Below are 65866 nucleotides of genomic sequence, written 5' to 3' on the forward strand. Positions count from 1 at the left end.
CCTGCCTGGCCCCTGGAGAGGGCCCGACAGCCCGCGGCTCCCACTGCTGCCATGCAGATCAGCGCTCACCAATACCTACCAAGTCAACATTCTTCATGAAATAAAATTGCTCCCTGGCCAGCCTTTATTACGAGCAAGGCTTGACTCTTGAGTTCTCATTCTATGGACTTCAATGAATCTCATTTCGGTGAAGTAAATTCCGCAAAACATATAATTTCCCTCGACAAACCAAAGTGTGCAAATGTGAGATTTTGATGTTAGAGTTTTAGGCCAAAACACATTTTGATTGGGTAAATTTTAAAATACTGTCATTTATCAAACGTTTTTTTCTCAGTTTCGAAGCAGGTGAAAAATAGTGATTGATACATGGTTGGGAGCTGCTCCTTCAATCTTCACCGGCCTGTCATTAAAAAAAATTGCAGCCCAGTCCATGGCCTATGCATTTTTCCTCTGTGAAATTTTGCAAGGTCGAAGGACTGTCAACTTAACATCAGTATCAGCAATCTATTAGACTGCATCTTGTGAACAAGTTCAGCAATAACAAGTTTGCTGCTAGCATGGTAATACCAGCTTACATCTGTCATTTATCAGGAGCAGGGGCTGATAAAAAAAGAAAGTATATTGTGAGTGCTGCTACTGTGTTGTTTTCTTGTTTGGTTTTGTTTTGTTCTGTTGTTTTAAAGCTGTCACTTATGTCTTCTTCGGCAATACAGCTGCTGCCAGTAGGAGGCTTGGAAATGTTAATTTTTAATTTATAAATATTCTCAGTTTAGCTTTAGGGTACACCAGGGAGTATTTTATGGGGTCATTAATTCTTGTCTTGAATGTGATGTGTTGGTTTCTTCATTCCCTTGGGGCACTTTATTAATAGTCCCATGAAACATGCCTTGAAGTATCTAACAGCAATTAGAACATGTCCCTTTGTTCCTAAATTAATCTTTCTAATTCTCTTTTAAAAACAATTTGCTGAAGAACCCTACATTTAGAAGAGGGTTTGTGCACAAGCTGCAAATGCTTCCTGAAGATGCCCTCAGGACTGAGGGTCTGTGTGTTAGGGATGATTTCCCCTTCAGTCAGCCACTTTAATCACCAAAACTGACCAGCAAAATGATCTTCTGACTCCCTTCCACCAGCCCTCCCATCCCCACAATCAGCTCCTCTGGGTGGTATCAAATTTGTTGAAATATTTTCCTTTCGTAGCTATACAAGGTAGAGAACTTTAGGCTTAAGGAGTTTGTTTAATAAAATAAATAAATAGATAAATCGTGCTGTAGGGATGCAGCAAACTGCCCGTGTAGGAAACATGGCACATGGATGAGAGGCAGCATTAGGTCTCTGCACACACAGAATAGGAAGCGCAACTTCTTTGCTAAACACTGTGTTTTGGCTACTAATGAAGTGCAAGTTTAGACTGTAGTAGTAACATAATCGTGGTAGTACATTAGTAAGTGTGATGTGCTTTTAACAGAAGTCATTTGTGCAATTCTAATGAGACAGATGGCATGGTAGGCAGTGGGACAGACACGCTTTGCAACAAAACCACAAAAGAAGCAGATAAGGTATGGATGGTATGTGTAAATCAGCGGTTTTGGGAGGAGTTCCCTAAGCGATTGAAACGCTAATTCCACCTCTTAATTTCAGTTTAAAGTAATCTGCAGCTCTGATCGTTTTAGTGTGATTGATCCAAATCAGTCTAGGAGAGCTAGCAGGTCATAATTAGGCTCCATCTAATCTTAACGCAATCTGATGATCTTCACCTGCAGGAGGGCTGATGGCCCTTCAAAGGAGGCAGCCCAGGAGGCTCCTGCTCCTTCCTAGCAGGGTGCTGGTGGATCCTGAGAGCTACTAGCTGTGTGGTGAGTAAGCAAGTTAATGCATAATGCAGGCAGGTGTTTCAGAAGTGGATGGATTTATGTTTGGGCTCTTATTTCCATTTATTCTCTCTTTAAGATACTTAAGAGGATGGCAATGGAGTTGCCATAGTAGAAGTGTGACTACTTTATTTGCTTTAATGTAGTTTTGAGAGCTAGAATGGAGAAGGAAGCATAGAAGGAAGCGTAAGCACATGTGAGAATGAGAAGATGATGGGAATAAAGTCTGTATGCTCTCTTCTCATAACAGAGCTTGAACGCGTGCACAAGTCACCTCCTGATTTAAGGCTGTGATGTGAGACTTACAGAAGAGCAGGCAGCTTGCAGCAGCTCTCTGTAAGAGAGTGGAGGTGGAGATGTGGCTCTGTGCTGCACGGGCTTAAACCTGCACCTGTAGGCTCGGAGCTCCCCAGCTAGTTCAGTGTACTAGTGTTTTGCAGGCAGCTTCCAACATAAGCTTTCCTTGTTCTGAGGATGGGCTGCCTCGTGGGCATGGTGTTTAGTGCTGCAGCCCCTGCTCCGCTTCCAGCAGCCTGGTCTCTGTGCCAGGTGGTGGGCACGTAGCTGGTGGGCATGGGGCCGAATGCCCACATGGCTCCTGATGTGACACTTAACATCACAGGTTGTGGTGTGCTCTGCATACAGCAAATACACTTTATGACAGTTAATTCTCTTATGGTAACAGCAGAGATAATATATATATATTAATTTCTGCAGAAGTCACTTGGTTACATGAAGGTGGGAATGTTACGGGTGCTCTCCTCAGGGCTGTGCGGACTCAGCCTTGTACTCTTCAAGTTCTTTGAGTCTGTCTTTGGTTCATGTCTACTGTCACTTAAGCTAGCTGAAAGCATGTGAAATGAGCAGTGTTTCCTCTTTTGGTTTAAGTAATCATATCTACCGTAGGAAAGCCTATGTGATCAACTGAACTCCTGTGGAGTTGCTGGTGTTTGTTGATCTATATATAAGCATTATGTTTCCAGGCTGAATAATTTCACAGTTTAAGTACCAATACCCTGGGTTTAAATTTGCACTCTGAAGATATTTTTTGTTGTTGCTCTTTTGGTTTACTTTTTTCTTAATCTGATACCTTTGGTTCCTGTTATCATTCTTGCTATTGACTTGTTTGCCTCTTTCCGAAGGCAATCAATCCTAAATGGAAAGGCAGTGAATGTTTGTGCTCCCTCCAGAGAGAGGTTTTTAGTCCATGTGGGGAGTTTCTTATTTGCAGGGTGCTTTTTCTCTTTAAAATAGCATAATCTTCGTTGTGTGGATATTGATGTGCTTCTTAATAAGGTTAAAAGTGATACAGAGCAAAGCAGTAAGTGCATTGACTATGCTTAGCTACCTGCCTGAGTTGCTTTTATGTTTAAGTTGCTGCTGTTGGTCTTTAAAAACAAAAAACAAACAAACACTTGAAGTTAATAAGGCTTAAATACCGTGTAAGAAGGTGTTTTTAAAAAAGCTACGTATAAAAAACTACACAGCCTATATGAAGCTATTTTGTAGTTGAGCAAGCTAGTAACGTTTTTCATATGTTTGAGGGACAAACCAAGTTACTACTCTGTGCAGCCTTTAGGGATGTGGAAGCATTGCCAGGCTGTTAGTGTAAAATGAAAGTAGGCATGAGTATTGCATGTGATGACATTACAGTCATGCTGGAAAAGACAAGAACTGTGGAGTCCCCATAGGTGACATCTCGGACTGACGAAATAAATGTGCTGCAGTCATACCCCAGACCTTCTGTCAGATAGGTGCTGTCCAGATCCGTCAAGTGAGGCTGGGAAGATGCAGAGATGTGGGAGGGGGCTTCACAGGGGGCTCAGGTCTCTCCTACAGGCTCAGTGGATTTCTTAGCAGGATGAGGTGTAAACATAAATACTGCAAAGGCACTAAATTGTGTTTTCTGAGGGTTAGTCTTAAAAAAAGAAAAGTTGGTATCTGGTCCCTGGTCAAGGGAAGGGGAGAGAGTCTGGTTCAAGAAGCCTTTGGCATGCAAGACAGTGGCAGTCATTATACAGGGAGGTGTGGCAGGCAGGAGGAGGCTGTAAGGCCAGTATATGCAGATAGAGGATTAAAAAAAAAATCAAAGGAGGATGTCAGAAGAAAATTGTGATAATTGTCTCTTTTCTTTATGACAAAAAGTAAGGAGCCTGTGAGCAGCATGCTGCTGCTTTGCAAGTTTCCATTAGGAGCTTAGATAAAATTTGTGCTAAAACTCAGTAAGAAAGGGCAAGGAAGTCTTCCAGGGCTCAGGGGAGAAGGTAAGGAAGTGATTACAGGGAAAAGTGTGTGTGTGTGTGTGTGTGTGTATATATATATATATATATATAATGCTATATATAACTATGTATAAATAATATAAATAATTTACATGAAGCTTCCTCAGAAAGAAGGACAGACAAACCTGGCAGGTTAGATGTGAATAGGTGTCTTAGAGGCCTTAGTTTTTTTTTTTTTACAGATGGAGGTACCGGGCACTGGTGAAACTGCTCTGGGGCACCCCATCCCCACTGAGCAGCAAGGCTGTGACCGCAGTGCCCGTGTGTGGTCGGCTGGGGCCAGCTGCCTTGGTGAGGGTGGTGGATGCAGAGAAAGCCTTCTGCAGAGCCTGTGGGCCCTGGGGTGCTCCTCCTGGGGGCATGGGGGGCAGAGGGGACGGCTGCTCCCACCGGGGGGATGGAGGCAGGGCAGGGGTGTCCTGGCGAGGTCAGCCTTCCAAGAGGCCTGCCTGGAGGAGCGCGTGGTGCCCTCATGCCATGTGGAGCTCTAAGGCTCACTGAAATAGTCTTTTCAGTGTTGTGTTGGTGGTTGATGTGCTGCTTGCTGGGTTTTGTGAAGAAACCTCTCCAGATCTGTGGTTATAGTCTGTGGTATCCTCTGGGAAGGATGCATTGGGATGAATGAGGCAAATCCAGTTTTACCTTTGTTTTGGCTTCTCCAAGACCCTTTCACTGAGAGGAAAGGCATTGGCATGCGTGTGTCTCTATCCCTTGCAACTTGCCTTCAGGCAAAGCAGCTATCTTCAGCTGAAGTGGGTATTTTCCCTTGTTAAAATCCCTCTGTCAGCTTTGTAGTGACTGGCCCTCTTGCTATTACAGTGAGAACAGAACATGCCTGCGTTTTCACCTTTCTTCAGCAAAAGTTAAGAAGGGTCAAACCAGCTTGGACAAGTATTCTTGTGATATGTGCTGTCTGGGAAGAAATGGTCCTAGGAAGCTTGCCTTAGGGTGCTTTTCTCTTCCTGAAATTCACTGTCCTTCCCAGAAGGAGGACAGACCTAGCTGTTTAAATGTCCCCGGTCAGCACTCTGATGTTACAGGCCTTTCTTTTGCACAGCTCTAAAAAAGAAGAACCCAGCCTGTGTGCTCCGTGCTGGCCCACGTCCCTGCTGTTAGCAGGATGTGCTGCTCCCCTGCTCAGGGAACAGCAAGGAGCCGCGTCCTGTGTTTGCCAGTTGATGATGGAGGATGTTTTTCTAAGCTGAAGGAAAAAGGCTGCGTGCAGCACTGCTGGTGAGCAGAGATACTGTCCTGAGGACACTATAAATGGGATGATTTGTCCTTCAGTTGATTCTGTGCTGCTCTGCTGTGAGGTGCACACCCATTCCTTGGCTTAGTTTTTAATGTTTTTATTTTCAAAACAGCTTTTTAATCTGATGGATTTCTCTGTAAAGTGCCGAGAAGGAAAGGATAGGAGGCTCAGTCAGGTTGAGTTACAGCGGTGATATTACGGCCACATCGCTTGAACCCTACCACCGCTCCTGGTGGGCTCTGGGGAAGGCACCAGAGCACCTGCCCGTGGGTTAAATGTGGTTCACAGCATTGTTCAGTGACTTGTCTGCTGTGTCAAAGATACAATGCTAACCAAGAAAACTCTTATGTAAAAGAAGGAGCAAAGCTGGCACTGTCTGGATTCTGTCCCCCCAAATCCTGTGAGCTCCCTTTCTCCCCTCCCTTTCCCAGAACACCTGCTGTGAGGTTGGAAGAAGCAATTAACTTATTTCCATTTCCATTGCTAATCTTCATGCTTTGCCAGAGTTGTACCTCCTTGTCTGAGTGGTCTGACACTTTTACAGCCTATTTTCTTTCTGTCTGCTCTGATTTCTGATTATTTGACCATAACAAGGAGAGACTGCTCCTCCTGTGTATAGCTCTGGGCCCGTGGTGCTCTGACCATGAATGAATTTCCCTGTTCTTGCCAGTGACTTTTCTCTGCTTTTATCTAAAACTGTCTTTGTCAGTATGTTCCTGCGAGTGCCGTAACAGAAGGAACCTTTAGATCTGTGGTCTGATATCTCTGGCCAGCCACCAAGAGAGATGTTGATGTTGGAAAATCCTGTAGGGAAGGGAATGTGGTTGCCTTCCTTTGGAAGCCTGTTAAATATGTATATGGGCCCTGAAAAAATGGGGTAATTTCAACAGAAATGTCCGTCTGAATTTTCCCCTGGGCCTTGCAGGCCATGAGGAGTGTTGGGCTCTGTGCAGGCTGTGCACTACACCTGGCCTCAATGTGTAAACATCAGCAAGTTGCTAGAGCACAGCATGGTCAGGGATGAGACCAGAGAGCTTTTTCTCCATGTACTAATACCACACATCAGATCCTCTTGTGGAATTTACACTGGTAACAGGATGCCCTGACCTACTCCTGAGACACTGCCGGGTGCTGCTCTCATCTGAAACTTAATCAGTCATGCAAGTGTGCAAACTCGTGGGGAAGCCACCATCGAGTGCCCTAGTGAGTTCACACAAACAAATGATCTAATCTCCCTACTACAGTAGTAGCTGTGATACTAAGGAGACGTGACTCAGCAGGGGGCTAGTGATTAAGAACAAATTAATAGATGGTATGAATAAAACAAGCTGTAAGAGCCTGTTTTCTTTAGCAATTAAGATATACTGAGTGAAAAGTACAACTGAAAATTGCTGCTTTTGGTAACTGCATGACTTCACTGAAAAACTAGATGCTTACATACCCTGTAAGGAGGAAGCAGAAAGTGAACAGGTAAAAGCAGAGTGTCTGAGTCCTGTGTTACCCTGGGTAAGATATCAAAAGCATAAGAAGTGGAAACAAATCTTGTATCAGACCTCTGATCATCAGGCCCATTTTTGGAATTATTTTGATAGTCCTCTGGAAATGCTGCTGCACCTTCGCAGGCAACGGGCACCTGATGCTGTGTGCTGGCTCCTCCCCGGTTCTGAATCCCATCTCTTCCCAAAGTCCTGGCTTCCCTCGCTGCACCGGAGGAGGCAGCCCTGTGCTGGGTGCTGCCAGTCAGGAGGTAACGCAGGGCTGGCTGTGCCGGGGTGATGCAGCACCAGGTGATACCCTAGTTACCCCGCAGCTCCAGACTAGTGTCTGTCCCTGGGAATTCGGCAGCTCGGAGCAGCCTGAAGGTCATCTGAGCAGCTTTAGTCAGCAGAAAGGCAGCTCCAGACCAGGCTGGATGTCTGCTGCCCAGACACCAGCTGCTTTCTGCAAACAGCACAGCAAGCCCAGCTCGGGCCTTCCCTGCGCTGCTGCTGCCTGCTCTGCGAAGGCAGCCTGGGAGCGAAGGCTCTTGTGCTCTTTAATGGGCTCTGCAAATCAGCAGGGCATGGGTTATAGATTTTCTGTAGCTAAAGTATATGAGGGACTGAGAGTGGTGTCTGCAACTGGACAGATCCCGGCCTCTGCCTGCTGCGCAGGAGGAGCAGCACAAACGCCTGCTCACTGCAGCCTTGGGGTGAGGCTTTGGCTGCCCCACGGAGGGACCTGATGGGGATGTGGGGTGCCCAGCCGGGGGCTGGCTTCTTGCATCACACGGTGACGTTGTGCTGTGAGGCATTACAGAAGGACCTCTTTCGCTTCTGCCCCAGGCAACATTCCCCTCTTTTAGGTGTTTTGGGGATCATCTGCTTTCTGTTCTGTTCTTTTTTTCTTTTCCTCCAGGCTGTTCTGCGCATAAACCCGTTGTTTCAAGATCACATGGAGCATCTGCAATAGTCAGGTGATCTTAATCTTTTATAGCTGACCTTAACTATCACTCACTGCATGCCTCCAAAGGGTACAGGTCCTTGCACTATTTCGCTCTTAGCTTGTTCCAAACTTGAAATAGGAAAACTTGTAACAATTTTATGGCATGTTAAGTCTTCTCACTGGCTGTAGCTGTAGTCACTGCACATGATTCAAAAGATGTTAGCTTTATTACTGAACTTATATGGAAATTGATGTGAAAAATTGCATGTGCTGTTCATGCTGATTTAAGGGCTCCTAAGTGGTGAGATTCTGTCTTGCCATTGCATGAGATGCGGCTGTGGTAGCGCTATAATAACAGAATGAGTTATCAAGGAGTGCTTTTCCCTTTATAGCTTACCTAGCTGGTAAAGCTATATGAATCTTCTGACTGAAACACTTGGGCACGTCTCATCCTTCATGGGATGTGATCTCCAGTATCCTACCTTGTGCCAACTCCTCTTTTCTGCCACCAGTGCGAACCTGAATCAGTGCCACTTGGTACACCAGCATTAGTGTGTTTTGGCATGACTTAGCTGGTGTTCCTCTCCTGAGGGGCCCGTGCAGTGCCTGGCAGGCAGCCTGCTCTCCCCAGCCAGCTGGGAGCACTGTGCCCGTGGTGTGCGCTCCCTGAGTCAAACTGCTCCCCCGGGCAGCCTGCTGGTGCCAGTCTTGTTTTGTGCTGGAGTATTAAATATGCTGCCGTGGACATCAGAAGTCTTATTTTTGTCTCGTGCAACCGGTTGTGTCCCTGGAAGGAGGAGGAGAGCAGGCTGAGGCTGCTGAGCAGATGTGCCTGACCGAGTGGGATGTCTGTCAGGGGATTAGTGGAGATGTGCTCCCAGGTCTGCGCTGTGAAAGCAGAAGGATTAAGTACAAGTGCAGAAACCTCCCCCTGCATCACTGGAACGTATGCCTTCTGAGCTAAGTGCTGCTGAGTGACTGCGTGTGCACTTAGCATGTGAATACAGTAATTATGCAAGTGCATGGTGTGTGGTAGCCAATAGTATGGGATCTCAGGTTTTCACAAAGGGCAGAAAATAACTGGGTTTTCGGCTTTAGGTAGCAGGATGCTGTACTCCATGGCCCTCAGTGCAGGTAACAGGGATATCTGGGACACTCCAAACAAAGATGCCCAAGTAATGTATTTGGTCTTGAGTCAGTCAACTGCTGGCAGTAGGTGGAGGTCTCCAGGTCCCTGCTTTGTACGAGAGGCAGTCTGGAGCAGCCAATGCTCACTGGTCAATGCTAATAACTGATGCTGGAGCTCTGATCAATGCTGGGCGGCAGTGAAAGATGTATCCTAGTAAGAAACTCACCTGGTGCTGCTCAAAGGTGTAAATTTGATCCTCTTACATGAGGGAATCTGTGGTTAATATTCTGACTGATATTGAGGAGAAAATCACTTGGTTTTACAATGCTGGTGAGCTGCATCATGAAGGCCTTTGCCAGAAGATATTGCCTTGTTATTTTAATGCCTGTGCCTTGAGCCTCAGCAGCACACAGAATCATCAAATGGTTTGGGTTGGAAGGGACATCACAGCCCACCTGGCCCCAGCCCCTGCCATGGGCAGGGCCCCCTGCCCCCAGCCCAGGCTAATGGATTATTGCTGGATAATGCAAGAACTTGAAACTTTCCCACATGTTCTAAGATCCAGATTAAAATCAGTTTGGTAGTCTGAGAAACTACCACTTGTTCATTTCTCACATCTGACAGTCCCAGTTAATAAACTTATACTGGTGAAAAAGGGCTTTTTGGTGCCTTACACAGACTGCTCACTCTGAATTTCATATGAAGACACTTTTATACTTTCTATACGCACTTATTTTAATTTTAGTGCCTTTAAGATATTCCTGGCAGGATGTTTGCCATACCAATACTGGTTCTCTGCACACCCTGCTGCACAGCAGCGTTCCCTGGTGTGGAGCACCAGCACCACGCCACCCCCAGCTCAGCACCCAGCACCTCGCCTGGTCTCTCGCTTGCTGTGCAGCACCCGGGTTAGTCCAGCCAGCAGCTCTGTGCTGCCCTGTACTTAAATCCAACCCAACACCTAGGGTGAAGGCTTGTTTTCCTACAGGCTTAGGGCCTTGAAAGGGAGGTGTAAGTGTGCTGCAGATAAATGTGATAAATGTGATGACACTGGGGCTGGGCGATCAGTGACACTATGAGGCTTAGAGCAAGTGCTGGATTCTTCACCAGGGTTGGGGAAACCCTGGCTGTACGTGCAGGTTGGGGGATGATAGTCTAGAGAGCAGCCCCACAGAAAGGGATGTGGGAATTTTGGTCAAGGGCAAGCTGAACGTGAGCCAGCAGTGTGCCCTGGCAGCCAAAAAGGCCAACTGTACCCTGGGTGCATCAAGCACAGCATTTTATTGCTCTAGAGCACTCATAATTTTTATTACTATGAGGTGTCTCACCAGCATGTTTAGTAGCAGAAATTATTTGCAGTGTTAACCTCTGCTCTGCAGCGGTAAATACCAGTATCAGTGCCCCAACCCAACAGCTACCATTGTTCATCCTTAAGGACTATACTGGGGGAAGCAATTCATCTGCAAGGTAGAAAGAGAAGCTCCCACTGGGGCAGTGAAGGTGTTACCATTTAACTGGGCAGAGTTATTGGTGAGCATCTCAGTGCAGCATCCATCTCCTGGAAAATAGAAAGTTATAGGTAGGGTTGGTATCCCTGCGATATGAATCAATGCTATGCAGGCTTCAGATTAATGCTGCGTACTGAATATCGCATGCCCTATTGCTGTACCATATACCGTGCGTCATAGCTGTCACAAAATGCAAACGCTTTCTCAAGATTTGCCACAATAGGGGAGTTAAGCATGGCCTTATCAGCGGCTTACCTTCCTGTAAATCAGGACTTCAGTGTGCAAGATTTTGTCGAACTGTTGAAGTCTTTAATGGTGCCAAGTATGGAGCTCAGCATTTCTCTGTCAACTGATGGCACCGTGCTGTACTTCAGTCAGCCCATTATCGTTATTTGGGACTACCCCAACCCAAATATAACCCCTCTATACCTTTTTTTGTAAGTGGAAATAGAGTTGGCAATACCTAACCTCATATAAATCATGGTAAGAACTTGGCATCTTTGTGCCTGGAGCATTGTTCTGGGTCACATATTGGTATTTCAGACTTCAGTGTTACAATGGAAGAGTTAAAGGATGGATTTTTTTTGCAAGACTTCTCAATAACTATAGCAGCATTAGGCATTTTCTAATTTAACATCAGTGTCTTTTATTTTAAAAGTATCTTCATGGTGATTACTTCTGTATTCCTTAAGTACTTCTTTGTGTCATATTTTTGAATTTAATGTGTTTAAGAGTAAGTTATCTGAGAGCAGAAGTGAGCTTAAATGTGAGGGAGTGGGTGTCATTCCCACTCTGTGTGTGAAGCTCCCCGGGGTGGAAGCACTGCCCTGGGTCAGGTCTACCTTGGACCAAGTATTCCTCGTTCCCAAACATGCTGCTCCCAAACATCAAGAAGCAGATCAAGTTCCCAAATCTATCTGCAGCATGCAATTGTCTTTGAAACTCACTGATGTGCTGCCTCCTCCTAAATGTTCCAGCCATAACTTCCTTGTGATGGCATTTTCGTGGCATTATTGTTCCTGCCTTAATTTAATCTTCACTTGCTAGTCTTCCTTTTAAAAAGCAACATGTACAACTGCATAAGGAGTCTTTGCTGCTTGCATTCATTATCCTTCATTTCTTAAATTGTGGCAGCTCCCACTGTCTCTTCTGTAAGCACTATAAGCATCTGTCAGTGTTACCATTAGAAAAATCCCATTTTCCCTTGGCGTGGTACGTTAGCTGTGTATACCCAGTCTGGATGGAAACTTGCTCATGTTTTAGCCCCCCTGGAGTGATTGCTTTCTTTTCCTTGTGGACATTAAAGTAAAGGCATTCCATCATTCTTGAATTTGATTTTTTTTTTATTTTTTTTCCCCTTCTGGTTCTTTAGTTTATCTGCTTCATGGTATGTATTCTGCTCTGTGCTTAGTAATTTTTTTTCTAGGAAGAGCAATGAATGTTAGAGGCAACTGTGCTGTTCTGTAGGCAGAGTAATTTAACAACAAAAAAAACACCCTTCCCCTACAGATTCACGTCTGACAAATTTCAGTGTCAATTGGCCTCAATTTTTACAGATTTATGCATTTATTAATGTATTGACTGCAAAAGCTTCACACCTTGTCTTCTGAAGGAATGGTTGCTTCACCGACTACTGTACTGAGCACGTTACAGTATTGAACAATAATGGCTAAAATAGTAAAAGGCCTTTTAGTGAGGCCACCATGACCTCTGTCATTCCACAAACGCATGGGCAAGAAAAGTAAAACAAAACTGACCAAAAATGGAAATGACCAAAGAAATCAGCACAGACTTTTGTAGGCAGCTCATGCACAGGACCCCATGCCCGATGTGGCAGCTCGGAGCCTCAGCACCCGGTGCTGTGTTGTGCCGTGGGAGCCCCACTGCTGCTCTGCGATGGGATCCACCCCGCAGGGCCTGGAGCTGACACCCAGGCACCACCCAGCAGTCGGTCCCTCGGGGGCCCTCACCCTGGTGCCCCTCCAGTGCTGGGGCTTTGTCCCCGGGGAGGGCGCGGGACGCTGCTGCCAGCCCCGGCCAGCAGGACCCCAACTGCTGCCCAGGGTGAGCTGTGCCTGCCCCTGCCCCCTGCTGCACCCTGCTGGGAAGCAAGATGAAAAGGCCTTCGTCTCAGGTTGTTTCCCGAGTCACTCGTAATGTCTCGCCTCTGCAGCGGACAGGTGGTGAGCCTTTTGGCTTTGAAGCCGCAAAAACAAGCGGTTCCTACTCCTCGGCTGGCAGCACGGGGCTGGTTCCCACACCAGCCTCCTCTGCTGAGTCTCTGTTTCATGCCTGAGGCTTAAACGTTCTGGGCCAGCTGCTGTAATGTGTGGTCTCGCTAATGTTTCTAATGTAATATTTATAATAACCTGCACAGCAAAGAGAGCCCATGGACCCTAACAGCTGCTGTTTCCCTTCCATTTTTCCTGTCTGCTTGCTTCTGGCAAGGCAAAAAATGGGGAGAAGTGGGAGTCCTGCCAGTGATGCTTCGTCTTGCTGTTCAAAACATGGGTTCACTCTCTGTGCTAATCTGTTCGCTGCAGCCTTCCTAATAGTCTTTATATGGAATTATTATGCACTGGCAAATAACCCAACCTGATGAATGTTGGTATTTAGCAGGGCAAGAATTCAAGCTAAATCGGTTTTGGGAACAAAATCTGTCTCTGCATAATGTCAGGTCTGCCCTGATAATGCAGTTTTGTGTTTTTATTTCGGTGCTGCTCAGCCCTCTGAAGTGCGTCATGCCCGCAGGCAGCGGCTGCTCTGATCACTTCTGCTTCTCTCTAGGTATAGCAGCAGCATTTGTCAGGCACACAGACAAAATGGGGCTTTCTCTGTTCAATATGCAGTTTGCACTGGTAGTTAATGACTGAAAATAAAGCTATTACGGCTGACCTCATGGACACAGCTTTGTCTCTGCACCATGGCCAGGATTCAGCCATGTAACTGCAGTCCCAAGAAAGCTCCCACTGAAGTACACCCGATGAAGTGGCTGAGTGATGATGCTAAGGAAATGTATACAATGCCATCTGAATTGTAAATACTTTGTGCAACTGAATGAGAGCCTTCTTAGGGAGCTTGGCTTCTTCCTGGGGATGCTCTGTATGGCCAGTGGTTGGCACAGGAGGAATTTGGGTTTGTGCACTAAATCCATGTGTGTTGGGGCCTCTGAGGTGCTCATCTGTCTGCCCCGTGCTTCTGAAAACTTTACTTTGAAGGCCAGTACTGCAGATAGCAGGAGAAATAAACTGTCAAAGCATATGCATGTATTAAGTGATGGTTGCATTTTAAAGTTCATTTATCAGTTCCCTCTTAGCTGAAACAGGCTTTTACAGGGAAAACCCTTGCTTGATAGTCTTAGGTGGTACTAAAATGGTTTCCAATTTCAAGAAGAGAACAGCTCCCTGATAAGCTGATTATTAAATCTGATCCTATTTCCTTGAGGACTGAAAAAGACAAATATATTGGGGACATATGGGGGGGTGTTAGCCTCTATTACCCTCCATCTCAATCAGGATATGTCTTCACTGGTTTCACCACAAGTGGAGGAAGATGCTTCAGGCTTCAGCTCTGGTCCGCTTCTGGAAAGCGTTGAAGTCGCAGGAGTGATGGACAGGAGAGAGCTGTGCTGCAGCAGCTCCGTAACTCACGTTTTTCTTGAGTGAGAGAGAGGAGAGGGAATGAAAGGAGCAAAGACAAATTGAGGAAGGAAAGTGCCATGCTCCTGTGTTCCACCTGAAGCAGAGATGCCATCCTTGCTGTCACTGGTACCCGTGCACCCAGCGCAGGGCTGGTGGGGCCCTGAGAGGTGCTGCCCTGCCCTGCTTTGCTGCTCCGTGTTCCTCCTGCTCTGCAGGCACAACAGCAAAATCAATTTCTCTGCTTTTGTCATCCCTTTTTGGGGTATGCTGCTTCACATCTGCCTTTTAACCTCAGCTGGCCATTAAATGTCTGTCTGTGAAGAACCAGGTTAGGTTTCTGTTTGGCTGGCATGAGCTATAGGCGGCAGTACCTGGAGCTGCTTCCCAGGCTCTGGGCCAGAACGGGTGTCACTGCCTCGTCCCAGGGTGGCAATGTGCTAAAGGTCCTGGGCACCCTCCGTCCCTCCCCAGGGAGAGCTGCCAGGGCATTACTCGGGGTATAAATAATACATCAGCGTGTCCTTGCTGACATCTTTGGAATCGGGCTTTGGTGTCTGAGGATTTAGCATCCAACTCTGAGTTGAGCCGTTGGCATGTAGACAAACTTTCTGCTCAAGAGGAGCAGAGCTAACATGTCCATGCAAATTAGTGGAAATCAGAATTAAAAAGCGATTAAGTTACTTAGGAGCAGAACTGCTTGTGGAGGCGTTTGCCATACTCACCGTTTGGTTATGGTGCAGGGCTGTTCCCAGCCGGGGTGCCTCATCCACACGGGTACCGCTGAAAATCAGGGCCTGGCAGCGGATCTCCAGCTTTCAGGTGGTTCTGTCCTTTGAATAACGTTACAAAAGTAAGAGCAACAACAAAAACTCCCACGTACATTTGATACGATATCTCCCTCTTAGTAAGAGCTACTTAGGAATACATCTACAGCAGCTTGTTAGAGCAGCTATAAATAATGCAGCAGTGTTGCGGAGATGTCTGTTAATGTTACTTTATTTACTGGAGGTGCTCTTTCTCCCTGAGATACGGAATTTTTCTGTACTCCTGAATTCCCCGGATGCTGCTGCGTGGACTGTGACACAGAACACATGCTATAGCACAGGTCAAGCTATAGCGCAGCCGACGTGTGGCCTGGGGCTCCTCTGCCTGTACGCTCCGTGCTTTTTCTTGTAATTATCTTGTCATGATAATTCCCCTTAATTATCTTGCCGTAATAATTTCAACAGGTGAATTAATGCAGAGTAGTCACTGTGCAGCACGGGTAATTCCAACAGCTTTGTTTTCTCTGTCAGTGCTTCTGCTGGCAGATCAGAATCCCTTTGCTCCCACGAAGAGCCCTTCCATGCCAGTTCACCAAGTGCCCAGTTTCTCTCACGTTCAGTGTTTCTGCAGCACGAAGGAAGAAGGCTGCAGTGGGAGGTGTGCGGGGCATGTCTGTGGGAGGGGAGGGGAGCAGACCTGGAAGTGCTGTGGGAGGTAAAGCCTTGCAGAACTTCTCCGGTCCCTTAAAGCAGCCAACTTTTGCTGTAACACTTTGCTGCTGTGTAGTAAAGTCTGTGATTTAAAGTCTCTTGGATGCATTTTTTTCAGAGGGGGAAAAAAGTCAGGACACTTCTTGTCTGTATGAAGATTTAAAGGAGTTAAGACATGCACAGAACAACCCGGGTTTAACAAAACAAAGCGTTCTGACAGCGGTATTTGTTGTGTTGGTGGCACAGCGGGAGCTTTAATTTGGTCTCCTCTCCCCGGTTGTGTTTGGAGAGGGAGGGAGAGACCGAGGCTGGGGGTGAAATGCTGCTTTCTGCCTGGCTGCTGAGCGCCTTCCCCCTGCCCCGGGGTGTGCAGGGCTGGGGTGCTGCGGCCACAGGTCCTGCGGCTCCCCCCCTTGCTGCGCACAGAGCTGCAGCATCCCGCGGTGATGCTAATTCTCTGGGACAGAGGAAAAAAGACCTGTCTCTTTCTGATCTCGTTAGCTGAGAAGTGAATCTCGGGCTTGTTAGCCGGTGCTGCAGTGCGGTGTGCATTCCTCCATCAATCAGGAGGCTGCATTCTGGCATCCTCAACAGAGCCCAGGAACCGTTTAAATACAGACGACCTACATACGGCCCCGCCACGGTCTGAATCAATAACTTTAATCTGTTTTTTCAAAGCTGGCTGATTTAGGTGGGCACAGTCTCGTGCACAGACTGTCGGTGAGAGCTATTATGGCCACCCATAATCACCAGGGGTATTTTATGGGGGCTGTGTGCAGGCGCTGACGGAGGAGCTATCCATTCCTCATATGCTGCCCCGTGCCTTTTTACTGCATCCTTTGCCTTATCTTGCTCTGCAAGTCTTCCGAGCTGCAAGGCTGCCTTGTTGATGCTGTTCTCCAAAGCTGATAAAGCTCTGAGGGTAATGAAGTGCCCTGGTTTCTGCCAGAAATGGGGAAAGAGAAATAAAGCCTTGCAGATGGTCTTAATGCTTAAACAGACTCATCTCATCCTGGTAAATAAACGCCTGCTCTCCTGTAAGAGCAGCTGTGCGCCACACCTGAGCTGTGGCCAGCGCTCTCCTAGGCAGCTGTTGTTTGTTGTATCGGGCTGCTGTGAGCAGAAATGTCACCCTCCTCCCGGCTTCTTCCAAAATGTGGGGTTTCGGTGCTCCCTCCCCTCCCCAGGGATAGAACGCTTTCTCTCTGAGTCCCAGACAAAGCATTAAAAATTCATGGCTCATGGCATTCTGTTGTAAAGCTGATAGTTATAATGACATTTATTCTGAAGCACAACAGCTCTGGGCTTCTAGGAGGAGAAAAGTTGGGAAAGAATAAGTGGCTGGTGAAACGTCACTTTGACACACGCAGGGAAAAAGTAAGATGTTTATAACAAACATCCAGAGAAAGCTTTAAGTTGTTTTTGGTTGATTAGCCTGTGGAAAAATACCGTTTTGCCTCGGTTTCACTTATATCCTTACATAGACGCTTGTGAGCAGAGGTCTGTGCTCCGTGGAAGCTGTGCGTTTCTCCATGGGGCACGGATTCTGATGTCCATGACTGTTACTGTGGTCTCAGGCTCAGTGAAGCCCATCCAATGTGTGGCTAGCAGAGGAGCTCTGGGAAGTGTGCTGTTCTGCTCCTCCTGGCTGGGTTGTTGTGCCTGGTAGAGGCGCAAGCACCACGCGACCCCTGGCACTTGCTGCCACCATGCAGTGTCCGTCAGCACATCAGGTGTTCCTTGCTCAAAGAGTTCCCCTCCCAGAACCAGGGTGGTTCTTGGACAGTACCTTCTGCTGGCTTTGTTTGCTGTTCTGTTAATGGACTTTTGTCAGGCCGTTCCTCACTTCAGTGAAGCATTTGGGGCCGAGGAGGCTTGGAGCAGATGCATGCAGGTGAGTGCAGGATGGAAAGTGCCTGGCGGGGAGGGATTATCTGGGGTGCCTCCAACCCCCCTGCTCACACAACAGGTACCTCTAAGTGAGGATGACCAAAGTTGTGCTGTAGGAGTCTCCTGTATTTGGATTTAGGTAGGCACGCATCTGTACCTTCAGACTTTATTCCTGTCTTTTGTATTGATTTTGTGCCAATTCTCCTTACATGAGAAACACTGAATGCCACCAGCTGTTGGACCTCCTGTCCTGCTGCACCTGGGGGCAGGAGAAGCCCAGCCCTGCAGGGCCAGAAGCATGGGGAGCCCTGCGTGGGTGCAGGAGGGGGCACGGCCCCAGCCACAGGCACCGAGTGGGTGCCCCTGGATCCTCCCTGCCACCAGCATCCTGCGGTCAGCGCTGTCCTGTGTCCCCTGGACATGCTGCGGCCAAAGCAATGCTCTACTTGTGATGTGTTCGATGGGCTGTGGTGGCAGGCGCGTGGCCGACTTTTTCTTTACCACTCTCACAAGCAGCAGGTTAAGCATGGAGAGCTGAAACTCTTGATGGGTTTGTCACCTGTAGCATGGTGATAAACCACGGAGACGTCAAGAGTGACTGCTTCCCGAGGTTGGATGGTGGTGCTCTTGTGAATGCTGCCCCCACCCCATCTCTACGGGACATCAGTGTGTACCAGCTGCTCAAACTTACGGTGTCTCTAGATTTGGTCAACTGCTAATAAAAACCAAATAAATCTATATATAATTTTGCACCCAAAGTGCAAATGGACACTTTAATTTTCTGGATAGATGTAATCTCAAGATATAATGCAACCACTTATCCTATTGTAAATGAGAATGTTGCAGAAACATTCTCAACATTTTTATATGACCTGATAGTGGTCTTGGATGATGTGAATGCATGTTCTCATCTGATGAGATGCCGCAAAGTGTTGCAAAGCAATCTTGAGCAGCTTTTCTTAATTTCTCAGTCTTGCGCATTCTGGCAGAATTTGATTCTTAATTTGGAATTGCAGATGGGAATGTCCTGTCCTTCCCTCCTGGGGCTTACTTAACCAGCTCTGGCAACTGCTCAGGAAAATCTCAGCATTGCTTTCCATTCATTGTGTTTTAATGGCCACACAATTACAATTGTGCAACAATTGTTCATTTTTCGGTTTTTATTTTAATTCATGCATGTTGAAACAGAGCACCAAAAGTAAATGAGGATGATTTCTGCACTTGCAGATATGTGGCTGTAGGGAGAAGGCACTTGCAGACATCACGCTTGGCTCCTGTAGTATCTACAAAGGATGAGGTTCATAATTAACACGAACATACTCCGGCATGCTAAGGCCAATTACTTAATTAGGAAACTAAGATGTGTGCGCACTACCTGGGAGGCACAGACCTTGCAGGGGTCCTTGCAGTGCCCAGATCTGGGGCTGGCTGCATGGCAGGGGCACAGGGGTGCCCTGAGCAGCTGCGGGGCTCGTGTCCTGTCCAGCCTGTGGTAACTGTGCCTGCACATGTAACTTCTTGTTGCTGGAAATCCAGCCCTTTCTGCTGGCATGTGTTTATTGAGCTTTTTGTATTGCTTGTCTTCAATCACTGCTAGAAGCTGTAGCCTGAAAAATAGGCTGTTATTATCGAGTCACCATCCAGGTGGTTTGGGGGGGCTCTTTCTTTCCATTTTTGTGACTTTGGAGAGTTCCTACATGCTTTTTTTCTCCATTTGCCCACACGTGAAATGGATATAATACTTACCTGTCTAACGATGTTGTGAAGCTTCTATTTATATAAAGAGATGGTTTTAATACCTCAGGATCGAGGTACAATTCAATCCTAAATGCAGTGTTGTATTTCCACCTTCAAGCAGTTTGGCAGCCCTGCTGTTCCTTCAAGCTTACTGCTACAGTAGAGATGAGCGGGCGTGCAGCAATGAGCAGTGGTCTGTGCCCTGTCCTTGTCCCACCTCTGAAGATAAGCCTTGGAGCTCTATCTGTTTTCACTTCTATCCTCACTCCTATCAGAAGATAGCCAGGACTAACCCCCTTAAAATTAGTCACATTAAAAATGGCAAAGAGTGGACATGAACCAAGAATACACGAGTAACAGAAATTCAAATTATTTTTTAGTTTCTATAGAGACGTTTGGACTGGGAAAGTAAGCAGCCATGGCATAAAACATGCAGGTCAGGGGCAAACGATGTTGTTATTACTAAAAGCACATTCTGTATTTTGCTTTTTTTAGAAGGGCTAAAGATGAAAACATAATGAAGATTTTATTTTTGTAAATGGGCTAAAGAAAAAAGGTGTTATGCTTTTTATAGCAGAAAAAGAAAACTAAAAGCAATGGTATTAAAACTCTTGATCCTGAGCCATTATCCATTCATGTCAACAGAAAATCCTTAATTCCTTAAACATCAACCTCACTGATCACGGGGCTCAGGAATATACAGCCACCCCTATTTATACTTTTGATTCTTCACTAGAAGCAATGGTGGAAAAGCATTTCTTTATTAAAAACAAACAACAAAATAATCTACAGTGGTTTCTAAGCAACAAAGTACAGGGAAAAAAGCAAGTTTTTTCTATTTCATTTTATGCTCATTTTTAATGATATTAAACAAGCTGGTTTCTCCCAGCGCTGAGGACGCAGTGCACAAATCAGTGTTAATTCCTCCTTGCAATCTGCAGCTCCTCAGAGTGTTTGATTAAAAAGATACCAACTTCTCTGGACCTTCAAAGCATTAGAGAAAAGTGCTGGAATATGGCTAATTTAGCCTCGTGCATTCAACAATAGATGAAGAAAACATTCAGCAAGTCCTGGGAATACAGCTCTGGGTTATTTACAGACTCATCATGAATGAAGCAGGGGAAGCCACTAATGAACAGTGTGCTTAAACTGAGTGGAACCATACAAAGAGGCAGCAGCCACTGCCTTTGAGGTAAAAGCCTATAGGTCACGGCTGTTTAAAGATTAAGCGCCTTCAGCATCTTGTTATTGCTCAGTGTTTACTTGAGAACAGGGAAATCCTCCTGTAAGTGCCAGGATTGGTGCATAATCTTGACATTGCTGCATAGACAAAACAGAAGACTTCCAGGCTATTGAAATGAGGGGTTAGATTCCAGGAGCTGGGTAAGATCTGGCTGCTGCAATATCCCATTTCAGGAGTGGTTGGTAGTGGGGCTGAAGGAGGAGGATAATAGTGCACCTGTGGTCCTTCCCCTGTGCAGTCTTGGCCATTCCTGGCCAAGCACATGCATTTCACTATTTTTTTTCAATGTAATAAGTTAAACCTGTGAATTGTCAAGTTATCTTTTCCATACTGTTAATGACTTCAAACACAGCGATCTTGCCCAAAATGCCCAAATCAGGAGCGAGTATGTACCAAGAGATGACATGCGCTGCTGTTCTCCATGAATTCCTGCTGCGCCCAGGGGCACAGCACAGCCCTCTGCTGCTGCCTGGGGTCCCGCTCGCGTGCTGCGTGTCTTGCTCCTTGGGGGCTCCATGGTGCTCCTTGGGGGCTTCAACCAGTGCCTGGTCCTGCGGGTGCTCAGGCAGGGGTGGATCTTGCTGCTCCTTGCTCTGCTTACAGGATGAGGGGCTGCGGTGCACCCCCTGCTCATGGTGCCTTGCACGTGCCCTCCCACAGATGAGCATTAGTTTTTACTGTGATAACATAAAATAGAAAACTGTTGGTGACGGATTTTCTTGAGGGTAGTGATGTGATCACATTCATCACGCAGGCAACGGTCTCCTTTCCTGCCCCCTTCCTTGTTTTTAGGGTGCCTGACTGCACTGAGCAGAGCTGACTAAAGAGCCTTTCTTAGACCTGCAGAAGAGATTTATGTGGGGTGGTTTCCTGCTAAAATATTTTGCTACTTTAAGAGTTTGTTTATACAAAAGTGAGGAAAATGCCTCCTTTCCATTTGCAAGGGCAGGTTTGTCTCTGACAGGGGCCTGGAGCTTGGGGCTGCACATCACCATGGGCTGGAGAGAGCTCTGGAGGGCCTTGGCCCAGCTGCTGGCTGAAGCAGAGCCAGCTGTGTCTTTCTTGTCCCTGTATATTACCCCTCTCATTGTGACTATTTTTTATTATTATTTTTTACCCTGGGACTTTGCTATGCTGGTGTCTCTTGCCCTACCCATGCAATCCTCTCACCTTGGTCCTGCAAGGTGATCTTCATTGGCTCCATGGCTATAAAATGTGCCTTATCTCCGTGTCTCCTACAAGGTATTAACTCACCTGCCCCTCTTAGGCGATGACTCTGCCATCTATTAACGAGATTAATTTCCCTTCAAAGCAATCCAGATATCCCCCAGCTCTGGCTGTGCAGTGCTCTGCTCTGGCAGAGTTCCCAGCTCCCCGCTGCGTGTATTTTAGGGACGGTCCACGTGTTACACGGACGGGCACTCACTTCCTTTGCACTCCCAACCATGTCTGTGCCCCAGCCCCAGCAGCAAACACACTTGCTCATCCTGGCTTTTGCTCTCTCGCAGTGGGAATGGTACCCGTACACTGCTCGTCTTTTCCTGCAGGAAATTTCCAAGGCGTGCGTGGCTTCCACGCTTAACAAATAAATCCACTAAGACTTCTCACTTCCAGAAATGGCAGCTGGCTGCCTGGGACACTTATTTATAGTAACAGAGTTAAATCGGAACAAAATGGGTTTTGTTTTTATTTGTAACACTGTGAACAGCGTGATAGCAATACCAACCAGCAAGCATTAGCTTGTAGAAGGATCCAGAAGTGTGTGGTGTGCCTGGTGTCCCTGGAGTGAGCCCAGGCCACGGGACCTGGCTGTGCCCCGGGGAATGCTGCAGCCCTCAGCAGGTGCAACGAACACCTGGAGGCTCCTCAAGGTGCTCTGGACCCCAAAGCTTTGAGTTTCTTATGTGCTGGTGGAGATATTCTTTAACCCTTCATCAAAACTGAAGTTAGCTATAGATTTATCTTTTCCCCTGTGATATTTAGTGAAAAATCTTTGATTGGAACATGGAGGTTGCTGATGTACTTGTTTGTCCAGATATTCCCTTTTGCTTCTTGTCCTTGGGAGGATTTCGGCAGCTCTGAGCAGCTCCTGAGCACTGGAGCAGGGCTGCCTGCAGCTCTGGGCACGGAGAGCATCCTCGGCTCTCCCAGCCAGCGAGCTGCCCTCCTGTGAGTGCCACCCTGCCTTCTGCTGCCCCTCCGGGAGGTGGCCCCGGTGGCACCGCTGGGCCAGGTGGGCATGGCCGGGGGGACCCTGGGTGGCCCTGCCCCGCTGGGGCTGCCTAGAGAGCCCGACCTGCAGGGCTGCGGGCTGCCGCGCTGCTTGTGTGATTGCTGCTGGCCCGGCACGTTGTTTGTGGCTGCCAGAAGCAAGCTGCCGCGTCTGAGCAATCTCTGTGTGTAGCTGCTTGGGAAGTGACATTTAGATGAATGCGACATTGTGATTTTTTGCTTTTAGGGCTTAAAAGTGCTGTTAGCTTCCCTCTAAATGCCTGTTGTTCAATTCAAACGTCTGGCTTGGCTGCTGCGAGTGTTTTCCGCTTTAAAATATATTGCTAAAAAGTTGCAACGAGAAATTAAAAACATATTAAGAGCATCGCAAGCCATCCATCCAGCCCCTCGGTGGACTGTGGGAGCTCCCCATCTGTCCCTTTCCTTACGCTTGCAAGGGTAAGCATGTGAGACCTGCAAAACTTTGGCTTTATGAAAAGAGAAAAAAAAAAGTGACCCTCAAGGACTCCATAATTCATGCTCTGGATATAAGTAAACACTACTCATTATTTTAGTTCTGTTGGCGGCAAAGTTTGTGAAATGGTAATGTTTCCCTCAGAATGGCGTTTGGATTAACAGCATGAGGGCTTTAATGCCAGCTTCCCCGAGACGCTCGGCTGCGGCTGCCTTTCCACAATGCTGTTTGCCTTTTAAACACAACATACATTTTTCTGGTGGCGAGGGTCCTCTCCAGGAGAGGCTGGGGACATGGGCTGACTCCCTTTTCTGCTTCGGAAGAGGGAATCCTGGTGTTGTTGGCCTGCCTCGAGGAGAGGGGTGCGGGTGCCGGGGCGGGCAGGGTGCCGGGCGGCCTGGGGCTGGGTGGCTGCGGCCTGGCCTGGGGCAGCCTCACCTCTGCAGGCAGCAGGGCTGGGGCTGGCACAGGCCAGGCTGGAGGAGCTCCAAGGTGCTGACATTGTTGGTAAATGAAGCTGAACTTCTGCAGGGATGCCGTGGTACGGGGCCGCCTGCCACAGACACTGCCCACGTCGTCCTCGAGGCTGCACGCCGTGTGTGAAGCTGCAGCTCCTCTCCCTCAGCTGCTGCTGAATGGGGCCCTGTGCATTCCCTCGTGCTTCTGTGTCGTTCCCTCCGCAGTAACGTGTGCCATCAGGACACTCAGTGTTACAGCCGTCGGGCCAAGCATCAAAACCCACTGCTGGAAGACCCCCCTCACCAGCACGTCAGCTGCTGAGAGCGATACCGTGCATTGCTGATGTGCTCTTGAACTCCAGCTTACCTCTCCCCGTGCGATGTACCTGCAGGTTGCTTTTATATGTGGGCAGTATTTGGCTGGGCGAGGGGAACTGCAGTACTCAACGCAGCGTAGCTGTTCTGGGTTTTTAGCTGTAGGTGATCTTTAGCAGCCATAATGGGGTGAGAAGTGCAAGGTGCTTCCCCAAGGTCTCTGCTAGTCCCTGATCACTGTATGGCAGCATTTTTTTTTCTAAATTGGTCCTTAGCTAGAAGTGTTCATAGGGAAAGCGTTCCCATTCCCCTCCCTATGGGGAAATTAATTACTAAATAGTCCCGTTCTTCTGTTGTTCGGGTGTTTTGTGGGGTGACAACTTATTGCCTCTTAAAACAGTGGCCACGGTGTCCTGTGCTGTGCCTCCTGAGGACACCCTGCTCCACAAAGACCGTGTCTCCTCGCTGCTCCAGCTTGCATCGAGGCAGGGAAAAATCTCAGAGAGCCACAGAAATTACTTCTGGTTTTCTCTTCAGCTTCGCTCCAAGCAGATGCAGCAGGGCAGCGCTCCTGCTCACAGCAGAACTGCAGCTTCACTCCACGCAGAGACTGCCAGACTTCTGCCAGCCGACAGATTTCTGACAGCAGTCCTTCTGGCAGGACCTCACGGGGCTGCGGCTCAAGGTGAGGGGCAGTGGGCGAAGTGGTAAAGAATTAAATATATTACAAAGTGTGCTATGTTAACGTTGTGCTCTCTTCTGTGGAGCTGGAAGAAAAGAACTAAATTAGTTGTGTAGTTTGCTGGTGTTGAGTAGAGCACCAAGCACCTCTAGCACAGGGAATTGTACAGACATTTCGCAGTGACTCACAGAAGCAGAAAAGACCAATGCAAGATTCAGCATCTGAAATTCCCAACACCAGGCGTCTGACCCTGCCCTTAGCAATGGGTAAAAGGCTGGAGGATGATTATTTAGCATATTCTAATAGATGCACGATTAAGCTGGGGAAGATGTTTGACATGCCAAGTAAAAGATAAGGAGGGGTGCAAATGGCGCATTCAGGACACGAGAGAAATGCGAGCGTTTCCCTCGGGGCTGGCATGGGACGAGCAGCCTGTTTGAAGATAATATGGAAATGAGAGGAGAACTGCTATCAAGCACCTGCAAGTCAAGCAAAGCTTCTACTTATGCTTGAGACAGTGGAAAACTTTTAAAATTTGATTCTGCCAAGCTATAACTACTCCATGAGTTAATAATCTTCTGGGGCATACTTCTGGGAATTGAGTGGTTTCACGTTTCAGAAGTTTGTTTCAGAAGTTAACCTCAAAATTCTGAGTTGAATTATTTATAAACATACGAAAGGTTGTTAAGCATTCACTAATGACTGTTTTTTTTGCAATCCAGTGAATGAGCTGATATGTAATCTTTGTTTTTTACTATGGTTAAACCACACACAAAATGTCAAAAGGTCACAAGGTGAACATTGACTAAATTTTTTTTCCTCCAAGTCTGAAATATATCTTTATTCCCAGGAATCCAGGCAGATGTTTAAAAGTGGTAGGAGGGATGCTACTTAATTACCATGAGATCTGCATTTCATCGTGTTAATGAAATAAAAGTTACTTCGTTACCGCTGCTCTAATTCTGTTGTCCTCTGCAAATTTGATCAGTAGCGATTTTGTTTTCTTCAAAGCCCGTGATTAAACTGCTCAGCAGCCTAGAGCCGACTGTCGATTTGTGCTGAGATGAGGTTGCTCAGTGGGCTTTCCATTCTGAGACCAAGCACTGAGATTGCTTTTAATTGTTTAAAGACCATTGTATTGATTTTGTATTTTTCTGCTTTGAGAAAGCAGTTGAGAAGCTGTATGGTACCAACTCAAATTTTAGGTATATTATGCCAGTGCTGATTCATCTGTCAACTTAATTGAAAATTACACGTTTTGGAAATCATAAGATTATTTTTTTATTTTAATTACCACAAACTAGAGTTAACTGTCATTCAATATATAATTATTTAGCTACATTTCTAGCCTTTCCATTACTTGAACCAATTTTACTTAGATCAACAAGAAATAACATTTCCTAGACAACTTTTTAAAATAGAGATGGATGGCCAGTTTTCCATCTTTCCGCTTTCTCTGGTATTGCAATTTTTTGGTACTCCCTAACAGCCTGGAAGTCCTTTGTTTGCACAAGTGCTGTCTACCAGCTTCTCGGTAACTGCAGGAAGGGATAAGCAGACTACGTGGGCACATGCATCTCTGTTCAAGGTACTAAAGAGAAATGTTTAATGATGCTATTTTTCACCTTACTGACAGTCATACTGTTTGTCTGCTTATTGATAAATATAGTTTTCATAATCCTTGGCATACTTCTTAAAACACATGCTATCACCTCTAACCCTGCCAGCAGAGGTTTTTTTGGGTACTGTCTCCTCTGGGTTCATATGTGTGCTCCAGCTTTGTGAGTATTTTTACGTTTCCATTCTCTTTGGGCACCAGAAGTTCTTTTAATTACCACTCCAATACTGTCAAAGTTCACTCTTTAACCCGTTGGACGTGTGCTGGGCCCATCCAGCTCTGTGTGCACACCACCGAGCTGTCCTCATCCTGCCTGTTTGACAGCTGTAATCGAGCCATGAGTTCTGTGGGCTAAGCCTCAGCCCATGGTGACGTGACATCGCCACAGCACGTTTTGGTGTTACTGTGGAGCAAGGAGTGCTCTCTGTAGCTGAAGGTGTCTTCTGTCACAGCTCATGGCTTTGTGGTGATGCGGGGCTTTATCCCGCCCATTTTCCAGGAAAGCAGCCAAATCAAATGCATAGACCCAAATTTAAAAAGTCTTTCTATGCAAATTTAGATGCTGTATAAAGTAAAGAGAAGAGGAACTAGCAGGCAATTCTCAGTAACACACAGCAAAATTCCCTTTCACATATGACCAAAAAAAAGCTCAAAACAACCCCTCATTTGTACCAAGCACCTGCACCCTCCAGTGAAAGCGCTCCTAGGGCCTTCCCTTGCTGGAGGCACATCTCCCTCGTGCATCCCTGCTGACCACAGCGGGGCCTCTGCGGGGGCTGCAGTCAGTGCCCGTCTGCCCAGGAGGGGCTGGCTCCCGAGCTCCAGCTGGGGAGCAGGGCTGGATTTCTTGCATGCCGTTAGCACTCCCCGTGCATGCAGTGCTGTGGGGCTGGAGCGCTCCTGTGCATCCAGGCTCAGGAGTGATTTCTGACAATTTATCTGACTCTTTTCCCCCCTTCAGCATTGTCTTGCCCTCTTTTCCCTGGCTCTGTGGATACTCTGGCAGGTCTCACAGTTGCACCATTTCACTTAACATCAGACAATTCAGAGACTGGAAAATAATATTTGCCACCTAAAATTAGGTGTGAGTTTGGAAATGCTTCCTTAGCGATTTCTGTAAGTGCCTCTATAGAAAATATAGGCTGAAACTGCAGAACAGCCTGAGAAGCTTAACTCTCCTGTGGCTTCAGCAGGAGCCATTCCTCTTAATTTCTGACTTTAATGGGAGCAAACCTGGGTGTACTCAGAGAGGAGGAGACGGAGACCCTGGTGCAGCTCTTCTCATCCAACTGATCAAAGGAAGAGTAGTGGGTGGGGAGGAGGCTGATTTCTGAGCTCCCCTTTCAAGTTTAATTTTTTGCTGTGTCTCACTTTTTCTGTCAGCCATCTGCATTTGCTAAGGAAGGAATAATGTTCTTGCTTTGTAGTCAGGTGTGCCTGGCATCCCTGGCTCCCAGAGCACTTGCAGCCAGGGAGCACGGAACAGGAAAGTGACAGTTGTGAAGAAGCGCTGGTGGTGGTCATGTTATGGTGATTTGTAGGGTTGGTGACAGCGAGGGGCCTCTGCGGCCCATGGAAGCCATGGAGCTTCAGGTGTGTGCTGTCCCCTGGTAGCCACCCAGGTGCACGGGGCACGAGGATGTGGGCTGTGGGTCCTGCCCCAGTGCGTGCAGCACCAGAGACGTGCTTGTTGCTGACTTGCTTCTGCAACACGTGCTAGCCTAAGGCTGACTGTATCTTAAATATGAGTAATTGCTCTCCAGAGCTTATAAAAAAACAAATTCCTCATCTTCAGTTGCTGTTCAGTCTTGGTAATCTCTAATGCTGCTATAGAAAGCAAAGAGGGGAACAAACGGATGGAGCCAGTCTCAGTGCTCAGCTGGCTGTGCTGGAAGCGCAGAGGAGGCTCAGCAGTCTCCCAGTCCCAGGGCACAAAACACTCCTGACAATTTTTCAGGTACAGTGTTTAGATGTGTGGTGTTTTATTCCCCCCCCCCTCCCCCCTTTTTTTTTTGGCATGCCGCTCTGTATCTTGGTGTCAGAGAGGGTGCAGCATTGTATTGACTTCCCGGGTTATTCTGAGAAGGACCAGGTCCTGGTAGGCATGTTTCAACAGGAGAAGGGATCCCGACTAGGCGGGACTGCTCCCACATTGCCTTTGCAGTTGTCTTTCTGCTGAGAATACATCAGATATTTACCAGTAACATAACTCAAAGATGTTGCAGTGGCTCATTTCTTGATTTTGGAACATGAAATACTCGGTGTGTGCCATAGGAAGCAAAGGTTGTCAAACTGGGTGGTTTGGAAAAAAAAAAAAAGTGGTGAAACTGAAAAATAACTTTCTAACCCTGTGAATTCAGAATGCTTCTCAATCAGAACACTATTTTAATGCATTATCAATCTCTTTTTAGTGGTCAGATTCTTTTAAAATATTAGAAATTGTAGTTTGCAATTTAAACTTCTTTGAATGCAGCTCCAGAAGCCATAGCCATGCAGGGCAGGGTTTTACGTGCAGCTTTGTGCCCATGAGATTTGCAGTCCCCTGTGTATCTGAAGGCCTGAACTTTACATCAAAGCAGTGTTAGACTGGGATAAGAATAGTAGTTTGAAAATTAAATGAATTAAGGTTGAAATTAATCAGCCAAAAGTATTCTTTTTAAAGCTCCCTATAAGAGGAAACAAATGTTTGTAATTGCAGCTATGTTAGAGCTTATCCAAGTAATTTTTGAATGCTGTCTGGTAAGGAAATAGTTCACGTTAGTAGTGATGATCATGGAACCGCACAGCATAACTGGGCTTCAGTGTGCTCTTTTCCAGTGGAAAACCTGTAGAATTCACCATCCTAGGCACCAAGAGTGCTTATTGGAAAAGTTTACTCACAAGTAGCTTCTTACCAGTATCTCCAGAATGGTACAAAATGATGTCAGTGTAAATCACATCAGGTGATGCACACAGCAGAGGAAACTGAAGTTGCTGGATTTATTTATTTATTTTTCAGGGAAAGCCTAGTCTGTTGTTAGTTAGGCAAATTAATTAAAAAATAAGAAAGAACAAAATCCCATCTCATTTGACTTTTTGCTCAGAACTCAAAGTTTCAGAGGAAAGCTGGCAGCAGGTCAGTGCTGTCACAGATAAGTGACGTGTCTCCTGGTGGGATCCCCCCCAGATGTGCTTCCTCATGTTCCCGTCCCTCCATTGCCCCCTTGACATGGAAGACAAAACGTGCCCACAGACACTTCTAGGGCCCCGGGGCAAAGTGGTGGCGGTGCAGTCCCAGCGCTGTTCCTGTGAGTTGGAAGCTGCCCGTGGTCCTCCTTGCCCCAGCGCTGCAGGGTGTGCAGCCACGAAGGCCAAGCTGAGCAGCGCCGTGCCGGTGCCAGGACCCCTGCCTGGGCAGTGCCACCAGCCCGGCCCCGCCACGCAGACAGGACACGGGGGCACAGCTCAGCCTCGCCACGGCAGAGTGGGTTAAGCAGTGCTTTATTGGCTCAGGCTGCCAAGGGTTGAGGGGGGAACCGTGAACAGTTCCTGTTTGACACCACCGGTAACTTATTAAGTTGTGGAAATGTGCCTGTGCAGCTGAGCCTCGCTGGCTGATATTTGTCTAATCCGCACAAACAAATGAACAAACAAACTGCATAAGACACCGACCCCTGGTAGAAGGCAGATGAGGATTTTGCAGCTCCTGTGGCCAGCCTGCCCTAGCACACCACAGGCCTGTGCACTATCCCTGCTACACGACCAAGATTACCTTTGTTTTCACCCAATTTTCACCCAACCTTCATGGGGCAGCACCCTCCTGCTCCCACTGCCAGAAGATGGGTTGGAGGGGGCTCTGCACACCCCCCGTGCACCAGGGACCAGTGCTCGGTGACAGAGGTTGCCACAGAGCAGGGTGAGCAGAAACCAGCTGGTGGCCAGTGGGAATTATTGCACCTTTCCCGTGGACACACCGCAGCTCTTTGCCTGTGTCTCTGCAAATGAGAACAGATGAGGTGCGTGAGGAAGAGCTGCTTTGCTCAGCAGACGGCGGAGCTGGGGGGTTAGCTCTCCTATGAGAATTTTGCAAGGCGTGTATTGTCCTCAGTGCGTCCTGCTAGCAGGTTACCTTTCCTCTTTTTCCACTGAAGTACTGCAGCTGAAAAATAGGAGCTGCTCCTTCCTGTTCTCAGGAGTCAAGTTTGATTTGAGCAACCTGGTGGGAGGGGGCCCTGCCCAAGGCAGGGGCTGCGATTAGGTGCTCCTTAAGGTCCCTTCCACCCCAAACCATCCTGTGGTTCTATGACATAACGAGCTCCCAGTCCAATTAAATATTTTTTAAATGTTTTTGATTTTAAAAAGTTTTTTTTTTTTGGTGATACTCAGCCCTACTGTGATAATTGCTGGGATTTTACACTTCGCAGGTGGCACAGAGCATGGGAAGTGGCACAGAGGTGCAGAGCAGCGACGCCAGCACTGCGGTGCCTTCCTCCAGGCCGAGAGGTGCCGTGGCCAGCGCCAGGAGCGGGACGGGGGCCTTTGGGGTGCTCAGGCCCTTGGGGGGGCGGGCACTTCTTTTAGCTCGTGTCATTTTCTCCACCATGCTGGTGACTTAATGTGAGACTTCTCAACTGCCCATCAGCAACACAGGGCACAGGAGTGCAGAAGCTGGCTGTGGCGGTGAAGGCTAATAAATCAAGCAAAGCAGCTGTCTCTGTAAGTGCTCATTGTTGCTTGCTCCTGGAGGTGATCTCCCATAAGAAATATGTCTTTACAGTGTTGTTTGTGGTCAGGAAGCATTTTATATGCTAATTATTTGGTTAAAATAACAGCAGCTCTATATACACTTAGGCTAAAGTGCTTTGGTTGAAACCTGTGGGAACAAATGCAAACGACCGGAGAGGACATTTATTATTAGAATGGAGTGTGCAGAGGCAGCAATTTTACTCACTAAAAAATAGAAAGTAAGATTTCAATAAAGATTTTTTTAATAAAAACAACTATGAGAGAACATTTTGATCTACAGGGGAAACAGAACTGCAAGCACTACCTCCACGAAAGCTAATCCAGGAAGAAGTGCCCACTTAATTCCAGTGATTAGGCTGAGTTATGGTGGTAATGCTCGTTTCCTTTCCATTAACGGGAGTTCTGCGAGGCTGAAAAAAACCTTCTGCTTAGCACTGGTTTTTAAAATACTTCCAAAATGACAATAAATTTAGGGGCATTGATGAACTCTCAGTGATGGACTGAGCTATTTCAGTGCCTGTTTCAGAGCACTGTTGCTACAAGCTCCTTCTCTGAAGGCTGCTGACAAGCTCTGGAGGACTTCAGAGGACTCGAAGCCCCTGCAGGTACAGGCCCCTCATGACTGCAGTACTAATTCTGAGAAACTCGGTCACTGTCTCTTTGAAATTGCTGTAAGACATGACAGTTGTCAAGTGACACGAGGGGGAGTCACTCGGGCTGCCTTGCTGGCAGCGTGGGCCATTAACAGAAGTGCTTGGGCGAATTGCTGCTAAACCCATAAATCCCACTGATGCTCAGGAGTGGAGAGCAGAGCCATGGGCTTAGGGGAAGGAACAAGGAAAAAACAGCACCAAGCTGAAGATTTTGGTTCAGGTTTGGGAATTTCAAAACTGATTTAAACACAACACGATCTAGGATTTTTATTATTATTATTTTATTTCTAATTTGTTTATTCACTGCTTATTGCATAATGAGGTTTTAAAGTCTAACTTGCAGTGTTTTATTCTGAATTACACTGAGGGCTCCATGGCTCTGCTGGCATCTTACTCTACTTTGCTATGTAAAGGTATTTTTGCTTACTGAGATACACATACTTAAGTAATTTTGTTCTCTTTCTCTCCATGAAAATCATTAGAAATGGGGAATTCTTTGGTTTGGAGTTTTGAAATGAAAGGGTACGTCTGATAATTTTTAGAAGCTTAAGGGTTGCTTCCTTTTCATTGCAATTCTTTTTCTGAGGGTTAGCACATGGGAATTAAACTGCCCAGCTGAGGCACGGTTGTGACCTGCAGGCAGTGCCCTGAGCAGAGCAGCGGGTGACGAGCTCTTCCCGCCACCACCACGGGCACGCGGCCTCCCCTCACCGGGGATTTGTCCTGCTGGGGTACTCTGCTGGAACAGCCCTTGGGTTTTATTTCACCTGGCTCACCCACAGACAAAAACACACCGGGTGAGTGTCAGTGACAGAAAGAACGTGCCGGAGAGAGCATGCTGGCAGCTTCTTCAATTGCTGGAGCAACCCAAAGCCTGCATCCTGACAATCTCCAGCTGCACGTCCCAGACCTGCTGCGCCATGGAGGTGCTGGATGGAGCCAGCTCGGCAGCACAGCTCAGGCAGCCCTGTTCCTGGGGCTCTGCAGGGCTGATGCTGAAGCCCTCCTACCGGGCCCTGCAGCCACCTGACAGGGAGGGCAGCAGCACACAGCCCTGTCCGGGTGCTGCTCTAGAAAAGCCTAGAGCTCGCGGGTGGCATGATGTCTGTGAGAGGGCAAGGCCGGATGCTGGTGGGCAGCTGAGCCTGCTGGCCAGTTACTGCAGCACGTAAAGGTGACGGGATATCAGCTTTCCACGCTGAAGGGTGTCTAGCCTGTCCAAAATGCTTGGATCTGGGCATTTTATGATAGTGCAGCTGCGGTGTCACCACTCGCAGGACAAAGGGGGGACAGCAGGAGGGGGGCCGGGAGTGCTCCTGCTGCCAGCACCTGGTCTCAGGGGCGGCAAGGGAACAGGGCAGGGCTGGGACTGCAGGGAAAGGACAACGAAAGGTGCTGGGAGACAAGGGGATCCTGGCAGGAGGACAGCGTGTGAGTCCTGCAGCGGCTGGGCTGGGCACGCACCCACAGCTGCGCCGGGCTGCAGGGCTCGGCTGCAGGTCCTGAGAAGGGCAGCTCGGATGAGCTCTGTTTATGGGCTTGAGTAGGATTAAACCAGCCTGTAGTTTAATTGGTTTTGATTCAAAAAGATACTGCAAAGAGCCATAATTCTGCTGGGTGCAAAATTGAGAAATACTTCTCATTTACATTGCTGGCAAGAAATGTATCTTAAAAAATGTTTCTTCTGTAGTGTACTGTAATCTTCTTTCAGAGTACAGGGCAGATAGATGGAGGAGGATCGCTACACTTTCAACTGAAATTAGGAGTATCTCAAGTTAAAAGAAAGGCATATCAGGATGTAAACATAACATTTCTATGAGACAAAAAGATTTCTAAGCAAATTTCCTCATTTAAAATATATCTCCTCCCCCTGTAAGACTGTGCATAAATCGTGTGTCATTTCAGTCTCCAGAATGGTTTATTTGAAATTTCCATTTTTAAAAATGATCAAACAACCAAACCTCAAGCCCTGAATTACAAAACAGGAAGAAGAGACGTAACAACTTTTGATATTTGTTTTCTTTTGCTTATGTGTTTGATCACACGCATCCCCTTCACTTTCCTCCAGCTCGTGCCTTCCGCTTTCTTGTCTTACCACACAGCACGTGTCTTTAAAATACACCTATGAATATGAAAGGCTCATCAGTAGTTGGATTGGCATGAAATGTTAACGAATCTGTGTCACCAGGATGATACCACATGCGTCAAGCAGGCAAGCTGCTGGTAAGGTGATCTGAAGGTGATGTGAAATGTGAGCAGCTGTTGAGGGAAGGGACGTCCCCACAGTCCTGTGCCCCCTTTGCTGGGACGTCCGTCTCCCTCTGCGCTCACAGGGGCTCCTTGGCAGGAGTGCACCCAGGGGGATCCGGCTCCTGGTGAGAGGGGGGCCCGAGCCCCCCATCAGCTGTGCCCTGAGCCAGCAGTTCCCTGACTGTCTGAACACATTTTTTCAAAGCGTCTCAGATGTTTTGAGCATGTCATTCTCTTTGCCTCTCTTGGTATTGACCTCGGTGATACAGCATCTCAGTGCCTCCGAGGCGGGGGATGAGTTGTGGTTGTATTTCTTTGCTTCAGATTAATGCAGCACTCGCCCCGTTGCTCTTGACCATACCTGCTTTTTCTAATGTTTCAAGATCCTCTATGAAATCTGCAGCAACCCGAGGGAGAAGGTCATGATGCCTAGCTTGCAATGCCCTGCTCTGGGCATTGGGAATTCAGTGGCCAGGCTGCAAATATGAGAACTCAAATAGATGGGTAGCAGTGGTAGCCGCTTGTGTCTCAGGGCCCCTCTCTATCTCGTCTGGCAGCCCGCTGCTTTCAGTATTCCTGTGAGATGTACTGTGAGCACTGGTGTTCGGTGCAACGTCTCAGTGCTTCCATTGACCATCTCCAGACAGCAACATGTATCAGCTTCTGAGCTGTGCCTGGTATCTTTTTGTGTTTATTGCACTATTTTCCTTTCCTCTGAAGCATTAAAGACTGGCATCAGCTGGACCCAGTGTATGAGGCTGTGTTAGTGCTTCTGGTACTGGCAGGAGCATTCAGCCTTGTCGGGAAGGTGGTTTCACACACGTCCTGCTGGCTTCAGTTGTCTCCTGAGCGTAGGAGATGCCTAGGGACACTCTGCCTTCCTCCATCACATTTACCCGCATGCCCCATCACGGTGTTTTCTTCCAGGCTCCGTGGGGAACGTGCAAGGAGCTTTGAGGGTTCAGCTAGGAGGATTCAGCTCCTCTGGGAGGTGCTGCATTTGTGCAGCAGGAGATGCTGTGTCTAACTTTTGACTCAGTATCTGCTGCCTGTAATTAAGCACGGTTGGATATGATGACCAGGGAGTTCTTTCTGTCAATCCATTTTCTATAAGACTTCTTCCAAAGCATCTGAAGGTGTAAAACAAACAGGGAGGAATCAATCATGTTTTCTCCTGAGACATCCATCCACAGTGCAGACAAGGATTTTCCCCCGCTGTGCAGTCTGGCTGGCAGTGGTCCCTGCAGCGGGGTCCCTGGGGACGGGAGGCAGGCCACCAGATCGTGGCCCCTCCGTTTCTCATAGCAAAGTGATACAACTGTGCACGCACTTCAGTGAGCCTTTCCCACTGAGGTGACGTCTTCCCCTGGCAAAGCACCAGCCAGCAGGGAACACAGAGCTTAATCCTGCTCTTACAGTGACTTATTGCATGACCTTTTGAGCAAGGACTTAACTTACCTGAATCTCCATTTACCTAAGGAGATAATACTGCATCAGATTAAGTGGCTCATTGCCTTGAAAATCACTTTTCCCCCTGACAACAGTTTCCCTGATGATTTTCCCAAATGACAGCCAGGACACCCCTGTGCCCTTGGGGTGGCAGCCTGCCCAGCCCGCCAGCCTGGTGCTGCTGCACGGGGCCAGTGCCAGTGTGGGGCTGGGGACGTCTGCTCTGCCTGCACCGGGTGCACCTGCCCTGCTTCCCAGACAACTCGTGTTCGTGGCTTCCAAGGCCCTAAGTCCTTTAGAGAGGTCATTTGTTAAAAAAAAAAAGACAGAGTTAAAAAGTTGGGAAAATGAAGGTTAAAAAAAAAAAAAACACACACCAAAAAAGAAACAAACAACAACAAAAAGGAAGGAAGGAAAGGAAGGAAAGAGAAAGGAGGGAAGGGAGGGAGGGAGGGAGGGAGGTTATAACTCCTGAATGATAAACTCCTGAGGTTGAAATTGTTGTTGTTTTGTATCCTATGCAGAGACTGTAAAGCAAAACCACACTTGGCTGGGAATCAAGTCCTGAAGACTTTACCCAGTTCTTAACCAGTCCTTGTGCAAGAGAAGAGCATCTTGGGTGCAGATATTACAGAAGTCTGCAAAGCAGAAGAACACCAAGGTAACACGCAGAGACTTTTCTAAAGTCTTAACTTCAACATAAAATCCTTCAGCGTACTGAGCAAGAAGTTATGAAAGCAGAAGTTAAATGGATTAAGAGCAATGAAAGGGAGTAACTGCGTGCAAGAAATCATTGCTGTACAGAAATGTTTGCACTGAGACTCTGCAGGGCCTCTCCAGCATTTGACTCAATCATTTTGAAGGATGTTACTGTTGATTAAAATGAATAGAAAATGTACCAAAGCTCTGGTAGCTAATGGAGCAGGAGCCAAGCAGAGCAATATGGATCGTGCGGCAGGCTGGAACCATTCACAAAATTGCATTTGTGTGTCAGCAACACAGAAACAAATATAGCAAGGGAATAAGCAGGGGCAGGACAGGTATACTCTGTGTGCAGGATGGGTGGCTGTAGCTTGGGCTGGGTCAGGAGAAAAGCTGCGGGTTTGGTGCTATGGGAAATACGGCCTTTGCTTGGACACCATCAGCAGTGGAGCAGATCTTGCCCTCCTTCTGCTCCTTTGTGTGTGGGACTGCTGGGGCCAACCCCCCAGGGCTGTCATGTTCACGTGCTTAAATGGGAAGAAGGTGCAGTGCCTGGGGGTCAGAAGAACGTGCCTCAGGTGAACACATCAAGGAACTTGGTCTTGTTATTGAGAAGGCTGAGATGGCTGGGATGTATCCCACTGGGACCCTTGCAGGAATACTTTCTTGTCTGTAAGAGACAGGAATATTTTATTGTCTTCATTCTGCCAGGGAGGAACCAGTGATTTGGTGGGAAAGCCAACAAATACAGTCTTCAGAGAAGACCTGCTTTGGCAGCAGTCGTGGCTGACCTTGGATTTCCCCGCCAAGGGAACAGCTGGGTGCTTCCTGTCTGGATGCCTTCGGATGCAGAATGAGTGCAGCATCCCTCCAGGACCTGTGCTGCAGCAGGGTGATGGTCTCAGTAAGGTGTAAGCAGGGGAACACTGTCACCTGGCTGTACCTGCCTGGAGTAAAGGAGCTACAGCTGCCCCTTACCTCAGTCTATGAATTTATGACCTAATTGCTGCTTCTTCTGATCCAGCGTAAGAATTGACCTCAGAGAGACAATCCATCGGCTCTCCCATGCTGGAAGAGCAGTGATGTGAGTGCATCTGTACATCACAGAATCACAGAATCATCTGGGTTGGAAGAGACCTCCAAGATCACCGAGTCCAACCTCTGACCTAACGCTAGCAGTCCTCCACTAAACCATATCAACCTCCCCGAGCACTGTGTGCTTACCCCCACCTGTACCCCTCAAACTCACGCATGGCTTCAGGATAAGGCAAGCCAGGCTGCCGAGCTCTGCTGGGAGGTGGTGAACGCAGTCAGGAGAAACTGTGGCCTGTTCCCCTGTGGAAATGGTGAGGGGTGGGCCATGGCAGTGAGAGCTTGAAACACCTCCAGTGGGAGAGGTGGGGAGCCCATGGGCCTGGTGGACAGGAATGGGGGTGAGCCCCAGGGCCATCGCTGCAGGGGGCAGCGGGTGCCGTGCTCAGGTCCTGGCCCCCGCAGAGGCTCTCACTGCCCCCTGCCCAGCACTGCTGGTCCTGGGGTGGTTACAGAACAGGCACGGGGGGCAAAATGGGCTTCTTGGCATGGCTTGATGGGTCACGGGGTAACTGGGGGATAAACGGGGGTCCCAGCACCCAGTCACTAACTGCACCACCGACCGGCCGCAGTCCCACGGTAATGTGCGTGAATAAACCACACGTCCTGGTCCTCGGGGGGCTGGTCTGCCACCGCTCAGCTTGTTCCCTTGCTGTATTTGTTTTGTAACATGCATTTTTTCCCCTTGGATTATGGCTAATTTGAAGGCATAAATATTCACATGGATAGAAAGAGGTTTATAATAGTTCCAAAATGTCAGACTCATTCAAGCCAGAAACCAAATGAAATACTTGATACAAAGCCACGGACACGGAAATGTTACGTTTGGTGCTGCAGCACAAATGGCAGCACGAGACTGATCTTCCCACTGCACACCAGAAACCAAGCGTAATTTGTAGCTAATATCAGGTGGGGGTTCATAAAATCAGTGAGATCTGAAACCCTTTTGCAATTTTTCCCCTTATAAAGGGGAATTCAGCGGCCATCAGCGGCCATTTACAGCAGCAGTGGTTCAGGTAGCAGTTCACAGCAGCTCCTGCACTGCTCCAGCACCTGCCAGGGAAGAGCTTCCCTCTCTCCTCGCCCAGCTGGAATGCCTCCAAATTAATGTGTTAATTTGTTACCCTCAGCCCATTATCACAGAGGTGCTAATGTCAGGGATAGGGACACTTCCCCCGTGGCTCCCCGAGGTTTTTAGTTTCTGCGTGCCCAGCTGCAGCGGGCTGGGTGACACTTCCAGCTAGGCACGGGAAGGCAGCCACACGGTGTGCTCACCCCCAGCCCCGCCGCAGGCTGGGTGTGCAGACTGCCCGTGTGTCTGCCGCGGGTGTTGGTGTGCCAGCACAGAGCCCCAGCCTGCTGCTTCCTGCCCCACAGGGAAGGAGTTGCCAGGAAAGCCCTTACTGACTTTGTGATTCCCAGCTTCGGCAGACACTGGTACAGGCAGGGCGGTGCAAGCTCACAGGTAGCGGGTACGGGTGATCCAAGCACCGCCAGCCACAAAGAGGCTTTCATCTGGGGTCTGCTGGATTTCAGGGCCTCCAGCAACAGGGGGTGCGGGAGCAGAGCTGCAGCATCTCTTCAAGAACCAAGCTCCATGTCCCTTCAAGACCATCCAGCGCTGCGTAAGCCTGGATGAAGGCAGCAGGGCAGCATCAGCACTGCTGGCTGCTGCCTCCCGCGCGGCATCTCGCCACCCAAGCACCCCTCCGTGGGCAGTCAGAGGGGGCAATACAGATCAGCACATCGGCCTGGGAGCAGATGGCAGCTGCACTGACACTGGCAAAAGTTCCCTGGTGTGCCTGCTTGCAGGCTGGTCCCTGCAGAACGGTGCTCTGAGAGTGCTGGAGGGTGTCCAAAGCTCTGCAGAACGGGGACCACCTCCTCGGTACCGCTTGCAACGCAGCGCACGTCAGGGCACTTGTCTTGCTTTCAGCACAGCTTAGTCTCTGTCATTCAGCTGCTTGTCTGAGGTGTCTGGTTTTCTTTCTCAATTAAGCACCCTGTTTAATGATAGGTGCTGCTCCTCGTCACACCAGTTCTGACTGTAATAAGACGTGGCTGCTAATCTTGACGGCTTTATGCAGGTCAGTTTATCCTTGTATTCCTGAAAGCACTGCCGTGGTGGTGGTGAGCTCTGGTGCTCCTCGAGGTCTGCTGTTAGTGTGTGTCCTCTGGGCAGCGGCCACGAGGACGCTATGAATGACGGCCCCATGGGTGAGCTGGGGTGATTTAACCACAGAGTCGATGTCCTCAGATCAGCCAGGGAGGTTTATGAACACACTGCCTGGGTGCCTCTATGAATTTCCAGCTGCTCCTTCGCTTTTCACTTGTACTGAAAAGAAGGACGGGGGGGGTCAGACAGTCCCTGCAATTTGCATGAGCCAGCAGGATTTAAGAGACACCGCTGGACAAGGGCATCTTCAGGCTGATTTCTGATTCTAGGTGGCGTGTTGGAAGTAACACTTTTTGGATTTTCGCCTTGTTTTTGCTTTTCATTACAAAGCTGACAAGCTAGATATCAGAGGATGAGGAACATGACAAGCTCAAGGAAGGGGAGATGCACTGCTTTCTATCCCGCAGGAGGAGAAAATAAATGTATCCTGTGACCTCTCCACACCATCCAGTTTCCCATTCATCACCTGGAGTGTGGCTTTTCTCGAGCATTTGTTTGCAAGCAGCTTCTCCGCAGTAGCATTACTATTCAGAAGAGCAACCACCTTGGCTGGAGTTCTTTAAAAGAAGAAAAATTTCCACACGATTGCAGTGAGGAGTTGCCAAAATTACTTCTTGGTACGAGACACAGTGCTCAGAGGAGCAGCTGTAGCTGGTTTGCGTTTTCTTTACACGAGTTAAGGATAAGGCTGGTTGTGCTTTGCCAGGAGTGCCACAGCTTCTCCTGGCTGATGTTGGCGGTGATGGGCTTCTCAGTTCCGCCCCGGATGTTTTATGGGGGGCAAGTGAGCAGAGCCTCTAAGTCACGACACAAAAGTCTGTTTTGCAAACCCGTTATTCTCTTTCCTGATCAAATTGTGGGGTGTTTATGGTGTTCTCTGTAAGACTTTGTTTGTTTTAGCAACCAAGCTTACACATCACCAGGACCTACATCTCGAGTTTTCCTCCATGGGGGATGAACGGTGCAGAATAACTCATAACTTCAGTGGAAATAACCCTGCTGTAAAGCTGTGGGAAACCGTACAGAATGGAAAGAATACATATAGGGCTGGCTGCAAGGCAGACTGAAATAAATGGTGAGGCTTGTGCAGCTGAAGGAATAGGAACAGGAGGAGCGGTGCCCCATGGCAGGGCTGATAGCTGCAGCCTGGAAAAAGCATCTGGAAAAAAAAAAATCTGCAAAATTTGGGTGCTAAGAGCCTGTTTGGAGAACAGTGATTCTGTGCTATAGTGGAGATGATTTGGTACAGGATTTGTACTGATGTGCTGAACTAGACAGACTTTGAAAGACTAGGGCTATTATTTGTAATTTTTGGAATGAAAATGTATGTACGTGCTGCATACAAAAACAATCTGCATCGATACAGGAGTCACTGACCAAATGCTCGCTGAGTCAAGGATGCTGAACCATCCCTCATATCCGGTGAATTCAGCATTCATCTTCAGGCCCAGATCTCTGCAGTGAGACCAAAAAGTGAAACAGTTTATCTTTGCTGAGAATAAGATTATTGGAAGGGAAGGGAAGGGCCTTTGGTAACTGGCCTAGTTACAATTAATGTTGTATTAATGGGGAACTGCAAGACCATAGTTATAGGAAGAAGGGCTGCGGGGGAGGCTGACGGGCTGGCGATGTCCTTTTGAAGACTCGCAGTGACTTGTACCGAGAGGTTTTCCATACTCCTCTGTCCCTGGACTCTGACGCACTTTGTGAATCTGGGCTGCAGGGGTCACCATGCACAAATGGGTATTTTGGTTCGCCAGTTTAAGAGGCTTGATGGTGGAATAGGGCTTTGCAGGTGTCCTACATGAAGCGTGGTTAGGAGAGAGAATATTTGGTGCATAAATGCACCTCAGTGATACCACGGAGGTAACCATTTTCTATGAATACCACATCAATAGTTGTAATTTGCTGCTGCAGCTGTGATGATATAAGGCTGTGCAAGACGCAAGGCTTGTAGGGACAGGTAATATCTTTTATTAGTCCCAGACCTGTTACATAGACATGAAAAAAGTTTGTATAAGCAAAAGCTTTTCTGAGTTTTCCAGTTATGTCACTTGGCCCAGTAACACACCCTGCCCTCCCTGCAAGCTTTTCTCTCTGCCGTGAAGGCAGCGAGAAGCACCCAGAGCTGTGCCGCGGCGCACGAGGGCTCACGGCCACGGCACCGAGCGCTGCTCCTGCCCGCGGGCTCACCGGGCTGTGGGCATGGCACAGTGCTGCCCAGGCACCGCTGCGGGTCACCAGCCCCTCCTGAACCCACCGCTGGGCTGGGCTGGGTGAAAAGCTGCACCCGCCTCTTCCCAGAGCCCCCCGGGGTCTCAGCGCAGGAGCAAAGCCTTTCCTTGCAGAGAGCAAAGGCAGGAGCTGCACCCGTGGCGGCGTTCAGCTGCCAGGCCTTCGCACCTCGGGACGGCCGCTGCGATAGCAGCACGCGAGGAACGAGATGCGCTGGAGGTGAATCGTGCTGCAGATGGATGCTGAGCGTCGTTTGGGGACAAAGAGGTACTTACACCTTATTTTGGAATAATGCATGTATTTTTGGAGCGGGGCTGAGCATAGCAGGTAGTTACACTCGACCCCAAAACACTTAAAACATTTAAAAAAATAAAAATGTTCTTCATTTAAAAACCCAAACAAAAAAGGCTTAAAAACAAAACAAAACAAAACAAAAGAAACAATCAAAAAAACTTAAACTAGAATCATACAAGTTTTTGAGGCAATAAAATAAAATTTAAAAATCCATATAAATTATAAAAAAATCTGAAGAAAGAAAGAAAAAAAAAGGATAATGATAATCGATGGGGGAACCTTTTAATGCAACGACTGTGCCAGCAGGTTTACATTTGGGTATACTCAAGCCAATTATTTATTTTCTTTTGCCAAGAATACAGAGCTACATGGTGGTGACACGGCTCCACCAGTAAACGACCCGTGCTTTCACAAGCGCCTGGGGCCCTGCCTGCTCCGTGCCCTGCATTTCTGTGCCCAGGTTTCCAGCCCTGGACGCCTCCAGCTCCCGCAGGGTTTTGCTGACCTGGGGACAGCTCAGCTGCACAGCCAGTGCCAAACACCTCTCCTGTCCTGGGACATTTTATGGCCACAGAGCTGCAACCTTTGGTCTGTGGGTGTGTGCCCCCCAGCTTGGCAAGCCCGTGGACAGTGCCAGCACTGCTGAAGTGCAGTTGGTTTGAGGTTGTTCATGTTTTGTCTTTTGCCTAGAAGGAGGAACGCGGGCACTGGATCCTGCTGCCTTTTAGAGAAAGGCAAATGTTTATGATATCAAGCAGCTCAGAACTGACTAAACTCAAATTCGGGACTAAACCCACGGAACGCAGCCCTGAGCCCTGCCAGCTGTCAGGTTTGTGCAGCATGCTGCTAAGCCTCGTGCAGCGAGCACTGGGATCCTTGTTGTTAACAGTTTCTGCTGACAGCAAACTGCAGCAGCTTCTGGGTAGGAATTTAACAACTTAAAAACAAAATGAGCAGCAACAAAAATCTTGCCAGATAATTGTGTGGTTTGCCTTCAGACAGGTCCAAGTGAGGCCGTGTCGCACCTGTATCTCCCCAGAGCAGGCTGTCCTGAGTCCAAAGAGCGGGCTTTGGATCACCGGCCACACCTCATGCATCCAAACTAGGGCTGGGCAGGGATGGTTTAAAGGCGCTAGGAACCACCTCTGCCCCGCTGGGAGGGAGAGAAGAGGCCAGCTCCTGCAGAGGGTTTAATGCTGGCTTGAAGGCACGGATGGGAGCCAGAGGGAATCAAAATTTTCTACTCAGACCTGCAAGGTGGGTCTGAACATATATGCATCCCGCATACACATCCTATATGCATGCCCCACATACACATCCTGTACACGTATCCTACACACCCATCCCAGTGCAGCCGTTCGGGGCTGCAGGCAGCAATGACCACCCCGTCCCGTGCCCTGCCAGCCCGCCCCAGCGGAGGGCAGGTGCAGGCGCAGGGGGGCTGCCAGCAGCCCCTGCACCACGCAGCACCACAGGGGCGGGCGGACCTCAGGGGCGCTTGCAGTTTGGGTTTTGGGGCATGTGTTTTGGGGTGCTGCTTCCTCCCTGGGGATGGGTGGCCTGAAGGTCCTGGCAGTGTGGCGGCCTCACCTGCAATGAGGTTCCGTGTCCCAGAGTTGTCTGGCAGTTGGAGGAAACCAGGTATCTCTTTTTACTTTTATTTTTTTTTCTTTCCCTACTTCACAGTAGACCTCCAGAGAGTGCAGAGGGGCTAAAACCAGTTGAAGCATGTCTAAGTTATGATGTAGCTTCAAAATTCAAGTTTTCAGACTCAAAAGATTATTTCTAATCTTCCAGAGGGTTCATTTTATGTAATTTTATTCTTCATGCATTATTTTATGAAGTGGCAGTCATACCATTGACTTGTCATAATACGGCATTATTGCTGAAACATTCTCTTATGTCACTTTAAAAAAATCAGCAACTGTGTCTGATCAGTGCTGATTAAAACACATAATCTCATTTTCCAGATGCAGATGTCTCGGCTGGATGGAGCAGCAATGGGAGGGACAGGACTCTTGTTGATTTGTTCAAAGTTGCCTCTGCAGTGGACAGTCTTAGGAAGCCACGGCCAGGTGATGAACGGTCGGTTTTCTGCAGCTAGCATAAAGCCAGCGCATATTCCTCCATGTGTGCCCTGGGTAATTTTCCAAAAATTAAAGTTTGTGCTATTTCTGATATGGATTGTAGCAGATTTGCTGGGTGACCTGATGCTGCCCATAGCCAGTACCAACGGCCAAGAAATCCGTCGTGAGCTCAGTTCCCTCCTGTGACATGGCATTGCCCTTCCTCTCCAAAACACGGTGAGTTTGCAATTGTGAACTGCAGGGAACTCTGCGCTTAAAGCCGGGATGTTGCAGGGGAGGAACCACGCTGTCTGCGGTCCTGAGGTCCTGTGCCCTGTTAGGATTGCCCTCTGTTTCTTGGGATGTGCAGCATGGAGCTTGGTGGGCTGCCCACTCCTTGCATTGGTGGTAAGCACGCGGAGTCCTGCACTGCAAATTGATTTTGGCTCCATCACTTTTTTCTCTTTTTTTTTTTTTTTTTTTTTTTGAGGTAAATGACAGTGTGACAGCGACGAGCGCACGTCTGAGGTTGCACTCCTGCGGAGGATTTGAGCTATTACAAAGCATCTAAACAAGAGACGCCTAACTGATCCTGGATCTTGTGTTCCCACCCATTGCCTCCTGACTCACTGGCTTGCTTTGAGTTGCTGCAAATCTCTCTCCTCTTTCCGTTCTTAGCCAGCATCGTTCAGCTGGTTTGGATGCCTCATAACTTTAGGATGCAGGTGGAGTGCCAGGCACTGCTCTCCATACCGGTGCAGAAGAGCAAGGTCAAAACACGATACCAGCTCCACTTTGTGTACTTTCTCCACACGAGCCCTCCCCGTGCTTGTTCTGCAAGTGTTTTTTTTTTTTTTTTTTTTTTTTTTTTTTTTTTTTAGCCCTGCTGGGTGATATAAAAAAAATGATTTTTTTTTTGTTGTTTGTTTAAAAAAGTAAATTTAGGCACTGCTTTTTGTCTTCTAAGACTCTAAGAAATATGTGTACTTTGATTTAAAAATGCCATTGTGTCACAATTTATGCCCCCTTGAGCCCAGCTCTTTATGAGTTTTTCATACTGGAATATTGCTGTTATTTATTAAATCCCTGATAAAGCTACACTTAATACTCCCATAATAGAATATGCATCTTTAAATCTGCTGAATATGTGGTTTGTCACTGATGCAAAGTGTACTGATTAATTAAATAAGACTTAGAGATTCATAAAGCAATTGCTGCAAAATGAAATGTTATTTACATCTAAGTATATTATCAATTATGGAAACTTAATTTTTCCCTTACACAATCTGTCTTGAAATTCCACTGATAGTGTAGTAGTCTCTGATGATTTAATGATTTAAAACTAATTTTCAGTATTGAGCACACTTGCAAAAAAATCAACAATGTTTTTCAAAATCAATTAGGTTGATATTTTGCATAATGGCCATGTACAGTTCTTAGTGGAGGTGAAAAGGACACGGGAAATGAAACCACGTGTGAATTTCTGTTCAGTTGTTTTAAGTGAATGTTTTAGCTGCCACAACTATAGCATTTAAATAGTAAAACATCCTTCTATCACAATCAGGTTCTGGTGATGAAAACGTTGCCTATCCTGCTTTCACAGGTACTGTTTTCTGGGTCATCTCAAACTCTGCTGTTTGCTTATTATCCATCAGCTGTTTGCTGGCCAGTTAATCAGCCAGCACCAGACAAATTCAATCCTTTATCAAGCACTGTATCAAGGTTCATCAAATGGCTGGGAGACTGCTCAGACAGTCCAACGAGACCTTACTGTCACAGCTGTATTAATTCAGCTGTATCACTGGGGGGAAGTAAATAATAATAATAATAAAGACAAAACCTCATTTATTAGGTTCTTGTTTTCTCTTTCACATGTTTTCCATGTAAATAGCAAAATGAGCTGTGCATCAGGTAACTTACTCTCTCCTTCACAAAGGTCTCTGTCCTCCTGTTTCCTTTTTATATAATTAATGTTTTAATAGATAAAGGAATGAAGGTTTGGGAGAAGTTCAAGATATCTAAGGCCTGATGAAAGTTGATGGCTGGAGTTATTTAGAAAAACATGAGCTCAAGATCTGGTCTCTGGCAGAGGAGTTTTCCTCGTGCCTTTGATACCACGGATCCCAGCAGCATCTCCTGCTGAATCTCTCCCCAATTATCACTCGCAGCCCGAAGAGTCATTAGAACTCTTGCTCCTGGGACCTGCTTTATATGCATCAGCCCATAGGAAACGTTCTCATTACTGCTTTAGTATAAAGCTACAACTGCACTCCAGCCATACATAACATTTATTCATTAAATTATTTGCTCATTAAATTAACAAAAATGACACCTTTCTGCTTGCTTCTAACCTGACCCAGCAGGTCCTGCAGGCCTTCTGCTTTTACCACTTTCTGTGCGGGGTCCTGGGGCTGTCTCACCTCCTTCCATTGCTTTTCCTTCTCTCTCGACACCACCCTTTGTGCTCGCCTCCTCCTTCCCACCCAGTAATTCAGGTGTGCGTTGCCCATGCCCCCCGTGCAGCCGGTTCCCAGCCACTGGAATTTGGATGTACCGCTGCGCCTCCTCACCCACAGCGAGCACACAGCAGCAGCTGCTAGGAGGCACTCCCAGCGCTCTCAGCCCTTCCTTGCTAGCTCTTGTGAGGTCCTGTTGTGAGACACTGGGGTGGCTCCCCATGAGGGTGAGTGACAAGGTTTGAGGGTTTGAGTGCTCTTGAATTTCTTGAAGCAGTTCACCTACTCTCTTTATTAGAGAGAAGAAATAAGAATAATTTTCCGTGTGGAGACGGTGAAAATTCAGATTTGTTCCAAATGATTTTGTGTTAGTTTAATGCTTTTAAAAAGATTTTGAAACTATTTTTAATCTCTCTGAATGCTGATGGCATATAAGAGGAAGTACTTGAGTTTTTGATCATTTTGTTTTAAGCACATTGGCTTATTTTTTTAAAAAAAGGCCTCCCTGAATCTGCAGGTCTGGTTTTCGTGGCCCCGTTAAGGAGCAAGTGGTGCCAAATTGTGTGCTGGGGCTGCTCCGCGGGGCGAGCCCCTCCTGGCGAGCTCCCTCTGCACCGCTCAGCCCTTGAATCTCTTCTCTCTTTGGTGGAACACTGTGCTGCAAATGTGTGCTGAGTAAATCTGTCATCGGGATTTTTATTATGCAATTCTGATGTGCAAGAATAGTATCTGGGCTGTTTAGAGCCATTGATTGCTATTGAGCTAATGAGCCAAGTGCTAATCAATTCTCTAGGAACTGCCATGAAAAACTATTACACCTCCCACAGTGCCCGCATTGACTGCTTATTGGCAGAGTGATTGTGTTATCTGCCTCAAATTTCACCAGACAGACTATAATAATCTAGAAAAATAATTCACCATCAATGCAGCTGCAAGGCATGCCTGAGAATGATGAAAGAGAGTGACACCAGCAAACGGCTGCACAGAGCCTCTTCTAATTGTGGCTGCGTACTCGCACGCTGCATATTCTGCTGTCTCCACCTGTCCCAACGTGCATCATGGTGCTTGAGTCAGTTATCTTCGCCTAATTGATTTTCTAGCATGGGAAGTGCAAGAGATCCACTTCGAGGCTTCAGAGCAGTGTTGGTACCGGCTCACAAGGAAAGCGGGCATTTGTCCTGGGGGAGGTGTGACTTGGGATAGGAGGCAGCGAAGGAAGTGAAGTGTAAAATGGCACCAAGTTGTTCCTAGAGCAGAACTGCTGGGCTGGTCAGAGGATTTTTGAGTGAGAATTTCAGCAGTGACTCAAGCACATCATGGGAGAAGGTAGGAAGCTGGAGGGGGTGCAGCAGGGTGAGGGGAGGAACAAAATGTCACAGGAGAGGGAGTGTGCAGAAGGCAGAGATTCAAAAATGGATGAAAGTTAAAAATAAGACTATAAAATTCAGGATTAATTAGTGCCATGAGCAGAGAGTGAATTACTTGGGTACATTGGAGAACACAGACATCTTAGTCAGTCTCAGGGTCACTGTGAACCAGCAGTCTGAACTCAGAGCTAGGTGTGGCGTCTGCATAAGGAAGATGAACTAGGCAGTAGGTTTTTAAAAAACAAACAAAAAAATCCTGTAGAATTCTGGATTCATGTAAACATAAATCAGATCTGAACTACCTTTGAGACATGCTCCCAAGATTAGGAAATGCTGTTGAAGAGCTGTGTCTGCCCAAGCTTTCTGGGGTGATGGGCCGTGAGGGTAACGTGCCTGCGTACCAAGCCAGTGCAAAGGGCAGGCATGTAAAAGGACGACGTTAAAAATGTAGGTTTTACAATAGTTTAAAAAATAAAACAAACAAAACCACCCCTCTTCACTCTCCAAAATAGACTGAACATTGCAAGACAGAAGTAATTTTCCTTTTTTGGTTGGATCCTCTCACCTATTTTCTGTGTTTTCATGGCTTGCTTAAAGGTGGAGCAGCTGCCAAAGACAGCACAGCCCCAGAGGCCTCTCTGGGGCAGGGGTGGTCTTGTTCCGTGTGCCCTCCCTCTGTGGGTGCTAGGGAGGACTGATAAAGCTAGCCCAATAGATGCCAGTGGTTTTTTTTTGTGTGTGTTTTTTTTTTTTTTTTTTTTTTTTTTTTCCTTTTTCCCCCTCTCTCCCTCCTTCCAGAGAATTTTTGAGGCTGCATTTGCCCCTGTCCCTGCTGAAGTCTGGCCCTGCAGTGTGTTGGTGCGTCTGTGTCCATCCTCTTCCTCCGTCCTGCTGCTGCTTGTTCTTTCGTCCCATGGGATGGGGTGCTAAGGGTCAGAGCTTCAGATGATCACTTCATTTTCCCTGCATTTCTGTCTGGGACAGGATTTCTTCCCTTCCTCCAGCTCACACTTGTGATGTGCCCCCCAGTTAGCACTTTCCCTCTGGTTGAAGTGCTTCTCACATCACTTACGGCACTTACAAGATTCTCATGATATTTAATAAGTGGTATACAACAAGATGTAAAATCTGTACACACTTAACTCCTCTTGTAACTTTATTCCAGCTTTCCACACAGGCCTTCCTGACACCACTCACACAGGTGACCTGCAGACTTGGCATTTACTCGTTCTCAGGTGTCTTCCATCAGCCTGCACTTCTCACTCTTCTCCTGCGCCCTGAAAACATCTGTTAAACTCCACTGTGTCACCGTGTTCATCATGAGCTAAAGGCTTGATCGACCAGCTGCTACATCAAACAGCTCTAACTGTTGTATAATTCCTCTTCTATTTCTTTCTCTTTATTAGCCAGGAACGTTAAAAACAAAACTAATTGATGGTGTGTTTTCATTGATGAATATACTGAAATTTGTTTTAACATCCAGAAACCCATTAAGCTTCATAGAGTTTTGTACCTTGGAGCTTGATTTCACTAAATATTATTATAACAAAATTTAAACAAAATGCCATTTCTTTAAGACAACCAAGCTTCTCTACGTGTGTCTAACTGCACTGTGGTTTTTTAACAAGTGCAAAAAATGCAGGCTTTACTGAAATGACCGTGTTTTACTCGCATGATCAGTTCATAAATCCAGCTGCAGACACTTTGATGCACTTCCTCAGCAGCCAGGACAGTGCTGCATGGCTGGTGAGTGTGCACCTGGGCTTCCTGCAGGTAGCAAAGCCCCCTCGTTGGTATCACAGCAAGTTTCCCGGGCTGCTGTTCTGCTGGGACCCTCCCCGACGTGAGCTTTGCTGTGGGATGCTGTAACCCACCGGTTATTTGTGTTGTCCAAGCACCTGCCCTGGAAGGGACCGTGTTGTTCAGCTCTCTGCCAGCAAAAGGATGAATTGGTGCTCCAGGTACTGTGTTCAACCAGAGAATTGTAACGCTGCCGAATTACAGTGGTAGAAAAAGGGCTCGATCAGCTGCTGTGGGATTTGGGGTGGGTTTATGCTAAGCCCAGCTGCCCAGGGCACAGGGTGGGCAGGAGGTGGCCAGGCTGCGGGCCAGGCAGGGTGCTGCTCACCCTTGGGTCCCTGGCGCAGGATGGCCCGAGGGGAGAGAGCCAAGGGTGCGAATCTGCGCTGCTTCTGCCTGCAAGCAGGAGCTGTGGAAATAATTTAAATCATGTTACTTCCCTGCTGCAGTGGCTGTAAGAGAAAAGGAGGCAAGGTAGCTTCTAGGACATCATGGAATATTTTTCCAGAAAAAAATAAAAAATAATTAAAAAAAACTACTTTTCACAGAAAATTTTCCAATTGGAAGAAAACTAATTCCACATGCCATTACTGAATGGTTTCTCCTTAGCTCTGGGTGCTGCAGGAATTTCACCGTGCCCATAAAGAAGCTCTTAGTTCACCACTGCTCCCTGCTGCAGAAGGCAGTCTGTTCCAGACATCAGCTGCTGGAGGTGAGGCAGATGTTATCAGCTCAGGTTTTGTGATGGCTCAGGTAAATTCCATCCTCTTCCTGTTCCGTCCTCCAGAGTGCAAAAGTCTTCAGGAAATACAGAGTGGCAATACAGTTGAGAAGATAATTTATGAATGCACCGGAAACTGTGGAAGCCTTGCTATTTGTGAGTTTGCTGTTTGTCACACATTCCATCAGGGGCTGAAAAGAGCAAGCTGTGGTTGCCTCTCTCACAGCAGTTTGTAAGGGGACGTGCTCCCAAGCGCGCTGGCTGGCACGTTCCCCAGCTGCTCCAGGGATGGGTGCAGCAGGGCTGAGCGGCACCCTGGGGAGCTCCCAGCCAGAGGCAGGAGGGGACAGGGGCATCTCGGCAAGCAGCAGGCGGGGAGATAGCAAGGGGACAGCTTGGTCCCACAGCGCTGGGCGTGCTGGCAGCAGGGACCTCTGCAGGCTCCTGCCTGGGGGTCTGCAGGGGCACCAGCCCCTGCCCTGGGGAAGCGGCACACACACAAAAGAGCAGCCGGGCAGTTTTGTAACTCTGCAGATGCACTTTTGCTGGCTGTCTCGGGGGAAGTGAATCCGAGATGTTCTGTATTTTATACAGAGTTTTTTTTCTAAAGAAGAGAAATAGTGAATTTGCTGTTTTCCTTTCTGTTTGTTTCCCCCTGTTTAATCACAGCAGACTTCTTTCCCCCTGGAATTTGCCGGCTGCAGCTCCTGCCCATAGCTTCTTGTTATGCCTGCCTCGGTTAGATTAGAGAGACCTTTAATACCTGTTGTTTTCTCCCTGTGAAAGTACTTAGACGCTGTAATCAAGGCTTCTCCTAATCGTCTTTCTGATGAACTAAACAGATTAAACTCTTTAAATCTCTCTGGGTAAAGAACTTTCTCTAATAGTCAAATTATTTTTGTAGCTCTTTTCTGCCCTCTAATTTGTCGAAGGCTTTTTAACGCTGGGAAAGTCAGACCGTGCAGCTTTGCAGCTGCCCCACACACGCTGAGGGATGTCCTTAGGCCCGCACATCAGTGCCCGTGGTGCTGCCCCACGGCCCCGGGGCACGGGCGGAGAAGGGCAGGCGGCGTCCCGAGGGCTCGTGAAGGGATATTCCAGGGCCCCCATTCCTGCAAAGCCAAATGCCTTCTCAGAGTCTGGATACATCTGACATACCCAGACATCCTTCCTTGGTGCCATCAAATAATAAAATCCCATTTTTTGTCAATATATATATTTTCCATAAAATGAGGTTTGTAGGCTCATTTGTAACCTCGCCCTTACTTCACCTAGCTGAATCTTATTTCTGCTTTTCATTTTTCTATCCGGGATTTACTTCTGACAAACAAACTTGTTTCTACTCAAATCTGCCTCTCTGAACATTGACATATTTTTTGGCCTCTTGCACTCTTCCCGATATTTAAATATGCGTGTGTGAACGTAGATATGCGTGCAGAGGTATGCACCTATAGTATTTCACTGGCTCTTGTAACACTGATCTCTTTACTCATCCTGCTTTTTTTATAGTATAACCTGAGCTTTATATATATATATCTTAATAGATCTTTATCATAGTCAAGAAATTCAAGAAATATTCAAAATATGTCTTGTCTGTGAAGAAACAGAAAATAGTTGACTATCATCAAGTGAAATTTAACCACACAATTTTTGCAAAACTGGAAAAGCTTTGAAGGAGATTTGTTTTATTTTATTTTATTTTATTTTTATTTTTTTTTCCAGCCTTGTTGGTGCTAACTTGTTATTTTTATGAAATGACTGGTCTTTGGTCCTCAAGTGTTGCTCTGAGGATGTCAGAAGGCTGCAGGGGTCTCCCCGGGCTGCCGCCAGTTGCACCGTGCTGCAGGCTGCCGGTGCAGCGCCCGCTCTCGCCAGGTCGCTTTCCCTGTGTGATGGAGCTGTGCTCGTGCAGGGCCACGGCAGTGGGGGAGAGGCTCTGTCCTGCAGCACCCCGCTGTCCTGCAGCACCCCGATGGCCGGTGCCCGTGTCCCCATCGTAGTCCCACGAGGGATGTCGTGTTTTTTCTTGCTGGTGTGAGTGGCGGTTCCCCCAGTTTGCAAGCAGTGAGGGAAAGGGGGGGCAAACCCACGGGCTTCTCTTCACTCTTGGCTGCAGTGTTTCAACTTACTTATGGTTTGCTGAGTTTGAATTTAAGCTGTGTTGGCCTTGTTAGCGCCCAGCCTTCTGCTGTTAAATGAGCTGGATGTGCCAGCCAGCCTCTCACCCAGCACATTAGCTCCCTTGCCTGGGAGAAGTGATCTGGCTCATTTATGTAACCTCCGTCCCATGATGTGCTGCAGAACCGATCCCCCACTACCCCCCAGTCATATATTCTCTGTCCCTTGGGACTGGGAAGGTCTCTGAGCAGACCCCTAGGAACTCGCCACATTTCTTTCCCAGACCTGGAGACATTCACTAATTTGCTCTTTGTGCTGCCGTCAGGTAATACTTCAGGAGAAATTTCTATCAGCAGAGGGTGAGAGCCAGATGAGCCAAGTATTTAGAGTGTTTTGAAGTGTTTTGCTTCACACAAGCCATTTGGAGGCATTGGCAGTGCTGAAATATGGACCAAGCGTGTTAGCATAATTCCTGTGGTGCCTGTTGTTGGATGGCAGCGTGTTTACAGCACAGCTTTTTGCTGGGTCCTGATTGAAGCTGGCATCCCCTGGAACGCAGGTGCAGCTCCCGGGTGGGCAGAGAGGAAATATCTTGCAGAAGTTAAAGGGGAAAAAGGCTCTCATCTCAATCAGATTTCAGACACTTTTCTTTTTTCAGGGTGGAGAGGAAGGATGAAGGCAGAACTTGGCTGCTTTCTAAGCACATCAGGCTTTAGCAGATCCCCAGCTGCTGCTCTCCGCTGGCTCACAGGAGCGAGAGGTGCACGGGGGTGGCTGCACAAAAGCGGGGCCCCAGGGAGCCCCCCAGGCCCCCCCAGCCATCTCCCCACACGGGGTCACCGCCTGAGTCGGGTTTCCTCTGTCGCTTTCACGCTGTTTCCACATGGCGAAACAGCCAGTAGTGTTAATAGGGTATTAATGAGAACAGCAACAAAGCTCCCTCGTTACTTGAAGCTAAGCAAATAGTGATTATTTTGCTGTTAACGATTTTGTTCTACAAAGATAGCTCTACACCACTGTGTTTTCTCCTTTGGGTACCACTTTCCTGCAAGAGTAGACTCACATGAGTACACTTCAGTTAATGTCTTTTTTCCACTTGCCATGCAAAATTCTGAAGAAAAATGCTGGACGACAGGGCTCTGTGCAAGAGAAGTTTTAGCTCCAGGATAAGTGACGTTGTCAGTGCTCATAACACAGGCACCTCAACCCAAGGCCACCTTGGGTTTTCATCTTTCTGCCTCTCTTGTTTATGAAAATTATACATGATACATACTTTATATACGTATACATATACACATATGTACATATGTATATATATGCATATATATGTGTATATACATACATATATACTTATACTTAACAAAAGGCAAATAAAAATTGTTAAAAAAATAGGTTTATTTTCAAGTTGTGAGAAATTCTCTGACGTTAATTTTTAGGAAGTACTGAAATGTTTGTTTTCTTTAGCAGAAAAACTGCAGACAATGGTAGCGTTATTTTTAAGGGATAAGAAATTAGAAGGCAATTAGATGGGAGGAACAACAAGCACATTTTTCATGATAAAGAAGGAGGATTTTAGAAATTAAGGAATTGAATGATGACTGATGAGCTTGCATTAAGTTCCCATCTCTACCAAGGACTTGTTGTGCAGCTCAGATAATTAAATTTCTTTTTCCCATTTTGTCCACCCACAGCTTTTCCTTCTGATCATGAATTTGCTGCATGTAGCCTGATGCTGAGTCTTAGGTCTCCTTCCCTGGCATCACTGCTATGCTTTCTCTGTTGCTGTAGGAGCAAAGTACATCCACACCTCGAGCGTTGTGTTCAGCTTTGGGGCCCTCACTACCAGAAGGACATCGAGGCCTGGAGCATGTCCAGAGAAGGGCTACAAAGGTGGTGAGGGGCCTGGGACACAAGTCCTGTGAGGAGCGGTTGAGGGCACTGGGGGTTTTTTGTCTGGAGAAGAGGAGGCTCAGGGGAGACCTCATAGCTCTCTGCAACTGCCTGAAAGGAAGGTGTGGGGAGCTGGGGGTCGGCCTCTTCTCACAGGTAACCAGTGATAGAACTAAAGGGAATGGCCTCAAGTTGTGCCAGGGGAGGTTCAGGCAGGAAATGAGGAGACATTTCTTCTCAGAAGGAGCAGTCAGGCGTTGGGACGGGTTGTCCAGAGGGGTGATGGAGTCACCGTCCCCAGGGGTGTTCAAGGAAAGGTTGGACGTGGTGCTTGGGGACATGGTTCGGTGGGTGACATTGGTGGTAGGGGATGGTTGGACCAGATGATCCTGAAGGTCTCTTCCAACCTTAAGAATTCTATGATTGCATGATCTGAAATAGGTTGGAAAAAGCTTCTGTGGAATTTGTTTAACCCAAAGGGCAAGCTGGGTGACTGGCAGAAAACCCGGGGCTCTTCCAGCAGAAGTCAACTTTTATTTAAGTGCATCCAAATCAACATGCAGTGGTGTGAGTCCCAAGAGTCTGCTCCAAATCACATTTGCCTTTTCAGAGTCAAAAAAAAAAAAAAATTATCCACGTAACACTACTTCCCAACAGTACTCCATCTTTTATTTCACGTTATTACTGGAAATAGGACTTATTTTTGACATCCATGGCTGTTCTTCAGTGAGGAGAGGGAAGGGAAAAAAAATACAAATGAGATTACTGCAAGATGGGGACGCTGTTTGTCATGAGAAGTTTGAAATGTGACGGGAAAGGCTTTGGAGAGCTGCGTGCCAGCTCATCCAGGAGAAGTGAGTTTAGAGCAGAACTCGTGGCACGAGGCTCGGTGGCCCGTGTTGTGCTGGAGCCTGGAGCAGATGGTTCAGATGGTCCCTCCTGGCCCTGCAATCTGTGCATCCACGGGAGAGAAAACCTGCTTTACAAATAGGCAAAGTTCACATACCTCAAGTTGCAGAGGAGTTTACATTAGCTTGGAATAATGGTTGGTACTAGCACTGAGTCATATTTTCAAAGACTCAATAATATGATACAAATTAAGCATTTGGGGCAGAAGAAGAAGTATAGCATAATATAGTTATTTTATTCTCATTAATTCTTTTTTCCATAAATAGTAATTGTGCAGTGTATAATACATTCCCTCATGTCAGAATTTATCAGGGAAGTGCTTTGGCTGGGCAATTGCTGTGTGAAAAATGAAGGGTTGTGCCTGGTTCTATCAACATGTTTTGGTTTCAGTGTTAATATACTGTTAACTATTCACTGTTAAATATTACCATTAATAAAAATAGATTTTTAAATAGTAATCTAACAAAAAAAAAAAAAAGGAAAAAAGAAAAAAAGAACAGAGCCCATTTTCATTACATAGGCAGATTCAGCAGTGTTTGATGAAACTGGAATAGATCACTTGGTAGCACTAATTAACAAGGACCTTTATTAGAAATGCAACAGAAGAAAAACTAACATCCATTTTGGTATTGTTAAGTTGTATCAGCCAACTCTAAGCTATCAACCAGCCTTCCTATGCAAACATTCTGAGTGAAGAGGGTAAAAGAGAGCTGCTTTCCCTTCTGGACACAGTACCAGCTGTCCCCTGGGTACACTAAGTCCAAATGGACTGAGAGCAGACCACTGAATTTGTCTGAAAACAGACTGCAGTTCAAGACTGCTTTTACAGACTCAACATATTTTATTTTTTTCCTTTTCCTTTCTTTCTTTTTTTTTTTTTTCTTTTGGGGTTGAGGGGTTAGGTTGAGTTTAATGTTTACCAGTTAAAGTAGGAGCTTTTGAGGCTGTTGCTCCTGGCAGAACTCCACAAAGAGATTGTTCACCTGTTGAGATGAATCAGTCCAAGCCAGACATACAAACTCATCTCCCCTAAGTAGGTGCACAGCATCCATTCCTCTGGCATATTAAACTGTTGTGTGGTCAGGCAGCAGACTCTTAGCAAATCCCTGGCTTATGGTCTGATTACCTGGAAAATTCATTCATAATAATTATTATGGTTGTTCCTCTGGGCACAGGAGACTTCCTTGATTTGTCAAGGAAAGAAAGAACTGACCCCAAGGGAGAGGCTACGGACACGGCCACTGCTGTTGTACCGATGTGATTTACGTATTTATTAGTTTTTCAGGGTGTGTTGCTGATTTCTGGCAGTAGGAAGGCCAGTTAGCTGGAGAGCTGAAGAGCTCTGCAGGGTGCTGATGGAGCCGGTACATGAGAAGATGAGCAATCACAGGCAGACAAGCCTGTATTAGTCAGATGTGCCTGCAACCGAGACGTGATCGATGCCATTAGCATCACCTGGCAGAGCCCCGGGAGAAAGTGCTATTTCTGGCAGGCACCTTGATTTCCAGAGAATGGAGATGATTTATGATTAGGAAGGGCTGCTGGTGGACTGGCTCAGTGCTGGAGAAGTTAATCACTTGGTAGGAGGATACCATGATTTGTTTGATGTTCCCAAGTTGTGTTGTAAAGATTTTGTGTCAGGCAGCATTTATGCAGGAGTGAAATGAGTCTTATTCTTGTTTCACTTTATTTGAGCCCCGTAGGGATAGGTCTTAAAACACTTTTGGTGGTAGAAAGCAGCTGAGACGTTGGGATTCCCTCAGCACTGGCTGGCAGGAGGACACGTGCAGGCAGGCGATGGGAAGCCCTCACCAAACCCCTCCGAGCACTGAAAACAACCTGATGCTGTGCTTCTGGAGGCAGGAGCTGGTCCTGGGGCAGCTGGTGGTGCTCTGCTCCCGGCTGCCAGAGCTGCTCCTTCCCAAACCTTCCCCTGGGCAGGAGGGGTGGGAGAGGAGCAGAGTCCCCTTGCCTTGGGGTGGGACACGCTCTGCAAGGAGGTGATGCCAAGAGCCTCTCACCTGAGCTCAGTCAGCACCGTGCAACCTTCACGCTGCTCGCCCACCCCGAAACATCTCCTGCATGCGTCCTGCTGCCACGAGCAGGGGCCACAGAACACATCCCTCGGTGAAGACAGCTGGTGAAACGCGGTACAGACGGACTCTGTTTTTAATAAGGGTCTTGGATTGGCATGGCTGTGATGGGGAAGCGTAGGCATGACTTGCTTTCCATGCTCTTGGTTCTCAATCAGTGCGGTGAGGAGTCAACCAAGACCACGACTGACTAGGAGAAAAAGTGCCTCGGCCTCACCAGCAAACACTGCCTGAAAATTGTCAGAACTGTTTCCACTGGGAGACTTTACGAACGGGCTCACTGTACATCACAGAGCAGCATGGTATGAAAATGGATCCGGACATGCTTCATGCTTAATATTAGAAAACTCTGACATAAGCTTTCACTAAAATTAAAAGTTCTCACCAAGGACTAAACTTTTCAATCTGTTTTGCAGGGTATCAATATAATAGAAGGACATTAGATGAAGGCAATGCAAATTAATTAAATCCCCTGAACAGGGGAAAAAAATTGAAGGCTCTGTATTTTTCATATTTGATTTTACAGAATCAAGCTTCAAATATTTGAGTCTCCACCTCAACCACGTGTTTAAGCACATAGTGGAGTTTTTCTTACTTTAGAACAAACCAAACATCAGGAGGCACCCATCCTCTGTCAATGACTCAGCTGAAGATTTTTATTAAAACATTTTAACAGAATCAATAAATGTATCTATGCAAAAGTAGAAGTATCGGGTGTTAGCCTGTCCCACCTGGGCACCAGGATAGGCAATGTACAGTACAAAGTAATCAAAGTTGGTGAAAAAATCTGAACTAAATTGGCCAAGAGGCTGATTTCTAATTCATCGGGCGAATGCCAACCACAACTGCAGATCCCTCCTGATTGCTAACGCTGAAGCTGTACCCACGGAGCATGCTCTGAGAGGGGAAAACCAGCTTGGTTTAGTGTGGGTAATGATGAGCTTATAAGCGATATAAATACTTTATCACAAGAGCCTGGAACTGGAATTAATTGAAGAGGTACTAGGGAATGCTCAGACACCACAACCCGTCAGAACGGCCGCTTGTGCTGCTCTGACACGGGAGGCGCTGGGCGGGTTTGGGGGGTGCATTGCTCGAGGCCCCTGCCCGCGGGGCCAGGGCAGACCCCGCAGCCGAGAGCGCCGTGCCCGCTGGAGTCGCGGTTATGCGGGTCATGCCCCACGTTTGCATTCAGCTCCGAGAACGCCTGTTGACTTTTGTCAGTTAAGAAAAACTGCCTGAGGGCCTATTGGAAAAGCATTATGAAAGGGCACAGACAGCTATTTTAGATTTGATATTTACTGAAAGAAAGGCCGGTGGAGAAACTGAAGGCAGAAAGTAATTTGAGTGATAATGACCATAAAAAAATATAAAATGATGGAATTTGTTATTCTAAAGAAAGGAGGAAGGAGAGCAACAGAATAATAATAACGAAGTTCAAAAAAGCAGGCTTCAATAAACTCCGGGAAGCAGCAGTGCGGGTCTCCTGGGAGGATGCTCAAAGGCACCACGGACTGCTGCAGAACAGGCTGTTACTGCGCAAAGCTGCTCCGCAGGCGCGACAACAACCTCCTGTTGCACTGGAACGGCAGGCACTCCCGAGGCTGTGCCTCAGCTCTCCCAGGATGTGAAGAAATAAAAAGAATCCTCCCAAAAACAGAAATAAAGACACTTGGCTAGGGATGAATAGCAAGGAATAAACACTCGCCTGTATGGATAAAATCAAAAAGCATAAGGCATAAAACTGGTAAGGAACATAAAAAGCAAAAGGAAAGGCACCTATGCGTGCATCAGAAATAAAAGGAAGACAAAGGAACGTGTAGCCCTGGTACTGAGCAGAGAAGGGAGGCAAATGAAGGCTAAACCATTTGATGCCTTGTTGTTTCAGCCTTCAAAAAAGGTTAATTGTGCCCAGACAATTACTGCAATTAATTTTAACAAGGGGATAACAGGGAAAGAAAAGACTAAAGGATATTTAGATAAATTAGATGTTTTCAAGCTATCAGAACCAGATGAAATCCACCCTAGAATACTTGCTGAATTGCCCCAGGAAACCTCTGAATCCGTGGTGATTACCAGTGAGCAGGAGCGGCAGCAAGGAGCACACCTGAGAGAGCGGGAGGCTGCCGGCAGGGACTCCTGTCCTTCAGGTGCAGGTGATGGCAAAACCAGACAATTATAGAGCTGGAAGCCTAAATTTAAGTACTGGAAAATGTACCAGGGCAAATGATAACATAATGAGTTTGTGGTGTATGTGGAAGACAGTAAGAAAGTGCCAATGTGGATTTTCCAGGGGAAATCACGGTGAACCGGTGTGATTTGCTGCAAGGCAGCTGCTCAGGGGCAGGGGGGAAGCAGCTGAGGGTGCAGCACCAAGTCAGTGAGGTGGGAGCAGAGGACACACGGCCCAGGTGGACCATGTGCAGCACGTGCCCTACCAGCTCCTCCTAAAGGCTGCCTAAGGATGGAGAAACTGCCCTGCTTTCCTAAATCCACATGCCTGTGTAGTCTAACTCCACATCCTCACCACCTTTATCATTTGTCCTGGGAAAAATGGCACAAGTGGATGTGGGGAAAAACAACAGTTTCCTCTGGTTATTAAAGGCATACTTTAAGTAAACAACATCTGATAATGTTTGCCCTTCTTGAAGACAGATTTCAGATGAATAGCAAAAGAAAAAGAAACTTGTGTATAGAGAAGAGAGCTCACCTCAGACGGGACATCCCAGCTGAAGGTAGGTGATGTATGTGATATCTCGAGTTTTTCAAATGACCAAAAAAAAAAAGAAAAAAGAAAAAAAAGAAAGAAAAAGTTAATAACAAATTTTAACAAGGAACTTTTTAATAGCCTTTTTTATCCTTGTTCAAGGGGGACTTTTCCCCCCTTACAACCCTCAAACATTTTTTTCACATCCATTTCCAGTAAGCAACGTGATGCTTTACTTGAGCATGTGATGAGGCTGTAATGGCATTTGTATTACAAATTGAAAAAAATATAGTAAGATTGAGTGCTATAAATATGTTCAATTTAGCTTTCACATTTGAAATTATGAAATTAGCTTGGGAAACCCTGTAATTCAGGTGATTGGAACTTCCTCGCTTGGGTCTATTTTGCTTTATGAGCTTCCTTCTAAACACATCCTTCCATGCAAAGGCTTTGTGGAATAGAGCCAAGAAAATTCTTCTGCAGTGTTATAAGTTCACACAAAGTTTTATAAGCTCTCATTCAAAGCATAATGGAAAAAAAGGTGTATATTCCTGTGCTTTGGTTGTAGTTTATTTTTCTCCATAGAACCTAAATATCAAACCCTTGAGATCTATCTTGAATGCCTGTAACCAGCAACTATTCTGGTTGCGGTGTTGTGGTTGTTGGTTTTGTTTGTTTGTTTGTTTTTGTTTATTTTTTTCCCTCCTTTTGCAGAATTCCTTTAATAGAAAAGCAAGTAAGACATCTGAATGAATTTTATATGTTCCCTGAACTGTTCAAGCCTTTGAAATAACTCAGCTTGAAGTTTTAGTCAATATGAATAGAGACATTTAAAATATCTTTGTGTTCTTCTGTCAATAAAAGATGGCAAAAGGCTAAACAGTTGAAAATAGACAGTGGAGTCAGAGATGCAGCCAGTACGGAGCATCCTCCACAGGGAACAAGCCATTAGTAAGTGTAATTGACAAATTTGATATGAATTTATAGCAGTGTTGATAACTAAAGAAACGGCTTTCATACATTCCTTTTAAAATAAAAACAGTGGCTTCACCTCTCAAAACCTAGTACAACAATTTTTTGAAAAGGGAATATGTACAAGTTGCATCATCTGAGCATTTTACAGGTATCATTAAGAGGAGGGACATCTGTTGGTAGGTAGCGCCACTTCATTATATGATAAATGTATGAGTACATCTACATAGAATCAAATTATTCCTTTTATTTTCCAGGTAAATGTTTAGCTACACCAACAAGACTTCCATGCACCAGGGCAGCCAGGGCCTAGCAACTCTGCAGTCCTGGGACACAAGACTGAGGACAGCTCTGGCCACGCAGCAGAAAGCAGGGTTAGTGTTGAGTGGGCTTGGCCCAGGCACCGTGCGGTGCCTTCACAGCACTGCAGCCCCTCGCCTGGACCGCTGGCCTCTTCTCTCCCAGCTCAGGCATCACTTCATCACAATCCATAACGTGGAAATGGCTCATGGGTGATGCAAGGGGTAGAAATGGACGATAAATCAACCTATTAATGCATGATTCAGTGTCTGACAAATTTTAGATTCCATCTTTTCCCAGTTCATTTTGCAAATTCTGCGTTCTCTGAAGAGCACCGCAGGGAGAGGAACTGGGCTCTGCCGTTAATGGCAGACAGCAATCAGGCCCACGGGAACCACCATGCCCCGCACCAGTGGCCTTCACAACTGGCCAAATAGAGAAGTACCTCCATGGAGAGGAATTTTAGAACTATTCTGAAAGCTCCAAGACTGAAGGAGTTTGGGAATGTTCCTCAGCATTTTCTGCCATGGTCTTGTAGTGCTTTCTAGAAGCCAGCAGCGCAGCACAGCATTCCTGGTGTGCCAAGCAGTGAATAAGATGACTTTTGAAAATAAAGTCTTCCAGCTAATCAGGGAAGGAAGTCAGTGCTGCAGAAAAAGGAACTGATGATGTGCTAGTCACGTTTCATAGCCCTCATACTTTACCTAGACAGGATGCTCTAGAAACTAGCACAATGACTTGTGCCAATATTTGCCCTGGAGTTGACTGGACTTGATCCTTAGGAGTTGTCAGAGGCTAGAAGAGCACAGGAGATCTCTGTATACAGCTGTGGTAGGAAATTTTTGGATGGGGAACTTCTGAACAACTTATGAGCATAGTCCTCAGTCTCGTCTCTGTAAGTGGTACTGCAGGAGAAGTCAAATCATCCTTGGAACTTCTCAAACCCTGCACAAGCATAGAAAAATACTGTTTTCAGCTTTTGAGGACCTCTATTCTACATGCAAATTGGAGGAATAGATGGATGCTAAAAATGTGGCAGGAGAACAGGACTGAAATATTGCAGACCAGATTTTTTTATTTTTTATTTTTTTTAAAAAAAAAGGTAGCAGGGGATATCTCATATGAATATCACAGTATAACTTCTACTTCTCGTGAATGAGGAGAACAGAAGTGGTTTTTCTGTGCACCATTTTTCTTGGTCCTAAAACAAGCTTTCATGCAAAGGGTCAGATAATCTCAACTAATTTGCAATTGCCTAGTCTAAACTGTCTGTCTGACCGACATTACAGCCCAGCTATCTGGCATATTTTATGTGTGTGCTGCAGTTTGTGAGTGCCATGTGTCTGGTAACATGGGCAGTCTTTATCCCTGCATGGCTTTGACATAGTCAGTGTTAGGAGAGATGAAACCCCTCGTTTGGTCGTGTTGTGTGTGATACCATACACTGCTCAGCGTCCCAGCACACCAGAACAGACTGGGTAGCCAGGGAGCATTCTCCTTTTACCAGTATCCCTGAGCCAGCTACTAGGACAGAGGAAATAGTTTCCAAGCTGCTGGCGGAGTGGTGTGAAGGTATGTGGGTCTCTTGGTGTGGTGGTTTTACCGTGCTAGGCAGCTGAACACCACAACCGCTCTCACTCCCCCTCCTCAGATGAGGAGGGGAAGAAGTAAAGGAAAGAACAACTCACGGGTTGAGATAAGGATGATTTAATTAAAGAGAAAAAATATTATTAAAGAAATATTATTATTAATTAAACAATTCAACTAAAGGGGAAAAATGAAAGGGGAAGAGGGAGGGGGAAAGGGAATAACAAAAAAGAAGTAAAGTCTATGTGGAAGTGCAGAGGAAAGAAATTACTTCCCACGAATGAGCGATGCTTGACCACGTCCTTGAAGCGGGGCCTCAACGCACGTAGCCGGTGTTCGGGAGGAGGACAGACATTTCCGCAACGAGAGCCCACCCCTCCCCTCTTCTTCCTTTTTCCACCTTTTATTGCTGAGTGTGACATCATATGGTATGGAATATCCCTCTGGTTGGTTTAGGTCAGCTGCCCTGCTGATGTTTCTTTCTCATTTTTTTGCCCACCCCCTAGGAGGGTCAGAGAGAGTCCTGATGCTGTGCCAGCACTTCTCAGCAGCAGACACAACACTGGTGTGATACCACTGCTGTTCTAGCTACAAGTGCAGAGCGCAGCACTGTATGGGCTGCTGCAGGGAAAGGTAACATCCCAGCCAGACTCAGTACACTTGGGTAGCTGGAATTACTCAGGTTTATAAGTTAAAATAAACAACCTTAAATTGACCTATAAACAGCTAATGGTGCTAAGATTTGTATTGATTGCTTAGCAGATTCTTCAGGCTTGCAAGGGAAATGTGGCTTTGTTCCTTCTACCTTTCATCTTATTAAAAATTCTGGTCAGGTGGTGATCTGAACAGGAAAGATGGGATCTTTAAATATTCCTGACTTCAGACAGTACCTGGTGTATGAACATGACTGTCTGATAGTTCACTCCCACTCTTCCTGATGGGCTTCTCTGTGTGAAAAACAAGTTTGGATTCAGTGAATCTTAGGAAAACAAAACAAACAAACAAAAGCAAACAAAAAAACACAGTTACTCATGGTGTATAGGTCATTATGTAATGACTCATAGCCATTCATCAAAGTATTTAGCCTTGTATATGTCAGCGAGGTTAACTTACTGCAGTGTTTTCACCTCTTTTTTCTGCTTTGTCTGCCAAAGAGGAGTCCATTCCCATAGAGAGCTGATCATTAAAGCATCTCATCTAAAGTAAACCTTGGCATAAGAAGGATCTATGGAAAATTCATTACTAGGTAGTTATGAGAAAAGCACCTGTGCTTTCTTCAGTGGGCACTAGGCATTGGATCACTCTAATAGTGCTGTTTGCAAATATCAAATAATAATGGAAAGCATGACAATAATGAAGTAACTAATCAGATGAACTGTTGAGCACAGGTGCCTACATTTACAACTCTTTCATCAAAGAGAAAATTAAGCACTCTCAGAATATTGTGGCAAATTGCTTGCTGTTATATGACTGCTAATCAGGTGGAGTACATAAATGCATCAGGAAGAATCTTGAGCAATTATGGCAGTAGATGATTAAGGCTCATAGCACATCATGGGACAGAGAATGGGCTCCTTTTCTTTGCCTGCAGACATAAATGCTTGGGAGTGGATGCGGAGACTTTTGGTAAACCTGTATTTGTTGGTGCAGTGTGGGGTAGATGGCATTACTGTACCTTACCGGCACCCTTCGATGCGACACCGCGCCTGGCAGTCAGATGCAACCACAAAGAGTTTGTGCCCCCAGCACAAGCCCTGCAAAGCCTTCCCCAGCCTCTCCAGCACCGTGATGCTGAGAGGGCACTCGTTTGGCTGCTCCTCGACCCAGCTACTGCAGGGTCGGATCCCCTCTGGAGCTGGGTGATGAGCACAGCCATGCCAAAACTGGGTTTACCCACCCCTAAGGTTTCCCTGGAAAAATAGCACGGCCACTGCATCATCCCCTGTCTTTCTCCCCTCCCATGGCTTTTGGAGACAATGTGCTTTCCTACCCACTCTTCCAGCTTCTCAGGCCACTGATCAAGCCCTGCATTTTTTCCCTGCTTCCTCCTGTCTTCTGGAGCTTCTGAGAAGCAGCAAGGCCACCTCCCGAGTCACCGTGAGAGCTGTCTGGAGCTACCCAGCCTGAGATTTTCCCCTCACCAGGACTCTGCAGACAAGCCTCTTTCTGTGCTTTGTTGTTCCGAGGGTTTCCGCTGAGGGAAGAAAATGGAGAAGTTTTGGCAGCGAGCTTTGGCTCTGAAAGCCAGCCGAAGGCTGCTGTCCCTGTGCCGTGAGGGGTGTCCCGGTGCCAGTGGCTGGCGTCACCGTCTGCAGGAGGAGGGCCTGGCAGGGAGCAGCAGGCTGTTTGCTGTCTGCTCTCCTCACCCCACATAAAACCCATGCTCTAAGCTATCCACCAAAACGTGACAGAACCAGCCTCCTGCGCGGCCCCTCTACTTTGTGAGCTGTTTCTCCACAGGCTGAGGAAGAAGCAGTAGTCCACATGCCCAGGACACAGCCGCAGGACTGACCTCGGCATGGTGGCACTGCTCCCACCGCAGGCCGGAGGAGCTGTGCCGGGGGGCTGCCGGCACACAGCGGGTGTCAGGGCCCCGAAAGGCGCCCCCAGCGCGGCACGGCTGCTGTGCCCAGGCTGTGGCAGCGGTTCCCTAACCTGGGTGTTAATTGCAGAGACGTCAAGTAGGAAAGAGCTAACTTGTGCCAACGCATTGTATCACATGTGAATCCATGACCAAACCCTGTTGTTTGATAGACTAAAAATAGCATGTTCCTCCAAGGCATAGAAAGTCACAGAATCGCAGAATCCCCCTTTAATTTAAACCACACAGTTGCATCGCTTGTGTTTACTGTGCCCCCAGTGCTGTAATGTAATCGTCCTTCTGCGTTCTGCCCTACAGACTGTGCTTCCTGCTACCCCAGCCTGGTCCTCACGCCACCCCTCAGCGCGACCCTCGTGTTGTAGGAGCATGCAAGCTCCTTGTCAGCCTCAGTGAGTCACGATTAGTATGGCAGCAGTAAGAAAAAATGAAATGGGTTTTGGATATTTCAGGATAGAAGATAATCCCATTATATATATATATATATATATATA

General features: G+C 47.1%; 1 long non-coding RNA gene across 1 annotated transcript; it reads left to right on the forward strand.

Annotated features, from left to right (window-relative positions):
• The first annotated feature begins 27598 nt into the window (after positions 1-27598).
• LOC118168558 lies at positions 27599-43870 on the forward strand. The gene is made up of 4 exons (XR_004751645.1): positions 27599-27804; positions 35813-35949; positions 41607-41760; positions 43758-43870. It is a non-coding gene; the product is annotated as an uncharacterized LOC118168558 (long non-coding RNA).
• The last annotated feature ends 21996 nt before the right edge of the window (positions 43871-65866 follow it).

This window comes from Oxyura jamaicensis, chromosome 5 (assembly GCF_011077185.1).
Source record: "Oxyura jamaicensis isolate SHBP4307 breed ruddy duck chromosome 5, BPBGC_Ojam_1.0, whole genome shotgun sequence".
NCBI lineage: Eukaryota > Metazoa > Chordata > Aves > Anseriformes > Anatidae > Oxyura > Oxyura jamaicensis.